Source organism: Patella vulgata, chromosome 6 (assembly GCF_932274485.2).
Source record: "Patella vulgata chromosome 6, xgPatVulg1.2, whole genome shotgun sequence".
In the NCBI taxonomy this organism is placed as follows: Eukaryota; Metazoa; Mollusca; class Gastropoda; family Patellidae; genus Patella; species Patella vulgata.
The window spans coordinates 1,594,405-1,666,493 of record NC_065884.2 but is presented as its reverse complement, the minus strand read 5'-3'; the positions used below and the strand labels follow the sequence as shown (position 1 = coordinate 1,666,493).

The 72,089-nt window shown below is 37.8% G+C and overlaps 1 protein-coding gene and 2 long non-coding RNA genes across 4 annotated transcripts; 2 read left to right on the top strand and 1 right to left on the bottom strand.

The window, feature by feature from the left end:
* The first annotated feature begins 18,540 nt into the window (after nt 1–18,540).
* On the top strand, nt 18,541–20,647 carry LOC126824828 (uncharacterized). Its single transcript, XR_007681637.2, has 4 exons — nt 18,541–18,757; nt 19,192–19,504; nt 19,910–20,012; nt 20,438–20,647. It is a non-coding gene; the product is annotated as an uncharacterized LOC126824828 (long non-coding RNA).
* A 21,616-nt stretch (nt 20,648–42,263) lies between these two features.
* LOC126824826 (apolipoprotein L3-like) lies at nt 42,264–68,136 on the bottom strand. Of its 2 annotated transcripts, XR_008788520.1 has the most exons (4): nt 68,025–68,136; nt 44,932–45,039; nt 43,510–44,611; nt 42,264–42,531 (listed from the first exon to the last, which is right to left on the bottom strand). XR_008788520.1 is itself a non-coding variant. In XM_050554228.2 (3 exons), the coding sequence occupies exons 2-3, from the start codon at nt 44,991–44,993 to the stop codon at nt 43,858–43,860; spliced, it is 816 nt and encodes a 271-aa protein (XP_050410185.1). In that variant the 5' UTR covers nt 44,994–45,039; nt 68,025–68,136; the 3' UTR covers nt 43,471–43,857. The 2 variants fall into 2 exon arrangements, 1 of the variants encoding a protein (XP_050410185.1); XM_050554228.2 differs by lacking the exon at nt 42,264–42,531 and having other exon boundaries at nt 43,471–44,611.
* LOC126824829 (uncharacterized) lies at nt 56,423–60,782 on the top strand. The gene is made up of 3 exons (XR_007681638.2): nt 56,423–56,486; nt 59,029–59,187; nt 60,374–60,782. It is a non-coding gene; the product is annotated as an uncharacterized LOC126824829 (long non-coding RNA).
* Nucleotides 68,137–72,089: the final 3,953 nt, after the last annotated feature.

Below are 72,089 nucleotides of genomic sequence, written 5' to 3'. Positions count from 1 at the left end.
AGGTTCGTTCTCGAGTTGTTTGGAATTTCTAATTATTTTTTTTTAAATGAAATTGATGAAATTGCTGAAAGATAAAGTCGAGTTAGTAAAATTGTGCATCCTGAGTCGACCTAATGATACAATGATAAATGTTTATTGTTTTAGGTAATCTGGGAATTTTCAAACCAGCACAACCAGATCGTAATCAAGATATTGAATATTACGAGGTTGCTGTGGGAAAAGACCGGCGATTTCCTAAAACACGAGATAATTTAATACCGTTTACTAATGTCGGTTTAAATACATCCGTTACATTTTATGACTTGGATCTGGTACCAATAACGGCTACATACTATGTCACGGTTCGTGCTTACAGTAAATCAATGTCTATGGCGGAGGTTACATCAAACGGTTTTAAAATTGGTTTTAATGATGGTGTTACCGGTAAGTTTATTCATAATACTTCAATATTGTGAATCCATAATTATTTTTTATATACAGCTATTCACCGTGTTAATGATTTAATGACATTGATATGCATAACAGGCTTATTATATTAATTTGAGTAGGGTAATGTGTGTAGCATATATAGAAAAAAAGAATTATCAGAATATTTGAGTTATGGTACAAATACATGGATAGATATAAATAATTAATTTCACCAGTTGATTCTACAGTATATATTTTAATTGTAACTGTAGGTGGAGTGATAAACATGCCGGACTTTATTAATTCTGATTCTGTGGTTGATGTCCAATGGGATGTATTTACATCACGAGTTGGAATGTTTATGTATTATTTAGCTTTGTCTACTCACAACGAGTCAATATATATGGATTGTAGACATTTTGTAAGTAATATTTGATATTTGAGGTTATGGATAGAATGTCATAATCTTGGTTTACTTATTTCACATAAATTAGTAACAGATATAGTACTTTATTTTCTTAGACAATGCTACGTCAAATGTGAAATATGTCATAGCTGTATGGTACACTCGTTTCTCTTCAAGTTATTACCTTTTTCATTTACTGACACGCCACTTTCAAACCATAATATTAATTGTTAGTAGGAAGGCTGAACTTCTAAACACACTAAGATAAAATAAAAGGTGAATACATTTTTTTCAGATTCAGGTTGGTTCCATGTCTGATAATCGGAGATTGGAAGTATTTGATGTTCTAGATAGGCAGAATTTTGGTAAAAACACTTTTGGCCATCTAGAAAATCTGAATCTACAGCAAAACCACAGTTATTATGCCAGTGTTATAGGTGCGTTTTTTGTAAGCTTTTATTTTGTTAACTTTAATGACATGTCGTGCACAAGACAGAGTATGTACTATATTGAAATGCTCTCAGCTAATTTACATGGCCTGATTTCAGTCTGATTAATATTGATTTGCTTATTTACATTAAGTATCTGCCCAATATTTGTGTATGAAATAATTACATTATAGAATTTATAAATGAAAACCTCCACTGGTACTCTTGTAGTTCAAGATCGGGCGGTCATTATTTAAAAGGTGCACTGATGCACCAAAATTAAAGGAACGAAATTGTTGAAAAATTGAAAAAAAAACATACAACACACGTATTGTTAAATTGTGATGTATATACCGTATAAATATTAAATTTATTTCATTTAAATTTACAACTCTACGATTAATTTGTTTGTTTTCTTACTTATCGACGTTATGTTTTCTGTTGGCTAGTTGCTAAGATTCATCGTCCTGGAAAGGTAGTTTGCATTGAGACATCATTAATAATGGCAAGTCGATCTATATGGGTCTTGAGTGTGATTTAAGTTTTCGACAATTTTTGCATATGTTTATTATCAAATCGTGTTCTTCACCATTAGGTGTGGATATGGCTGGTTTGTGCAAGATGATAAATCACAAGTTCCATGTTGATATTACTCCTCCATCAAATGGTAAAATAAAAATTGGGCCCTATTACGATATGGTAAGTTTATAAAACGAACTTTATGACGTGACTCAGTGATTAAGGGGCTAGCGTTACGTCAGTGCTGCAGGACGATTGGGAGGATGGGGTGACATGGAACAGCTTCTACGTCGAAGTTCCGTGCACACATCGGCATGCACGTAAAAGAACCCTTGGCAGTTAGGATTAAATTTCCATCCCTTTGTTTAGTTTTAATTGCGAATATACCATTAATTAAATGTTCACGTGCAAAAACTATTTATTCTCTTTTAAGAAAATGGCATTCGTTTCATCATCAGAATCTATGATTGTTAAGTGGAAAGATTTTATGGACATGGATTCTGGTTTAGAATGTTACCGTGTTAGTCTATTGGAAGAGGAATCTTGTGATATCGGCGCTTCTAGAGTAATGATAATACCACCAATAGAAATAGATTCAAATTATACCTCCTATACATTCTTAGAACTGGATTTAATGGTAGGTTAAGTTTTCTTACTCTTCACTTATTTAAAATGGACCAACATCTCGTAAACATTAATTACCTTGATGTTTCTACTACAAGGAATGGTCAACATTAGTTACCTGTGATGTTTCTACTGCAAGGAATGGTCATCATTGCATCCATGTTATAATAATAAAGTAAGGCAGTAAGTCTACTCATCATTTCTTAGCGATTTTATTCATTCCTTAGATTGAGGATGAACGACTTTAGGAGACTATCGTTTGTCCAGTGATTTCCCAGTGATCATTGAAGAATATATGTCATGCTTTCCGGACAAAGGTTTGGATAGAGAAGTTAGTTCATCTCCTTATTATAATTTCAGCCGGACCGTGTATATATTATAAAATTGGAAGTGAAAAATAAAGCTGGATTAACACTGGAAGCAGAATCAACACCAGTGGTATATGATGAATCAACACCAACACCAGGTCTCGTTGTTGATGGTACAAACTATAAAATGGATGCAGTTTGGTCCAGTAGCACATCGACGGTTCTAGGTGAATAGTTCGATATCTATTAATTAGTGGGGATCACGTGGCTAAGTGGGTAAGACGCTAGCTTGCTAGCCTGGAGGTCGGGTGTTCGATCCCTGCATTGGCCGAGAAAGTTCATAAGTTCATCCAGATTTTCCGGCGTGGTTCTCCCTTGTCAGTGATGCAGGACGGAGGGGCTGATAAGGAAAGCTGTCTAGTCGTTCGGATGGGACGACAAACCGAGGTCCCGTGTACACATTGGCGTGCACGTAAAAGATCCCTTGGCAGTTGGAATTCGATATAAGAGTAGGCCGTAGTGCCGCTGTCCGGGCAAAATATCCCTCATAGCACACTGTATGGCGTATGCCCGGCTTCATTAGCCCAGTTCGGAGCAAAACAGTAGGACGCGTTAATCCCCATTTCAATTCATTTCATTAATCTTTATGTGTTCATAAGTTCATCCAGATTTTCCGGCGTGGTTCTCCCTTGTCAGTGATGCAGGACGGAGGGGCTGATAAGGAAAGCTGTCTAGTCGTTCGGATGGGACGACAAACCGAGGTCCCGTGTACACATTGGGGTGCACGTAAAAGATCCCTTGGCAGTTGGAATTCGATATAAGAGTAGGCCGTAGTGCCGCTGCCCGGGCAAAATTTCCCTCATAGCACACTGTATGGCGTATGCCCGTCTTCATTAGCCCAGGTTAGGAGCAGAACAGTAGGACGTTAAACTCCATTTCATTTCATTTCTATTAATTAGTCGGGATGAACAAATATTGAAAAAAATAAAAGCTTTTGAAGTTTGCCTCTTTTCAATATAGGTTAATATTATTTTCTACAGGTTCAATTTTACATTTACCAACCGCTGATGGCGCATCATGCCCGGCTCGTCATATCCTGTTCTCTGGCCCAGAATGGGAACACTACGTATCAGTGAACAACTATGATTCATCTGGAACTAAACTCAATATTAAATACCGCAAAGCTAATGTTTACATACACGAAGATGAATTAGAGATAAAGTTAGCTAAAGATGATAAAACTGGTACAATGGTCTCTGGTGCTTACTACAGAGATGCTGATATGAATGATGGTGGGACTTACGAGGTATATGAACTATTATTTCTGAAACAGCTGATAGGTCAGAAGAATAATATAGTCATTTGTTTGATGAACTGTAACCTAGCAACACACCAGTTATTACATACATTTGTTAATAGTAAAATAATGTGTTCTGCATTACAAAATGAGCTGATTCAGTGCAGCTTAAAATGAGCATGCTAAGGAATGGGGTGCGGGGTGGAAAGGGATGCCCTTTGGTGGGCGAGGAGATGCATCCACGAAAACGATTTTGTGTTTTATTCATTATGAAAATTACAGCTTCAGTTGACAAGACATGAGAATTTATGTTGATGTTTATTAGTTTTCCATTTTTTGCATTTGGTAAATCGTCTTGTTTGGACATAAAAGTTTGAAGATGACTTGTATATGCACGGGGCACGTGGGCTGTACGAACTGATGTCAGAATAATTAACACGCCTTAGGATTCAGTAATGAAATTAACTTCAAGTTGCCTTTAAAAATTCTGCTTAAAATTGTTCGGCATGTTTTATTTTTAGATGAATACATACATGTTACTATGTATAAAACTTTACTCATGACTTTACTACATGGTGTGGTCAATTTTCTATATATTTACGAATTAAGCCAACACTGCATGAATATCGTGGCAACGTGAAGTTGGCACGTTATTCGGGATTCGGGATTCAAATAACAAGCCAGTCCGTTATTCGGGATTAGTGAATCCCGAATAACGAACTGGCTTGTTATTTGAGCCAACACGTTATTCGGGATTCGAGATTTGGCATTAAAACCGACCGGCCTACCTTCCTGCCAATCATTTCCCCGATTCCTCCGACCGTAGGGGTGAGTGAACGTTGGGTGACCGACTAGCAAGGAGATGACCGTTTGTGAAGCGAGTAAGGTGTTGACTGGTTTATTGACGTGCACGGGTCAGTCCTTCACCGCACTCACAAATGTTATTGCCAGCACGTTATTCGGGATTCACCAGTAAAACCGACCGATCTACCTTGGATCCGACCATTTCCTCGCTACTCCCGGCCGTAGGGGTATGTGAACGTTGGAGGCCAACTAGGAGGACACGACCGTTTGCCAATCGAATAGGGTGATAAACGGTCGTCTCCTTTCTTGTCGGCCACCCAACGTTCCCTTATTGCTACGGTTGGAGGTAGCATGGTCGGATTGAAGATAGGCCTGCCTGTTTTACTGGCGAATCCCGAATAACGTGCCAACGTCAACTTGTCGAATATGGTGGTATATTTTTAGTTAAATCTACGAGCAGCAGATGGAGATGGTAAAGCAGTGACATCTATTATATTTTGGGATGCTCCAGTAACACAGATCGTGGATTTTGATTATACAAAGGAACCTGATTGGACATTAGATGTTTGTAACTGTTGTAAAATAAATCAGAGTGATCCTGTGAGTATAGAGTTTATAGTGTATAATAAACAAACTATTGGTTTATCTTCAAGCTAAATTTTATGATATAATGTATTTCTGTTCCACTTTGTCATTAATTATTTCCCTTCATCTTAAAATTTGTACAGGTTGTCTATATTTCAGAAATGTCTAAAGACATGTAACTGTACACGGTTCCTAGAATCCAGAAACATCACAAAACGTTCTGCAGATACTATGAGCTCGGACGATTCGTCATGGTATGTACAAGATCTAACAGAACACAAACGAGAGGTCATGATGGGTAGTAATTCCACAGACAAGGCGACAGCAGAAACACCGGATGTTTCCATAGAATCACAGACATCTTGTGGAATACAGATTCTAGCAGGTAAATTTTAAACCGATTGTTACTGTTAGACTTGGAGATTATTGGGAAATTGGGAGTCCCCGTATTTAGAAGAGTAATTCTGCACAGATGGCACTGTAAATAGTGGTTATAGGAAATTACCTCCAACGGAAAGCTGTAATGTTAAATAAAATCCAAGTAAATTATTGAGTTATCAATATCGTTAGAATAATGAGTTATCAGTATTAGTGCACTTACCAGTATCGTTAGAATTGTGAGTTATCAGTATCGTTAGAATAATGAGTTATAGAAGTGTAAGTTAATGGTGCCGGTAGAATTGTGAGTTATCAGTATCGGTAGAATTATGGGTTAAAAGTATCGGTAGAATTGTGAGTTATTAGTATCGGTAGAATTGTGAGTTATTAGTATCGGTAGAATTGTGAGTTATTAGTATCGGTAGAATAGTGAGTTATAGAAGTGTGAGTTAATGGTGCCGGTAGAATTGTGAGTTATCAGTAACGGTAGAATTATGAGTAAATAGTATCGGTAGAATTGTGAGTTATTAGTATCGGTAGAATTATGAGTTATCAGTGTCCGTAGAATATTGAATATTTTATAATTTGAATGTCTTATATCTTTATTGTTTGTAATTTGAAGGTGATTTACAGAAATTAGTGACATGGTGTAAATATAAAAACGATTTGTATCGACCAATGAAATCAGAACGAAAACTAAAATTTGACCCTTCAGTATCCTTTAATAAGTACACGATAATGTTTTATGTACTAAATCAAGATGCATTAGAGGTACGTGTATTGATTTTATTGAGTGAAATAATTAGTTATGAAAATATAATGAAGTAGGAATTTAAAATTATAACATCTCTTTGTCACAGCTAATGACGCAAGTTAATAAGGGTGGATCTAGTGGTGGCGCATCCGGCGCATGCCCCCCCAAACCATCGGAATTTTTGTCTCAGATCACTGGAAATGGCATTTCCGGGATTCTGGTTTTCGAAATTGTCAGTGGGAGGCAGCACGACTCTCACCCCCCCCCCTCATCACACCCACACTTGTGCGCTTCGCCCGTGCCTCCCTCTATCCATGGTCTGTGGATCCGTCCTTGGTTAAAAATCACTTTCATGCTCAACAATGATCAATGTATCCTGTCTTGTCTCCATTTCCAGTGTTACTTCCGACATTCGAAATAATTTCCTAGTGGTCTTTATTTATGCATTTGTGTCTTTTGGTGAACTTTAAAGGGCATGTTACCAATGAGACATGTTATGATCAATCTTTTGAAGTGAGGAGTTGTACGTTTGTATATCTCTTAATTAGGGGCATTGCTTTGCATTAGTCACGGTTTATTTATATATCAGCTTTGTTTTTACAGGGATCTTGGTGTTTAAAGGTTTATGTCAATGATGAAGAAGTTTCAGATCTTTGTGGAGTACCACACTTTACAACCGATACCAAGATATTCATGCAGGTTCGAAACTGGAAGAACTTTCTCCCACCGGAACCAACAAATCAACAAGAATTCTTTAACGTTTGGACAACACGGGCAATTTTCAAAAAGTTAATAATGCCGCCAGATAAAAATGCGTTATGTCGATATGGAGAACCGTTCCGCGGAGGTACTAATGCGATTGTTCGATTTGAAGCTGGAATTGGTGAAATGAAAAATAGTGATTCGATGGTGCCTTTTAAAGAGGTATGTAAATTTCGTGAAGTAGTTAGGTAATGAAATGCAACATTTGTTATATAAGTGTTTAAATAGATTAGATAAAGATCTGGCAGTGCTCACTATAATAGTTAAACCCTAGATATGTAAAGGGAATTTGCTGAAAATTTCAGTCAAATTGATCTACTCTGAACCGAGATTCTAGCGATTGAATTTTCGGCCTAGCCTCGATCATCATTACTAAATTCACAGTCTCGATTATCCATTTAATGATTAAATCATAAATGGAAGTCGAACAGAAAATCGGAACCTAATCCAATACACATCGCAGGCTAGCGATGACATCGAGAGTTGATTATGATCTGGATAAGTTAATTAATGTCTAATTAATAATTTAGAAAACATTTCAGGCCTAAAGAAAGACCTGCAATAAGTATAATGTATGTTTAATCAATATTCACAAAAAAGTACCTGGTACTAATTATATTTAAATAACAAATTGTGTTGTAATACAAATGAATTGTCTTATTTATTATATACGTATAATGTTTCAGGTAGTATCACCGTGTGTACCATGTGATAAACCATGTGATAGATATATCTGTCAATCGAATTGTTCAAGTCATCAATTCACTCAGTATAATATCAGCCTAGAGTCTTTAGATCTTCAACCAACAGAAATTATAAATGGAACTACCAAACCTGTACCATATTACCTGACAGGTATATTATACTCTATATTTAAACGTCAGTTGCTTTACATACCTGTTGAATTGTTGGAAGCTGAGAGCTACTATCGGTTTGAAGGTCGGGGGTGGGGGGCACTTCCACGACAGACTTGTGTTTTCTTACATGGCTGTTTTTGTATACTTCAACGTTATCATTAAACACAGCTTGACAAGCCTGTTCTCTATATACAAGAAGGGGGGGGGGTCTAGTGGTTTAACGCGTGTGAGTTAAATCATAAGGTCTGTAATTGAGTCAAGTGGCGTGGTTTCGATTCCCCTCTTGTACTGGACAAGACATAGTGTCGCCTGGCCAACCTCGTTGTTTTTTTCAGTTTCTTCCGATTTCCTCCCACAGCTAAAGACACTTGAAATAAAATTGAACAATATGATTAGTCCCGAAATGATCTAGTTTGTGTCGAGTGGACGTTACCACCCCCACCCCCTTCTCTCTCTCTCTCTCTCTCTCTCTCTCTCTCTCTCTCTCTCTCTCTCTCTCTCTCTCTTTCATATCACAAGAGGAATGACCTTACAAAAACGGTATATTAAAAAATATATGTTGTATTGTGGTAGTTTATGAACCTTAAGTTGAGTAGCTTTCCTTCTATATGGTATAGGAAGGTGCCATATAGTGGCCAACGTGCTAATAGAGAATTCAAATCAGTTTAACGAGCTAGTTTTCTGGAACAACCAGGCTGATGAACACGGGGCATATAAATCAAACACAATTTTTAAACAGTAGATTATTTGTTTTCTATTTGTTTTGGGTTTTTTTCATTTTTTCAGTGAACGCTGTATTATTTGTTTTATTTTACACTAGGTCAATATTTTATTTTCAGTGAAAGCAGTATTAGGATCAGGACAAGAAACTATGTCGTCATCTAACGGGTTTTATATTGACGTCACACCTCCTGTATTTGATGAAGATCTTATGTTATATATAGATGTTGATCAAGGGAATTATACACCTGTGACATACCAGGGCTCCAACTCAACAATTAAATCTATCTGGTCCTGTGTTGACAACGAGAGTATGGTCGTAGTGAGTAGAGTCCAGGCATTGTTCTGTATTCTGACCATAAATTATTTGTCTTTTTTACATTTACTCTATTCAAGAACTAGACAATTTTTTTAACTAACCCTGTGTCGAAAATATAATAACTTGGCGGATATTTTGGACTAAAAGGAAACGAATGACACTATTTTTGAATTTAGATTATGTAATCCCATTACATGTAAGCAATTGGTCTAGACATTGTGTACCATGAATTATGATTGTTCGTGATTTGTGCAATCATCTTTAAACATTGATATACCGGAAATTATCAACCATAATGTTAGCTATGCCTTTCAAATTCGATATTTCGAAGAAATTCTCCGACAAGGTCTACTGTTATTTCATTTTAAGTTCATATTTAATTTGGCTAGTCTGACCTTAGAAAAACGGTCTGGTTTATTCATGTACAAACAAAATTAGTAACAAATATATATTCACTACTTTAGGAATATCAGTGGGGAATAGGGAGTTCTCCTGGATTACTGGATATTCAAAGCTTTATATCAACTGGTGAAAATCCATCAGGAACTAACGACAGTTTAATAGGTGTCCTGGAAGATAACTCTACTTATTATGTAACGGTGAAATGTTTTAATGGCGCGGGACTGGAAGCAGTTTTTACAGATATAAAAGGTAACAGGTGGCTAACATTCTGTATCTTTAGAAACTTTGTTTGGATTATTGCCTCTCGTGCTTGCAAACCGGATGTCCTAGTTGTTATCAATTATAGAAACTAAGTTTCAACAGTTCTTCATTCCTGTATTCAGGTTGATGACCACGACAGCTGAGCGCTGGCTTACTAACCAGAAAGTCGCGGGTTCGATCCCTGTGTTGACCGAGAAGGTTCCATTGGAGATTTCTTTTAGGTTCCCCCTTGGCCTGGCAATGAACAAGGTCCCGTGTACTCGTTGGCATGTACGTAAAAGATCTCTGGGCAGATGGAATTCGTTATAAGAGTAGCCCTCATAGCATCTTGTATGGCATATACCCGTCTACATTGGTGCGGAAGAGTAGGACGTTCAACTCAATTTCATTTGTGTCAATTTATTGAAGATTAACTATATTAAATTAGCAGTTTTTAATAGTTAGATTTCGTTTTATCCCCGTAGTTGTCTTGGTTTCAAACAGCAGTTAAAACAGTGTTGATACGACAACTCTAGTTGGGGGTTGCTGTAAATCTATTTTATCATTGTGTCCACAGGTGTAACAGTATAATTACACCGACCTGATATAGAAGATGTCGGAACCAACATGACGACAGGTGTATATCTATTTTATTATTGTGTCCACAGGTGTAACAGTATTACTATACCCACCTGATATAGAAGATGTCGGAACCAATATAACGACAGGAGAATCATTCAAACCACCTGTTACACCTGACAATGCTGTGAAAGTGGAAGAAGGTGGCACCATTGGTTGTTCTTGGACAATCAGTGAAGATTCTTCCTTAAGAGAATATGGTATTATTAGCTAGTTTTTATTACACAAATACTGTTATTTGAGTACCAATCTGTTTTACAGAGGTATTGTGAAAGCCTTCTTATTATATAACTATGTATAAGATGGCTGACCTTTAAAAGTTCAAGTGCGCCTTCTACATGTAACGTCACATCACATGGCGCCGATCATTGGCTCAATTGCGCGTGCATTGTTTACGTAAGACGCTGTAGCGTAAACTAGTCCAGGTAGAATGGTGCCTTTAATTCACTTTATATATCCATTTTCACTAAATAGGAAATACTTCATCCAGATATACTTCAAACACCTTTATTTATTTTTCAAGATTTCTGTGTCGGAAGTTCTGAGGATGTTTATGATGATATTTTTCCGTGTACATGGGTTGGTTATAATGTGTCTGGACATGTAGCTATTAATGACGGATGGATGTTGATAAATGATGAACAATTCAAGCCAATTGGAGTTTATCATCCTAATTTTAATGAGACGTCACCAGATTACGCTTCGACTGCTTTCAAGATTGAACCAGGAAGAACACTATTTTTATATATGCGCATGTGTAACGAAGCTAGACGTTGTGCAATGCGATTGGTTGGATCTTCGGTAGTGATCAACAATAATTCTAAGGTTGTGACCTCGTCAAGAGGGGAAAGTTTAAAGGTGAATTTAGCATCGAATGTAGCAGGCCGACAGAAACGTGAGATTGAAATTATATCCATAGAGACACCGACTGGTAAGTTTTCAAATGATATTTTTAAACACCATCTGTGAACCACCCTCGGTATCCCCAGTGATCTCATTCCGTTTCACTCCACTATACCCCGGGTTCATCCATGGGGTATTCGCGTATTTAAATTACCTGCCCTTGACCCTAGCTTGCTTCTACGAAACAATCAAAAACAGTTTACAAACCAGTCTTAGCCTTATTGTTTATGTTCACAACAATATGGCGGTATGTTCGCTCAAGTATCAGAAAGTTTGCACGAAACTTAATTAAAAGGAATTATATGTACACAACAATATGTCCTAAAACATCTTTTTCATGGACACAACGTTTTTATTGGTCGATAAAACATAGCACAATTATCAAGGGCAGATAAGCTGATGGCGTGAATACCCTGGGTATAGTGGAGTAGAACGTTCTGTGAACATGTCTATCAATCTCAAACATTTACAATTTTTATTTTCTTATGTGAATCTGTAGATATATAGTTGTATTTTATCCACTTCTCGGAGAATATATCTCATTTGACAATAAATCTTATGGCTTCCATTATGTCTTAAAACTATTAATCTCATGTTTTATCAAAGGTTGTGTCCACCAATCGAAATCCGTATGCAACTACTGGGAATTCGGTCCAAACTAGACCCATTTACCAGAACGTTCTGTATAATGAAGATATTAAACTGATTTATCTGAGAGTTTAGCAACAAAAGTTCCATTGCGTAATTTGGAATCTATTCATTATGATACATTTAAAAGAAATTAGATTTTTATATATTCAAAATATATTTTCAATTTGCTGACCATAAAATCATCATCACACAGAAGCAAAAGCAGTTAGATGAGATACAATTCTACTTTTCCAGGTATGAAGGAAGGACAGTCCATTATATTAACTAAAATGGATGTTCAGCGCCTAGCCGAAGACTATACATCCGATGCTTCAACTGACTTTTTATCCTTCATCACGAACCCTTCTGAAACGTTTAATCGTCGTAATAATATACACAGATTACTGGTTCAAAGGTAAATTACATTTATAATTTTATCTACTGCTTCGTTTGCCCAGTTCGTCAAGACAAGTAGGGCCTAAGTAGGGCCTAAAACCCCATTTCATTTCATTTAGTCACCTGCAAAATAATCATTTTAAACCGTTTGTTATAAATTATTAATAAGACTTGTATTCGTAATACCAACTCTCTAGCTCATCGTATAGTAGTGTTTTTTAATGGACTGAAACACGACCCCCATTTAATAGTGTAATTCAAAATATGAATAATTGAGACTTTGTTTATTATCGAAACAACGGTAACAATTAACACATAGAATACACTATTCGTATCAAAACTTTCAACATTCATAACTTATTCGCTCAGAATAAAGTAATTTATGCATCGGCGACTGACGAAATGAATTAATGAGGTAAACAAATAATGCCAGACTAGAAGGGAAAAATCTCAAATACTTAATATACGTGCACCTAAATTTCTTACGTCACATAGTCGGTCTCAAAATAAGTGCTCACTGCAGTTGGTCTCCGACTAAATGAATTAATGAGGTAAACAATGCCAAAATAGAGTATGTTGGTCTAAGAAATTGAGAGAGCTTGTTACGAGGATTTTGATAACTTAAATTATATTATTGATTGTCATACCAATAACATTACTGGAACAGTTGATAAGAAGTTAAGGCGATGTATTGAACTTAAGAATTTTTACTTATTGCATATTTAATCCCAGTAGAAATTAAAACGTAGTTTACTCATGTTGTATTTTCTGACCATCAGAATTCTGCAAAATCTTTCCACGGATCCCAAATTCCAGTAAATGGCATTTCAGAGATCAAGTAAGCGCCCCGTGAGAAAAAGTCCCCTCAGTCCCAGTCCCAAAAAATAAAAGCTCAGTCACATAATCTAAATTCTATTATGTAATTATTCTTCAACTCCTCTGTCTTATACAATCTCATCACTATCATATTCACAGTTACATTGAATCGCCCAGTTAGTAGTACCACTAGTGAGTGGGGCGACAGACTGTAGAATTGTTATTTCTACTCTCACAAAACAGGCGAAATTGACGGACGGGCCTCAAGATTCTGTCCCATTTCTTATCCTCTCGTTAAGGAGAATTTGATCCCATTTGTCATGACATTGCCTATAATTTTTCAGGCCCAGTCCCGAAAAATTAAAAGGTTAGTTACATATCGGAAATTTTTTTCGCGCCTGCGCCGCTAGATTCCATTATGGCATCATTCTTCCACTCCTCTGTGGTCTTATACTGCCCCAGCACTGTCATATTCACGGTTATAATGAACTGCCCAGTTAGTAGTACCGCAGGTGCGTGGGGCGTCAGACTGTACAAATGTTCTGACAACTCTGGCAAAACAGGGCAGATTTCGAAATTCTGTCCTATTGACTCCTATTTCTGGTTCTCTTGTTCACAAGAATTTACTCCTAGCAATGACCTCACGTGTCAGGATATTGGTTCAATTTTTCAAAAATTTCTCAGGTTGCTCAGTGTTATAGTCACTGCCCCTAAGGTTCACATAAATTTAATTACAAAATCAACAACAATCATCATATTATATGACATATACTTTATGTCAACTTGAATAAAACTGCTTTCCGACGAGATAACGACCGGCGAACAACTATATATAGGCAATACGATCTATGTTCTACCGGAACGCCCAGTGTTATAGCCAGTATTTTGTTGACATTCATTGTGGGGTGTGACTGTGGATGGCGCCCTAGATTTGGAACCGCCCCACACCACCCCCTATTCCCAGCTTCCAGATCAACTACTGGCCCCTAGAAAACTATCATTTGTGGTGCTGGTATTAGGGACATGTGCATCAGTCGGTCGCATTTTTGCTAAACACCCCCCCCCCCAAAAAAAACCCAACAAAATCTTTATGTACGCTTCTGCGTGTACACATTGGTGTGCACTTAAAAGAACACTTGACAGTTGGAATTCGATGTAAGAGTAGACCGTAGTGCCGCTGTCCTGGCAAAATGTCCCTCATAGCATACTGCATGGCATAGAGTCGGTGCAGAAAATTAGGACGTTAAAATCCAATTCATTTTATATCTCACAGATTGAAGAATCAGCCAACTGATAAACATTTTATATTAACTTCAATTGGTCATCTAGAAATACCCGGTCCTCTGATCGTTAATATCAAATATAACCCAGTAGACATGGAACCACATACAATACCAACTTTATTACATTGGAATCCAGGTAAATTATACTCCAATTAATTCTTTCAATGTTGAACTGATCATTTATTGACATCAAAGATATGTTTCCATTAGTAAAAGGTTTTTCTAGTCATATGTAGATATGTGCCATGCTGCTACCTATGTCTTGTCATATGTGCCATACTGCTACCTATGTCTTGTCATATGTGCCATACTGCTACCTATGTCTTGTCATATGTGCCATACTGCTACCTGTCTAGCCAGCCATGACTATGGAGAGAAAGTTTAAGGCCCATCTGACTAAAATGGTTGCTAGCCCATGATTAAACCTTGATTAGCTGATCATTATTATTATTTGTTGATTTTGAAATAGTGGTTTTGTTTTTAGTTCAACAGAAATGGATGTTAAGTAGTAAATCATGTAAAATGGAAACAGACACTGAAGTTGTCGATGAGACAAACGGAGAAATATTGATTAAGGTACTAATTATAGCATTAATAATTCTACTTGTTCGGGTATAACTTGATGGACGTTGGTTAGACAGACGAATGTCAATTCAACGGTAGTAGATTACACACGAAAAGTTTAGGGTAAGAATAACAAGTCGAACCTTTCGAATGAAGTTCATTTGAACGAATCGCCACCAAAATAACACACCTGTATATACCATATTGTCTTTGAATTCATCAAACCTTATAGTAGAACATGTTGTAATCTTGTATATGTCCTGTATAGCAAATTACCTGTGGAATACAAAAACCGTTTTAAATATTATTATTATTTTTTTATACAAGGTTTGTGAAACATGGAGTAAAGGTAACGAAGACGGAGATTCGGGTGTTTATTTTAGTAAAGACACATTATTTGTTGTGACAAATATATTAAAGAGTATTCCAAATACAGCCCCTACCTTGATTTCAACTAGAGATATGACAATGATGGAAGACTCGGGTATGTATGATAATGTTGTAGGAAACAATTCAAGACTTTATATAGACGCTATTCAGAGGACTGCTACTCACTGGACTAAGGTTAAAGTCTCTGCTTTTCTCTTTTAAGGAACGTTGGTTTATTCCCCGCGGGTTGCTGATGCAGAAGACGATGATGTTAAAGTTATTATTGTTTCTCTCTCAACTGATCAACTTGGTAGTGTTAATATCACACAATCAGGAATGTATGTATTTTTTATAAAATATCGTTAATAGTCCAGACATAAAATTGAATAAACAATATAAGTAGTCCAGAAATAATATAATATTTTTGATATAAAATCAGAAACGAGACGAGGACGCTTTCTTAAATTGTCAAAATTTTATTTTCTTATGTCGACAAGGAGAAACGTACTTTTTAGTGGGACAAAAATATGTATAAATGTCTATTGTTATTCATAAAGAAAATGTAGTTACCAACTTTTCAACTTTTACACAGAAATGCTTTTGATTGTTTTCTTTTCTAATGTTATTTATAATGTTGTATATACATCAACGTATTCATATATATATATATATATGTATTTTTCAAACTATAAAGTACTTCTCGCCGGGTGTTGGGGGGGGGGGGGATTTGACCACTTCCAGGCACGGATTAGAAAACGTTTTAGGGCATTTCCAAAATTGAGACCAGTCGACGTTTGTCGCTTATCATGTACTTCAATACTGGATACCCAACCATTTAACACACTAACTAATAAATAGAAATCAAGTTATCGAGATCGATTTTGTTGTTTAGTGGTGGTGGTCGTGGGCTGCATGTTAGGGGAACAGTTGAAAAGCAAGGCTGAAAAGGGGGAACGGTTAAAAAAAGTTGAAACCCACTGGACTATATAAAGGAAATTGTGAACGTTTTCTGTAGTTGTGGATCTACAATAATCAGTTTGTATCTTTTCTCATTTAATAACAGATTACTTTATTTACCGTGTAAAGAGTGTTCTGGAGAACTGAAAATTCAAATTAGACTCACAGAAATTCAATCAGAAGATATAGAATCGAAAACTACAGACGAGACCTTAACAATAAGGGTGTTGTCTACAAATGATGTCCCCACGGTATTCAGTCTTGTTGGAAATAGAAGTATTTTAAATGTTGATTCTACAGAGCCTGTTACTGTAAGTTATATACAACTAGTGTTACACTAGCATCATTTACTGGTAGTTTCTTATCTCCAGCGTTTAGCTTCACTGGACAATATGAATAACACCACAGTTGGTTTATAAAACCTTATAAGGACCTTAATTATCTAGAATCACAATTAGTAACTAATATATAGGAACATAAAATATACATACCTTATCTAGAGTTATATTTGTCCTAGTAGTCAGCACAATGCCACGTTTCACGTCTTCACCCATGTTCCTGAAGCAACGACTGCGGATAACTTAAAAATTCCCGAACTTATTGCTACGTTACCTACGAACACGTTAACAGTAGCGTTCAATCAGAGGTTGTGACATAGCGACCTCAACGGAAATCTTGACATTGAACGAACCTTGAACTTTGCAACTCGATTATCACAGGTAGACATTTTAACTTGAAAACGCGAGACTTGGTATTCGCAACGATCGATGAATCTGATAGGCTCACGAACTGGCCTTGTACCCAATCGAAATTAGTGCCGAAATATGTAGGGTATTACGCGAAAGCCTTGATAAGATGTACGTGGTTAACGCGAGTTTAAGCCTTCTATTGAAGATGGTTTTCACCTTGCTTTGTTCATCGTCTTAACATATTATTATATTGAAATACAGAATACATAGTGATATTGATATCGATCTCAGTATTCAACAATGATCGACTGGATATATCGTTAACCATTCATAATCTGATATCAATTAATACACGTTGGACATGTGAATAATTACAAAATGAATTATACACTAATTTTAAATTTGCGAATAATTTATCATTAATCAACTTCCAGTCAGACTAAGAGTTTAATATAATAATTAAATTAGAAATTCTAGTAGCTTAAGTTTTGATACTTGCAATTTTCTCGAATCTATCATGGCGTCACAAACTGTACAGAAATGTTATTTTGGTAGACAGCCGATTTGATAATTTGAGATTTCAAACGTTGAATTTGAGAAAAAAATATTGTTTGGCGGGGGAGGTGGGGTGTAAGATTCAATAGGCTGTAGATGACCATAATATTGTATGTTTTAACTCTATATAAAGGTTGGTGGTGGTGTGTAAGATAAGTTTATATTGCTTCTTTAGGAACTGACTTAACACGTTTTTGTATTCCAATCCAATGTATCTTTACTACAATATTCAGATACTGTTAGAAGAAAACCACAAATTTCTCCGCCAAAAGAATAATTTTACCTGGATATTTGGTGCTTATGATGTTGATAAACCAGAAGAATTGAGCGTGCATGTAGATGGTCCATTGAACGGCTCTCTATCTTTAAGTCAAGGTCGTGATTTTGATGACGTATTGAATTGCAATGTCAAGGTAAGTATAAATGATTCATCATCCAGTTAACTGTTGAATTAATTAATTTTGTTTGTAATTAGTTTCAAATTTCGTCATATTTAACCGTGTAGTATTTTCTATTTATTAGTTCGTTATCAGTAACAATGTTTGAAATTAGTTTGAGATTACGTCATATTGGGCAGCACGAGTTATACGTACCGTGTGTTAAACATTTGAAACCTTATAAACCATCTGCCAATAAAATGTCCTTCGGACATCATATATTCCTTGTCACCTGTCTATGTAAACTTGCTTCTAATAGAATATAAATCTATTTTAATAACAACCTGTTCAACCCACCTATTAGATTAAAGTGAAATTATTGACCTGTATAAACACAAATTTTTTTAAAAGAAAAGAGGATAGATCAATCTAAATTATTTTTGTAACAGATGTTCATATCGTATTTCATGAAGCCCATTGTCCCAGTCTTTACATACTCTCTCTCTCTCAATAATTGAGCCATATTCTCCCTTTTTAAAAACTAGGAGATGGCGTCATCGTGTTTATTCATGGATGTGCCTCATCCAGTAGAGGATATGAGTTGGTTGTATTATATAATGACGTATATACCTAATGACGATATAACCGGATATGATGTCATCAAATTATATGTCAGTGACCATATGTCAGTTCGTTCTGATGTTGTGACCATCAAGATGGCCATATTGAATATGCCTTGTATAAATGGCGGAACATGTCAATCTAAATGTAAGTAAAACACAAGTTTACTATAATGCAAATTATCATCCTAAAGTGTGACAAGGGGTGGTGCATAAAGATCCCTACTCTGTTTGAATGTAATGTCTAGATGTAGGTTTACAAAAAACACACAAAAGGTATCTAAGACACCTCTTGACCACATTGAAGTTACTGTTTTTATTGTGATTGTCACAAGTGGCGTAGATCATATCCTTAAAATGGCAGAATATTTTGAATTAATAATCACTTCTACAATTGAATGCCTAGTTATTGTCCTTGATTTAAAATTTCAGGACTAAGTGTATTGTCCACATTTTTCAAACGGTTGACGTGTAATATACCGCTTTATAAGGTGCACAAATCCTGCATCAGGATCTCAGCTTCTGTAAATATGAAATAATATTTCTTCTATTTCTCCCACACTGCTATTTCACATTTTGCAGATATTGATGGAACCAGATACAAATGCCAAGATGTCTTGAGAGCTGATAATTTCTATGATTATTATTCGTGTAATTGTACCAATGGTTGGTCCGGTGTAAATTGTCAGGAGGATGTTAACGAATGTCAAAGTTCACCTTGTATCTGGCCATATGTTTGTTTTGATTTTATAAATGAATACCAGTGCGCATGTCCAGTCGACAATCCCAACTGTGACTCTTTACTTGGCTGGATGATCGCGTTGATTGTTGTTGCTGTTGTCATGGTTATAACCCTGTCGTTCCTGCTGTTTTATTGCTTGTCGTTGAGACGAGGGTGAGTTATATTTGTTTTATGACATCTATTATTATAAACCTTGCAAAATTCGGACAAAATTCCCGGAATATTTTTGGAAGTGGTAATTATATCGTTTTAGAGCATTATACTTTTCGAGGTTAAGGGGATCTACAAGCTATCACAATTAGGAAAGAAAGGTCAACTATGCTAATGACTAAATAATTATTCTCTTGTGCAATTCCAGTTTTAATAAAAATAACAAAAAACTGTTGACCCTGTTGAGTTTTTCATCAAATTGTGAAACACCGCGGTACAAACATTTTATTCCGAAAATTTATTCCGAAATGCGCATAATCGCAAAACAGCGGGACATCGGAGATACTGCTATTCTAAGTTATTGAATTGAAACCCATGTATATTATTTATTGTTATTTTATATTCTAGACGAGGAAGATGGCCCCTTGTATTCAACAGATTTTACTCATCAACACGAACTGGTTGCAATAGCAAAATTATACCGTTTAATCCAACCGATATTGAACCTGAGGTAAATATATCATTTGATTATTTTAACAATAACCCCAGTGTACATTCATAGGACAAGAGTTCCAGAGTTACATCCCAACCGCTCATTTTCCGACAAGCTTGTGAACACGATAGAGATTAGATATCTTGAAGTCATATAGGATCCTTATCAAATGTAGTCTATGACAACGAATTTATCGAGGCAAAGCTGTTGTTTGGTCGTATTTCCACGCTTTGTGTGGCTATCTTAAAGATTAAAGTAGCATTGGCATAAATCACGGGAAACCTTCTCGCTCTGTTATTTCAAATATTTAAATGATCCAAGTTGCTCTAAGAACTAATTCGAAATAACAACCTCTTGAGAAGTTATCTTGTTAGAATTCAGGATATTAATGATATATTTTGAATAAAGCCTTTCTTGCAATATATACTATTATTTTATTTCAGTGTGAAGTCAACTGTAGCACAATTTAAATCTGGAACAACAGGACTTATACAGAACAAACGTTAGACCAAATAAAAACAAAATATCTCTGTTTACGGTTACTTGGCCACAAAACGTTGGGTCGACCGGTCGGACAGTTTAGGGTCTGTGATTTGGTTCGTGTCGAGCCACCGTAAACACAGGCTATTGTTTTATCTTTTGTTGGGTAGAGGAACCGCGTACTTCTAAACTTAAATAAATCGATTTCACACACACTTGTCCACTATTTTTGCCTTAAAATGCATCTTATCATTATTGTTCCATACTGAAGATGGGTCAGGCTATAAACAATCTATAAAATATTTTAACATTTAGATGATCATGTGTGTTATTTGTTGACCAGTGCATTCTTTAATGAATGGGAAGCACTGGGATAGGGCGCAAAATATTTTTGAATTTCGTAGACCTGGAACTCTACCGATGAAATAAAATAAATACACAATACAGTCTGGTATGGGGGACAATTTGCCTACTTTTATATCGAATTCAACAACTACCAAGGGTTCTTTTACACGGGACGACACTACCATTCTAACGACTCTACGTTGTCCTTTGATAGGCCCTCCGTCCTGTACTGCTGACAATGAGTAACCACACCGAAAAAAAAATAACTTTCTCGGTCAACACAGGGATCAATTAATTGATTGCCATTAACTTCCATGAATAGTAATCTATGATTAGTTTACAAAGCGATAATCAAAGCGATAATTAGTTTAAAAACTAATGATTATGTTTTAACCAATACAATAGTTGGGTAACGTAAGGTAAATTAAAGTTTAAAATCGCATGGCCTTCGATGACACTGATTTCTTTAAAGAACTAAACCAGACCAAATAAATAAACGAAAAAGAAATATATGTAATATTAGACTTATACAGTATCCATAGTAATAGCTGGTTTACTCTGGGTCTTCACACATGTACTATTAGACTTATACACTCTCCATGTAATAGCTTGTTTATACTTTGGGTTTGGCGCAGTTATTTGATTGAAAGATTACTTCGGCTTTTGAATATTTCTTAAATGGAAAGCGTAATTTTATGCGATGGTTGCTGAGACAGTTATGCATCCGATAAACCAGCTGATGTAATGTGCCAGTATTGGTTCTTTATATCAAGTTCAGATGACAAGACTAGTTTAACATCTTATAATACTTTTATTCTTCTTCTATTATGTACAAAACTTAAGACTTCGTAATTAGCTTGTGTTGGGGGAGCCATGTCCTAGCTTGGCACAAATGTGCCAACTCCAATACGCTCTCCCTCATTCCTTCTCGTCCCGTGCCTAGGCGCACATGGCCTGCGCGCTCGTGTCCTGGCCTGCGCGCTCGTGTCCTGGCGGGACCTCTTTGTCCATTTGTTTGTTATCTGGGTTTTATAACCCCTTCCAAACAAAGGATCTTTTTAAGCATCTGGCTAATGTATCATATATCATATCAGGTTTAACATTCGATACATGCTAATCAGACAAAGAAAGTTTCAATAAAACATGCCAACAACAAGTTAAGATTTAAGATTACATAATCAATAAAACATGCCAACAACCAGTTAAGATTTAAGATTACATAATCACATAAGAAAGGCTACCAAGAACACCAGGGGTCGGACAGGTTGATATTAAAATCACTTTCATGTGTCAAAGTGGCAGGAAGCGTCTATAACATCTGTGATTATGTAACAGTAAGTAAACTGTTTTAGGGGTTTTTCTAATGACAGATTTTCGTTGCTTTGGATGAATTCAGCCCTCAAAACGCCCTCCGTCATACTGTAGACATTATTAACTTCTCTAAATATATCTAAAGTGATTTATATAGCATTGTTATAGATTCGGTTTAACACGAATTAATCAGAAAAAATGTCATTTTCGTTTCAAGGGAGACAAGTATATTAAAGCAGTATTTACCGACTGGTATTGTTTTGTATGAAGGAGAATATATATGGCTGAATAGTTGGAATAGATATTTGGGGAAAGATTTGACCATTGGCTTTATTAAAAAATACCGGTTTCATATTATAGTTGGATATATAGAAAGCTGTGAATTTAAACGTTTGAATATACACAAGAGAACATTCAGAATTTCACATTTATCCATTCCAGCGCCTAAGTTAATACCCAGCTATTAAAGGCATTTTGCATACCGATAGTCCATTGGCCAATCACGCATTTTACCGAGATTTCGCCTAATAGTTTGGATGCAGCTATGGCGGGTGTGGCGCCAGGCAGGGTAAGCTTACTCTTCCGGACACCTGTTTCTACTGTTTATCGTGTATTTTGTACACGGTGAACAGTCCATATCCTGATTACACTATTTTGCCATATTACACTATTTTGCCTATACCGTATTTTTAGGACTTCGAATTTTGTCTAATGGTTTTTATTGCTCGTACTTGGTTTGGATTGTTCCTACTTGGTTTTATTTTATTAATAATACATTAAAACCTGTTTTGTTTCTTAAGGTCAAGGTAAAGTAACATCATCTTTTTGCAAAGTAGTTTCGACACCAACAAGGCTGAACATATGATTATCCAACACAGGTTGGCTGGCCGAATGGGTAGCGAGAGTGCGGCGGTGGATCAGGAGGTCTGCCGTTGGGTCAAGTGGCATGGTTTCGATTCCCCGCTTGTACGTGACAAGGAGTATGGTCGCCAGTCCAGCCCCGTGGGTTTTTCCGGTATGACGCGAAGATACTTATTGAAATAAAAATTGAACCATATGGCAGTCCCAACATGGCCTAGTTTGTGGCCTGTAGTATGGGATCTCTGAATTCTTAGTACCATATTTGAGGTAACAACAGTGAAGATATGAATTATGAAGTATTTTTGAAACAATCAAAATCTGCAAAAAAAAAACTTAATTGTCATCTCCATGTACAATCGTCTTTTGACGGGGTTGGTAAAGTATCTAGATTTGTTTTCAGATCTAGATTACTAGAATGGTCAACACAATATCATCAGTAAGAACGATTCCAAACACAAAGCGTGCACCGAGCGCAGAATAACCATCAAAATACTTAAAGGCGAAAGGATGTTACCGATAATGTAATACCTTTAGTTTCTTATCAAATGGGTGAACATTGCCACTGCCTCACGTCCGTTGTACAGCATGATACTCGGCATTAGGTTGCTAGACAATTATGGACCAGTTCCCCAGAAATGTTAAGGATATGGCCGTGAGGCCACGCTACTTTGTGAGATATTTTTTGTCGATTATTATGTTTGAATGCAGCTGCAACATTGGACGGTCCGGTCTCCATAGACTGTAACCGATTATTCGGTTAGACTATGTTAGACCACTCAGAAGTTGCTGTATTCACGGGCTGGAATAGCAGTAAAACGCGTAAGATCCGCTCCTTTCCCTCTCGCAGAAGACTGGCGCTGTCATCTGTAATCTCAATTGTTTTCTGGTATTTCGGGTTCTGATCCCGCCCCGCCCACACTAAAAGTCATTGAAACGTTACGCCTATGTTCGTTAGCCCTCAATTTTATTTCATAATATCCTACCTGATATATGTACATATGAATTATCGTTCCTTACGCTAAAACTCGCACTTTCCGGTACTAGACCAATCGAGTCTACCGGAAGTAGTAAACATGCGCACGCACCAGATCACATGATCCCATGCACATGTCAGTTCGTTTTCTCGGCGCTTGCAAATCGCACGTGTTTTTTTTTTTTAGTGTTTCTAATTTGGAAGCCATTATGGCTAGAGTTTCGGATGGAGAGGAATCTTCGTCAAGTTGTTTGTCTTCGACTTCGGTAAGTAATCATATTAGGGCGCTTTTATCGGGTCCTTGTAGAATGATTGAAAATAAGACAAATGACGGGGAAAAACGAGGTCAGCAAACTCGTAGTGAACCGCCGATTGATACGGGCGAAACTATCCAGGAAACGAGAACAGCTAATAGTTCTATTCCTTTGACTTTATCAAAAGAAAAGAAGAAGAAATCGAGTAAAACAAAAAGTCGGTTGGATCAAATGGAGTCCAAACTAGATCGGTTGTTCGACCTAATGGTGAACAAAAATAATGCTACCGATGTAAACAATACGGTTATCTCCCCTGGACTGTCTGAAACGAGATCCGACAGGGTTACCGAATCTAAAGATTCTAAAAGTACAAAACAGGATGTCATTTCAAGAAGGAGCAAAGGAAATGATTATTTTTACCATGATTCAGATTCAGACTCTGACTGTCTTTCAATTCAACCCGGTCAAGATGAAAGGATTGATTCATCGGAGCCTGAGGAAGATATGCCGGTCTTGCCCTTGGAACAGGGAATTAATGTAAATGTCGACAAATCTACCAAAGGTCCAGGATTGTTTTCCATCTTTGGCACTGACGCCACAACAAGAAAGGACACTGTGAATGAACCGGGTATAAGGCTAGATCAGTCTCAAAGAGATGTAATTAATCATAGTTGGAGGTGTTCGATTAGTTGAATCATGTCTCATTCAAAAACATGGTACCTCGGCATCTTTTGCTAAGTCAGGCCGTTCACTATATCAACAGCCATATAAGATGGCCGAAAAATTAGCTTATAAAGGGCAACAAGCAGCTTTAATGGGTATAAATATTCAGCTATATACCCAACAAGCGTTAGGTACACTTATGCAGGGTCTTGTGTCTCAGGATAGTGAACTCACCAAAGAACAAATCATGCATCAAATTCAAAACATTTTTGCCATGTCGACAAAAAATCTTGATCAATTTGGCAGGGTGGGTGCCTTTCACCATGCAATCAGAAGAAGCATGGCCATGACTGACTCTTCTCTCTATGAGGTAGAGAACTCACGTACCTTGTTTAATCTCCCTCTTACAGGGGATGGAGTTTTCGGTTCTAGCCTGGAGAAGGCTCTGAAAGACAAAAAAGAGCAGAAGAAAGCCGTCCAGGAACTTTTGCCGGTTTTAAATAACAGGAAAAGAAGAAGTAATTATATACCAGAGGCATCATCAGCTAAGCGCTCTAACACTTTTCAGTCTCGCCAAGGTAATAATTTGAATAGTGAACATATTTTTCGGGCTCCAGCAACACCAAGAGGGAGGACATACAATAGGGGCCAGTCCTACTCATTTCGAAGGGGACGACGAGACTATCAGGAGGGAAGAAAACCGTCATTTACCTCTGCCTCAGAAACTAGAGGTTCCAGATCTACTAACCAATGACACAGTAAGTGTTTTGATGAGACGTCCGGAGATACCTGTGGGCGGGCGTCTGTCTTTTTTTCTGACACAATGGCAAGAGATCACTTCAGACAGCTGGGTCTTACGAACCATACAGGAGGGCTACAGACTCGAATTTCTGAAAATTCCGCCTTTTCTTGGCATAAAGCACACTCGGGTGGCGGCCAAGGGTTTACGTCTTATAAGACAGGAAATCACATCTCTTTTAGGAAAAAATGCAATAGAGCCAGTGTCAGAAAAAAACAGATCCATTCAGGTTTTTACAGTTCGTTGTTCCTAGTAACCAAAAAGAACGGGGAACTTCGACCTGTGATAAATTTGAAGCCATTAAACCGATATCTCCGGAAGACACATTTCAAGATGGGCACTCTCAAAAAGGTTTTACGTCTAGTCAAATCAGGAGATTGGGCCTTTTCGATCGACCTAAAAGATGCTTATCTCCATATACCGATTTTTCCGGAACACAGGAAATATCTAAGGTTTTGCGTAGAAAACAGAGTATACCAATTCAAAGTTCTGTGTTTCGAACCAACATCCGCCCCTCGAGTGTTTACAAAAATTCTCTCAGTGGTCGTGGAGCACCTTCGTTTTCAAAATGTTCGAATGGCAGCGTTTCTGGACGATCTCTTGTCAGTCAACCAGAAGAAGGCAGATCTATTGAAAGATCGCAGGAAAATGGTGGATCTTCTGATTCGACTAGGTTTCGTTATAAATATAAAAAAATCTCAACTAGTTCCTTCACAGGAGATCACATACATAGGTGCTCTGTTAAAGTTCAACCAGGGTATGGTTTACCCAAGTTTGGAGAGGGCAAACAGTTTACGCAAATCAGTACAGTCCCTTCTTGGGGGTCAGGATTCAGCAAGGGACTATCTCCGTCTCTTGGGCAAGATTGCATCATGTCTGGAATTGAAACCCAATGCACGTTTGTTTATGAGGCCAATTCAGTTTCATCTATTGAGTGTTTGGAAGATGTCGACAATGAGTTTGTCAGTAAAAGTTCCTGTGTCTCCAGAACTAAGATTAAATGTAAATTGGTGGTTACAGGAAGCCAACATTTTAAAGGGTCAATCGTTACTGCCAATGCAGACCTCGGTAACCATAACTACAGATGCTTCACTGTGGGGTTGGGGAGGTCATCTAGACAACAGATTTGTGCATGGTATGTGGTCGGAAATGATGAAAAAAGAACATATCAATCTGTTAGAACTGAGAGCAGTTCACCTGACAATCAAACATTTTCAGACAGAGTTAACAGACAAACATGTGTTAGTACGCTCGGACAACAGTACAGTTGTTCATTATCTGAACAAGCAGGGGGGCACAAAATCTTCTCAGTTATGTCAAGAAACATGGGAAGTTTGGAATTTGGCACTAAGTCACAACATGTCAATTCAGGCGGCGCACTTGCCATCAGCAGAGAATGTATTAGCGGATCGCCTCAGCAGGGGGAAGGTTTTGTCAACCGAATGGTCTTTGAATCTGGAGGTAGTCAAAATGATTTTCCAGACGTGGGGTTATCCGTCAGTAGATCTGTTTGCTACAGCCCAGAACCGCAAGTGCCTAATATTTTGTGCATGGGTTTATCACCCGCTAGCTTTCGAAATAGATGCCCTGTCAATTTGTTGGGACAATCTGTTCGCGTATGCTTACCCTCCAATAAGCTTGATTCCATTAGTTCTTCGTCATATTCAGAAATTCAAATGCGAAATAATACTGATTGCTCCGTTTTGGCCGAGGCAGGTATGGTTTCCTCAGTTATTACAACTGTTAGTGGCTCCCCCATTGAGGTTACCGAATCTCGAGGTATTACTAGAGCAGGGAAATCCAAAATTGTACCACCCAAATCCACAACTGTTTCAATTGACTGCATGGAGATTGTCGACAGACGTTTTCCAACAACAGGATTTTCGGCTAACACTAGGAAATTGTTGGCAGCCTCATGGAGGTCTGGGACACAAAAAGGTTACAAGTCCAAATTCAGGAAATATGTATGCTGGTGTTGTGAACGGGAAATTGATCCCTATGTATCAAATTTAGGTCACTGTGCAAATTTCTTGACACACTTGTTCGATGAGGATCAAAGTTATAGAACCATTGCTGGTTATCGATCCATGCTATCCACTGTGTTGCAACCAGTGGAGGGAATTCCAGTCGGTCAACACCCATATATTATCCGTTTACTAAGGGGAATTTTTAATTCAAGGCCACCAATTCGGAAACTTCTCCCAGAATGGGATTGAACCCGAGTTCTAAGTATGTTGACGAGGTCGCCTTTCGAGCCCATGCGTAAATCTAAGTTAAAATATGTTACATGGAAGACAGTTTTCTTATTTGCTATAACTTCATTCAGGAGATGTGGCGACCTACAATCTCTTAGATTGGGAAAAGGAAATGTCAATATGCAAGCCCAGGGAGTTACGTTTATTCGTCAAGGTCTTTCAAAACAAGATCGAGCATCACACTTTAACCCAAAAATTTATATACCATCTTTTCCAGATAACAAGCTATTAGATCCGAAAAGAGCTATGGCAATCTACTTAAAGATGACAGAACCTTTTCGAGAACAAAATGGAAGAGATCAAACTAAGATGTTTTTATGCGTAAATAAGCCACATTTACCAGTTTCGACACAGACAGTGTCTAGATGGATTGTAAATGTGATACGACAAGCCTATAAAGGAGATATAGTGCCAGCTGTGCGGGGACATTCTACTAGGGCATTGGGAGCTTCCTGGGCTCTATTCAAAGGTTCTGCCATGAAAAGTATCATGGAAAGTGCTGACTGGACCCAGGAAAATACATTTATAAAGTTTTATTTACAAGATGTAAATGTTGATTTCTTTCAAACCGAGTAATGGTTTGTGTTCATGAGGTGATGGTTTTTAGAAAGTCTGCTAAAGTCTAGTGGATATATATCAGAAATCCCGGCGAGTTTTTCAGGAGGTATGTAATTTTTTATACAACATTGAACTTGTGTTCGTTGTTATCACAAGATATATATATATATATGAATCAGAAAGTATTTGAGCTACACTGATCTGAATCCCACCTCCATTCATGTAATGCTTGGGGAATCTAGGAATAATTCATATGTACATATATCAGGTAGGATATTATGAAATAAAATTCAAAAATTTGACATAAGTTCAAATTTTATGAATAATACACCTACCTGATATATGTACGAACCCTCCCATCCTTCCCCTAATTGCAGAATCAGTTTCTCAAGGGCGATTTGTAAGCGCCTCGAATGAACTGACATGTGCATGGGATCATGTGATCTGGTGCGTGCGCATGTTTACTACTTCCGGTAGACTCGATTGGTCTAGTACCGGAAAGTGCGAGTTTTAGCGTAAGGAACGATAATTCATATGTACATATATCAGGTAGGTATATTATTCATAAAATTTGAACTTATGTCAAATTTTTGAATTTGAATGACAATTCGCCTACTTCCTACAAACGACTTTCCTTTTTTGTGCCAAATGAAGCTTACGTTGCTATATTTTTTGCTTGGTATTGTAAATTGTCTAATTTACCAAGAGCTGTTTTATTTGAACTAGCAAAAGCAATACAACCATAGTCACATATTGATCTTAGCATGTCCCTATATATCAATAGCAGAGTTCCCAGGATATGCCCGTCGGGCATCTCATTACATTCAGAACATTCTGTGCTCTTTTAACAACATTTTCAAAATGTGGTATACAAGTCATTTTGCGATCAAAAATCACCCCTGGTAGGTTTAGCTGATTTTTAAATTCGAATCAGATATTGTTTTATTTAAGTTTCATAGACAACACTTCCCTATGATCCCTACAGAAGAGCACACCTACTGTTTTACTTTCAGATATTCGAAATCCTCAGTCATTAGATCATTTAGACAATGTATCTAATGCTTCTGCATTCTCGTTCAGAACGCGGGTTATAACCCCTATGATACTGATCAATTTTCCAACCCCAAAAGCGAACTTTGATTGACTGAACAGCTACCAACAAATGGTCAACTAAGCTCCAGCCCACACACACTGCATCATCAAAGGATGTCAAAATGATTACACATCTGTGTACCTCGTAGTTTAGATAGAATCTCGAAACCATGGCGTACCATGTAGTTCAGATAGAGTCCATAAACCCTATAGTTCAGAAAGAGTCTCTAAAGCATGATGTACTCTTTAGTTCAGATAGAGTCTTTAAACTATAGCTTTGTAAATAGGAGGTTTCACTTAAAGGAATATATTTTTAACACGCTTTAAATATCTGGATGCAATAGGCACATTAACATGTTGGCAATAGGAGATAATTCTTGCTTGCTATAGTTCAGAAAGAGTCTCTAAAGCATGATGTACTCTTTAGTTCAGATAGAGTCTTTAAACTATAGCTTTGTAAATAGGAGGTTTCACTTAAAGGAATATATTTTTAACACGCTTTAAATATCTGGATGCAATAGGCACATTAACATGTTGGCAATAGGAGATAATTCTTGCTTGCTATAGTTCAGAAAGAGTCTCTAAAGCATGATGTACTCTTTAGTTCAGATAGAGTCTTTAAACTATAGCTTTGTAAATAGAAGGTCGAGTGTCAAATAAATACGAATTGTACCATATGTTAATCCTGAAATGACATAGTTTCACTTAAAGGAATATATTTTTAACACGCTTTAAATATCTGGATGCAATAGGCACATTAAAATGTTGGCAATAGGAGATAATTCTTGCTAGAGGTTGTTTTTCGTGTAGAATGGGATTCACTGTCTTGATTACAATCACAATTTTAGACAATAAATTATACCCCCCCCCCCCCACTGAATATAATACTATCTTATTTTTTAAATATGTATCAATCTCTGTCTGTAACCGGCGGCAGGTATATTATTATTGTGCTACTAGTCCAGTGGCAGAAGGGGGGGAATCGCCACCCGAGCTGTGTATTTATGAGACCAAATTTTTCTAGACCACTTTTTTGCGTAGATTCCGAATCTGGGTGGTGATCAGGCGTTTGAGGGGGCGTTTTCGAGATATAGGGGGTCAAATGTCTACAATGGGTGGGGGGGGGTGATGTCATTATGTTGACATAATATATTAATAAAACATAAATTTCTAGGACTGCCCATCTATAAATAAGTGTTTATGTTTCCCCTGGACAACTGTTTTGATTTATGGGGAGGTGGGGTGGGGGTAGCAGGTGTGGACGGGTGGGGTGGGGATAAAATTGGCGGGGAAATGAGTTCACGTTGATAAAATGATGATTTTCTAAGAGCTTGATGAAACATCTTTAAATATGTTTATAAGATTCCTATTGTATGGGGCTGGACACCGGGGTGAGTGCCTGCCGTGGGTGGGGGGTAGGGGGCGTGCGGGTGATGGCGGGTGGCTACATGTATTTTTGTGGACAGAAATCATTTCGTTCATAATTGAGCCTAAAGTGGTATCTCGTTAGCGTTTTCGTTCAAAATATTAAATTATAATGGTACTTTTCAAGAGATCTGGAAATGTAAATCAAAAACACAGTAAATCAGAGATATGTTTAGTTGTTAGCTTATTTTTAGTCTTCATCAGAAGATTCAAAATCAAAAGTTCATATGAGCGAGATAAATATTTTCTTGGTTGCTGGCCAACAGCTCGCATATCCTTTGGATATGCTTCAGAAACCAATTCACATTGTAAATCTTCATTCCAGCCATGCAGCAAAAGACCACGTATACGGCAAGGTGGTAATAAAGAAAGGTCTGTTATTTTTTCACCCAGGAAATCTTTTCTATCGTCAACTAGTGATGTTAGTCGTCTTTCGCGATATTTGCTACCTTTGCCCGTCTCATTATCGATCAGAATGTGTATATTTGGATCATCGTTTGCGAAGAGAATGATTGGGATGTCTATTTCGCCCGAGCAAGAACGCAAAATACAATTTGTTTCAGCACCTCCATTAATTTGCAATGCGAAGAGGAGTAGGTAAGATATTTTGGTGTCCTCGTGGTTGGTTTGTCAGTTCTAGGATATTATCGACACTTTCAATACTAATCTTGATATTTGTTGATCCAATCAAGATAAGTATTGAAAGTGTCGAGAATATCTCGGACTACATGCTTTCAGTGGTAATGACTATCTGTCTTTCTTTTTCAAGATAATCCCAACTATCTAACAAGTTTTAAAGAGCTGGGATAGACAAATGATGCTTCTGATGACGTAATTGCTGGTTTAGAAAAAAATGTTTGTACATGTACCTTGTACGGCGAAAACCGACTTACATCAGTAGATGACACTAAAAGAAAGATCTTCTGGAGAATTTTTAATTGTGATGAAAAATAACAAAACCTTCTTTCTTTATTACCATCTTGCCCGAGTAGTCTTTTGCTGCACATTAAACTCAATAATTATGTTGCAGCAATATGGAGACAGGTTACAAAATTAATGATCGAACAAGATGACTCTGCGATACAAGGCTGGAATGAAGATTTACAATGTGAATGGGTATCTGAAGCATATCCAAAGGATATACGCAGGCTGTTGATCAGCCATCAAAAAGATATCTATTCGCACATGTTATAAGAATAAACTAATATCTAAACATGTGTTTTTTATGTAAATTTCCAGATCTCTCGAAAAGTACCATTACAATTAAATATTTTGAATGACGATATTGGCACGGAACGAAAACTCGAGAAAACACTTTTCAGGTCAATTTTGAACCAAGTGGTTTCTGTCACCCAAAATACATTTACCCTCCCCCGTACAATGGTAATCGTATACACATATTTAGAGATGTGCAGTGGAATTAAAACGTAATGTTTTTACCAAGCTCTAACAAAATCATCAACGTGAACTCACTTCCCGCCAATTGTACCCCCACCCCCACCCCCCACCCATCCATACACGCACACCTGCTACCCCCACTAATATATTATGTCAACATAATGACCCCCTATCACACACACACACACCGTCTATCCCCACCCCACCTCCCCACAAATCAAAACAGTTGTCCAGGGGCATCATAAACACTTATTTATAGATGGGCAGTCTTAGAAATTTATGTTTTATTAATTTATTACGTCAACATAATGACATCTCCCCCCACCCGCCATTGTAGACATTTGACCCCCTATATCTCGAAAACGCCCCCTCAAACGCCTGATCACCACCCAGATTCGGAATCTACCCAAAAAAGTGGTCTAGAAAAACTTGGTCTCATAAATTCACAGCTCGGGTGGCGATTTCCCCCCTTCAGCCAATTTTATCCCCACCTCCCCATAAATCAAAACAGTTGTCCAGGGGCATCATACACACTTATTTATAGATGGGCAGTCCTAGAAATTTATGTTTTATTAATATATTATGTCAACATAATGACATCACCCCACCCCCCCATTGTAGACATTTGACCCCCTATATCACGAAAACGCCCCCTCAAACGCCTGATCACCACCCAGATTCGGAATCTACGCAAAAAACTGGTCTAGAAAAACTTGGTCTCATAAATTCACAGCTCGGGTGGCGACCCCCCCCCCCCCTTCAGCCACCGGACTTCACCGGGGAGGTATGCTTATGCCGTCTTAAATATATTAATATAACAATTTCTATAAAGATCCAGTTATAGTTTTTAATTACACACTGTTAGCCACCCATTGGTGTTTTAATTACATAAATGATATAATTTATTCAGCTAGAGATAAAGCCACAAAAAATAGATACTGTCAGTGTAACTTGATTTTAGAACTTTAAGACACCTTATTTAAAATAAATCATATAGTTTATTCAGGTCGACGTAAAACTTAGAAATAAATAGTTGCAGTTGGTTTAACATGAATGGATATGGTAATTATCTATGTTGCATACTGTATATCACCTTTCAGTTAAATCACATTATATATCTTACGTACTGATGTTGCAAACACGCCATACCATGTGCATATGAAATAAGTATTATAATAGAGTCTCGATAATCCTACATATCTACATTACATAAGATGTACGTTTAACCCCAATATCCCATTTCTTACCGCCCAAATGAGTCACCTTCTTGACAAATAATCTGTGCATACCTCAGATTTTTATATAAATGACGATGTAGTGTATATAATATCTGCAGGGTGTCATATACCTATTTATATAAAATACAAGGTTACCACAAATAAACTATTTCTTTCCGGCCCAGTGAGTCACAATCTTGACAAACAATCTGTACATACATCAGATATTATTTTAGAATTTACAGTGTAGTGTATTGTATATCTGCGTAGTGTCATATAACTATTTATAGCCCAGATATTGGTCCAGTGAACAAGTTGCTGTGCACGAATAATTTTCCTCATAACACACTGTGTGGCGAATGTCGGTGTTTATCAGCCAGCACGTACAAAATTCCCTGGCAGTTAAAATGTGAATTGGTTTCTCCATAGCCAGGTTGGAACAGCAAAAATAGGACATCAAACCCAATTTTAGTAGACCCCCATTACACCATTAAATGCGTTTCAAGCAGACCTACTGCTTATTAAATAACTTGTCTAGTAATTTAAACCTGTCTAGTAAAAATAAACTCTCAATAAAATAACCTTTTTACTATAAGCAATTAGATCTTTTACATTAAAATCATGACTAATGTTAAAATGATAGTTTTGGTTGTTCTGTAAATGTGAAAGTGTTTAAATTAAATGGGTTTAATGTCTTAGTTTTCGGTATAAACACAGTTACTCAAGACGGAAAATGTATGAAAAGAAACCAAAGCATGGTATGATTTTAAGCACAACTGCATTGGCATATACTATTCCTAAGTTGGTGTTTTATGGACTTCTTTTTCTTTGACAAATGAATTGTGGCAATGAAACTATAAATGCCATCATCCTCTTAGATTGACATATTACTTAGAAAGTCTAACACAATGAACACAGACAAAATGGCAAACTTAAATAAAATCCAAATATAAGTAATTAGTATACTATTCAAAAAAAGTAGGGGATATTTGATTTTTAAGTGTTATTAAAGTCACCTAATGAAACTGACGAAGAAACAAATGACAAAATGAAATGAAGTTCACATTCATCGATTTATTCCAAATGATCGTTAGACTAAGTAAGGCACAGACTGACCATTATAAGGGTAAAATGATACCCGGGGTCAAACAGCAAAGTTACCACAGCATCACAACCAAGTCAGTAACGGGTAAATCCTCCTCTGTTTGCCAAACAAGCATTGATCCGACGTGGCATACTCCTAATGAGACGTCTAAGGTCATTTTGGTCCAGATTGTCCCATTCCTGTTGCAACGCAGCAGCAAATTCTTGGACATTGGCAGGACGTTGTTGACGTTGACGTAACCTCTGTCCAAGCATGTCCCAGACATGCTCGATGGGGGAGTGGTCGGGACTCAGTGCTGGCCAAGGTAATGTGGTGATGTTCTGTTGTTGGAGGTAACCTGTAACGATCCTGGCCCTGTGACATCTTGCGTTGTCATCCTGGAAGATGAAACGGCGGCCATGACGTCGTGCGTACGGCACAACATGGACTGCCAAGATGTTGTCCCGGTAGTACTGGCCTGTAACACGCCCTGCAACAACATGTAAAGCCGTTCTTCCAGCAACAGTGATGCCCCCCCACACCATAACAGAACCACCCCCAAATCGATCATGTCTGATGACGTTAACGTCTTGGAAGCGCTCGTTTCGACGACGCCACACCCTCCTACGTCTGTCCAAAAAATCAACAGTGAACCTTGACTCATCTGAAAACATCACATTGCTCCAGCGTCGATTATCCCAGTGTTGACGATCCCTACACCAACGACGTCTTGCCTGAATGTGATGATCTCTCAAACAAGGGATCACGCGAGGACGTCGGGTGCGAAGGTGACCCCTATGCAGTCGATTCCGAATCGTCTGGCCACTCACTCTCACACCAGTGTCTGTTTGAAGACGAGCGCTGATCTGATTTGCTGTGATGACACGATTTCTCAAGGCCAAGGTACGGATAAATCGATCCTGGGCTTGAGTTGTCGCCCTTGGTCGACCTGAGCGTGGTCTGTCCTGTACAGATTGTGTATCACGGTATCTGGACCATAGCCTGCTTATGACAGACTGAGAAACATTCATCGTCCGCGCCACAACCGCCTGTGTTGTGCCGATCTGTAGCATGCCAAGGGCACTTAACCTTTCATTTTGGGTAAGCCGACGCATATCAAAATTTGTTTTCTGGTCACTAAAACAATTAAACTGATGTTTCCACCCTGGAATTCAATGCCACAATGACTGTAACATTCAAAGTCAGAGTCGTGCAAATCTTGGGTTGGACCCCCATGATGATCCCAAGCATCACCTGCATTCCATGCGGTAGCTATTGGTGCGTTTGGGCGTCACATGTAACTGGAAATGTTTCTTCTGTTAGGTTCTATAGTGACTTTTTTCGTAGTCATTTGCATATTTTAGTATTATGCCCCCAAAATCAAATATCCCCTACTTTTTTTGAATAGTATATGATGAGCTTGTATATATTTTAATTTCTCTGTGTTATACTGTATACTTTTACTTCAATTTTTGTTAAACTTGCGTCCGTACAGTGGCTTATTCAGATTTTAAAAGGAAATAATTAATCTGATTTGTGTGATTATTTTTTTAAAAGCTTACAGATATTGCATTTGGTTGTATTTTGTGGTTTACCGAATGTTGTATAATTATCTCCCCTTGTTTTCTCTGTGGTAAAAGAATACTTCCTTATATTGAATGATTAATCACCAACTATTTAAATAATATTAAAATGGCTTATCATCAACTCTGGAATGACTACCTAACAGCTCTTTATTCAGTGTTCTTAATACATGGCATTTTTACACAGGGTGTTCACATCGCGAAATAATGAATAGCAAGTCAACTCCGAATAGAAAGGATATGAGGGTTTTTTTTTTAAATATGACAATGGGACATTATAAATTTTGTGACACATAGGTCAACGTTCGAGTAGTCAAACTATAAAACAAGACCGCATAATTGAAGAAAGATTTGGTGGTACAAACTACAAATATTGCTATTTTCTATGTACATGTACTGCATTCTTCTTCTTCTTCTTTTTCTTCTATTATTGTTTAATGTCTGCTTCCACCTAGGGTGATATCGCACTCAAGTATTCTTATTCTCATTATCTTAGTGCACTGCATACACCATGTTGCTTTTTATACGCCCACATAGATTGTGGACATATATTATAATCATCCTTTCCACCCACCAGTCCGTCAACACTTTCAGGAAACTGGTTTTGGGGTAAGACCAGTTCTGTTCATTTTTCCGAAACCGGTTCTCAAACACATGATTTGCGCCATGAAAGACTGTGTTTACTCTTCCAGAACATCTGCCACTACATCAGTAAGGGTATATCCACCACCAGATGGTTCAGGTGCGAATTAAGGCGTGCAGTTTAGATCATAAGGTCTGTCAATGAGTCAAGCTGCGAACGTGTCAAGGAGTTGGGTTTTCACAGGATCCGCCGGTATTCTCCGGATTCTAACTACCCCTACGCGCAAGCCGTTTATTGAAATAAAATTGTATCATATGCTACTCCCCACATTGACATAGTTTATCATCATTCCCCATTTTCCCACACTCTATTGATTGCTGTAGTGCATGATACGTTATCGAATTCATTACATTCAATTACCTTAATGCTAATTTTACTCGGAAAATATCTAGGTCCTTTACAAAAAACATGCAAAGCATTGCTGTCAACGCTTGATAAAAAGGTACACAAGCTTTTGTTAATTAAAGTTTGACTTTACGACCTAGACACAGATGAACGGGAGGTTTAGTCTGAATTTTGACGTGTAAAATAGACGCATTACATTCCATTAACAAAATAAAACGACCCATATAAAGTATAAAAGCCGTCTAACAAATCATTTTCTAGGAAAAGAACAAAGGACATACGTAATACAAACACGTGCTAATATTGTCTTTGAAAGGCATTTAGTGAAAGTGATATATAATAACAGACAGCTTTATGGATGACATTCACTAGATTTATTACTTCTCTTCTGATTTAACAAGTTGATTGATCTGTTGAAGTATACCAGTAAATGAACTGTGAAACGTCAATCTGTGGTAATTTGTTGTTGAATGTGTGAAGGAATCGAGCTAGAGATGCCAAGACTTACTGAAAATCTACGGAATGAAGCCATGGGAATGTCCAGGACTGGCATGTCTACACGTGCTATTGCCAGACACTTCAATTGTCATCAGTCCACTATTGTAAGGTTCGAGTTACTGGATCAACACGTGACCGTCAACGTCCTGGTCCAAAACGCGTTACAACCCAGGCTCAAGACCGCTACATCCGGGTCACTCATCTGCGTGACAGATTCCGCCCAGCAACTCGAACAGGTGCAGCAGTCGTCGGAAGACAAGGACCAGTAAGTGCCAACACCGTAAGACGTCGTCTAAGAGAAGTAGGACTCCGTGCACGACGACCTTATGTTGGAGCTATCCTCAGGGACCATCACCGTCAGCGGCGTTTGATATCGGCTCAAGGACACCAGACATGGAGAAGAGTAGACTGGCAAAGTGTGCTCTTCAGTGATGAGAATCGCTTTCATCTTTATCACGCTGATGGCAGCAACGTGTGTGGAGACGTCTTGGGGAACGCCTTACAGACTGCTGCGAGTTCGAAACGAATCGATGGGTTGGGGGAAGTGTAATGATGTGGGGAGGCTTCACATTTCATCACCGGACCGTCCTACACATTTGGAGGGGTCGAGTTAATGCTGTAGCCTACCGTGATGATGTCTTGCAACCAATTGTTGTTCCGATGTTTGGAGCGCACCCACAACTTCAGCACTTCCAACAGGATAATGCACGTCCGCATACCGCCCGTTTTAGTATGGACTACCTGGCTGCTAACAACATCAATGTCTTGGACTGGCCAGCCATGTCTCCCGACATGGCACCGATAGAACATGTCTGGGATGAGATTGGACGCCGTCTGTATCGGAGACCACAGATGCACACCATTGCTGCTTTAAGAGGTGGCTCTTGTCCAAGAATGGAAAAATTTGCCCCAGGCCTTCTTTCAAACATTGGTAAATTCCATGCGACGTCGCTGCACAGCGTGCGTAAGAGCCCGTGGAGGACACACGCGCTACTGACATCTGTGTTGTACTTTTGGTTTTGACCCCTCTGACTTTGTACCGTTGATTACAGATTAAAGATCCATAAGTGTACAAATGTGTTGTTATTGATGTGTTCCCATTTGAATATTGTTCACAATACGAAGCAAAATAAATAAGATATGTTTACAGGATCATTTTGTTATACTAAAAACTAAGTGATGCGTTTTCCATGGCGCTCAGTATATAATTCCCTTGTCTGTAAGTAAAATATCAAAAAAGCCTTACGGATTTGTCACATTTCAAGATTTCGGCACTACCGGATTGAGCTACAAACGCCATTTTTGTGTACGAATCAACGGTGTCGTAGCTAGTAGAGAAAAAATAATTCAAGGTAATCTGATTATATTTCGTCGATTTTTTTTTAAAAATTTGATCCTTCATTTCTCCAAGGGGAGAATTTCTAATGACATCTTTCACGTCGCATCAGTAAGATCCACTTACATACCTAAATTCAACAAAATCGTGCAAATATTAAAGAAGTTAAGTTGGTCTCAACTTCCGGGTCGAAATCACAGTGACGAATTTTCTAAATTCGAAAATCTGAAATTGCAGATGAAAATGATTTTTTTCAACGTTCCCAAAGAAAAAAGAATTATTAAAATAGGCTAAAAATCACGACTATGCATTATCAGTTTTTTTATTCGTAAAATTCGATGATTTCGAATTCGTAAAACGTTTTGTAAATATATTCATTCCAAAGCCACCACCCATTCTTGGTGTGGGGGGGGGGGGGGGTAGGTCAAAGTTTCAGAAAGATCCTATGTTGATTATTGTATCAAAACATTGTTTTTCAATATTTTAACTTTTCATGAATATAGTTTCTGAAATTTCGATGTCATTGAAAATATGATATAGGTGTAGGACATCGAAATTTTAAGATAAGTTATAGACCCACTTAATGTCTTTGTGAGACTTACATATGGTTCAATTTTATTTCAATAATCTGTGCATGCGTGTAGGGGTCTTTAGCAGTGGGAGGAAACCGGAATACCTGGGGAAAACCTACAAGGTTGGACAGGCGACTACTCCTTGTCACTTAACTGGGGACTCGAAACCATGCCAGTTGACTCAATACACGCGCTAATCATTCAGTCATCCAACCTCAACCAACCCCGACCACCCACCCCGGTATTATCAAAAGATTACACAGGTGAATTGGAAGGTTAATTTATGGTATCATAACCAAATTTTGTTGGCATCAATAACAAATTTGGTCAAATTTTGGTTCTTACATATATATAATATATATATATATATCCAGAAATATTAGCACTGTTTCAATATATATATATATAAATTTATTGAAACAGTATTCCCCCCCCCCCCCGAGGTAATAGACGTTGGGATAAATAAGGCTTTGGCAATTGATATCCAAACACTGAGGTCTACTTAAGCCAAAGACAGTTCGGATAATATCATTACCTTTGTCGCTACTCATAACCCCCAACATCCCAACTTCTTTAAAACAATGTACGAGAGCAGGGCAATCCTGACATCAAACGACAACCTCAGAACGAAATTTGATAATGTTCAATTCATTAAATCACTAAGACAGCTACCTAATCTCAAACGCCTCCTAACCAAAGTAAAATTCAATTCGTCTATCACAAGGATCGGATTTTATGTATCTAAATGCCCGGATCTTTGATGTAAATGTTGCGACCATATTACGCCAAATAACAAATTTAATTTTCCTAAGTTTACATTTAGTGTCAACGACAATATTAATTGTGACACAATTTTTACATAGGGGAGACGTCCTATGGGATAGAGTGCGCAACCATCGACGGGATTGTAATATTGAAAATGGGCCCTTATTTGTAAATAGACATATCTTATAATGTGCACAACACCTACAAGTACAATTCCAAAATTTCCCTTTTTATAAAATGAAAGTCGATGACACCACGAAAAGGAAATTAATGGAAAACCATTTTATTAAAAAAAATACGTTCCTCGACTTAATAGTCAACAAGTTACAATTGGCCATAAGCTTCATTAATTTTCTTAAATCTATCCCTTGATTATCTTCCACTCATTGTTTCTAAATTGAACTCATATACTACAGATTAACACACGTGTGTACATGTTTTCTATTAGTAATCGATACACTATGTAACCATATACAATGGTAACTATAATATAGAAAATTAAAACCACAGTGTTAATATGTAAATATGTATAAATATACTATACTGTCCATCTTTATACAATAATATTATTTATGAATAGTCCCAAGACGGACGAAACGTACTTTAAAATGTTAAAATGTTATTAAACCAGTGTTGAAATCAGTTTGTGCCGGCATACCTTTTTATTTATCTTTTCATCATTTACCGTGAAACAAAGCGGTGCAGCTTTGCGGTTGTGCTAAAAATTTTGGATATATATATATATCCAGAAATATTAGCACAACCGTAAAGCTACAACAAAAACTATTTTACACCCGAATTCATAAAAATGCAGTTTTAGTTATAATTAGTTATGCATGGGTTTATATTAAAATCAAACTCCATGCCAGAAAGTACCACATAGTTCAGCTTGTTTTTAAGGCTTACTTCGACCCGAATTATTTGCTTGACCGGTCTCCGCCCCTGGATAATCCGTCCTCCCGGAGTTACATCCTTCGTCACAAGCCATCACGAGAAAACGAACCCCGTCCGCCGCTTCCGCCTCCAAACCTAATGACCGCGATCGGTGTTACCAAATTCTTCTTACGTCCAGTGTGAAATCGTACCATTGCACTTAGATCACTTCTGTACTTGGAGCCACGGTGGGTATAGACACTGGACCGCTAGTCTGGAGGTTGCGTGTTCGATCCTTGAATTGGGATTTCATCGGGATTTTCCAACGTGATTTCCCCTTGTCAGTGGTGCAGGACAGATGGCCCGACAGCTGTCTAGTCGTTCGGATTGGACGAAAAACCGAGGACCCGTGTATGGATTGGTATGCATGTAAAAGATCCCTTGTCAGTTGGATTTCGATATAAGAGTAGGCCGTAGTGGCGCTGCCCGAGCACATTTTCTCTTATAGCACACTATATGGTGTATGCTCGTCTTCATTAGCCTAGTCGGACGCTAAACCTCATTTCATTTCACTTACTTCGGTATCCATTAAATCTTTGCTGTACCTTTTTCATATAAAAAACACGCGTTACCCCCCACCCACTCTCACCCACCCCCCCTTATATCCAATTAAATCTTTGCTGTACCATTGTATTATGTAAAAAGCATGCGTTGCATTGAGAGGGCATGACGTCATTTCATTTTACCATTATGACGATTGAAGCCAGTGACGACATATTGGTTAACCCAAAACATTAAAATTAATTGGTTGTGTGCAGTGAATAAAGCTTTTATTTTGATAATATAATCCCAGAGGTAATTTGTTTTAGGTGAAAGGCAACACATGTACAGATATAAATAATGAATAATTAAGTTATAATAAATCATGTAGGCCCGAATTTACATAAAGTTATAGAATTGAAAATATCATCGGAAGAAGAGTACAACGGATTGTAGAAAATTACATTTATTACATTAAAATGTCATGACTTCGGATCAAATGAAATATAAATAAGACAAAGCTTTATGGATATAATAATAATCGAAATCAAATAAAACATTATTATTTCATCAAACTTGGTCAGTTATTGTCCTGTAAATAGGAGAAGTTTTGGATCTGGCGACTTATTCTTCATGTTGTGTCGCAATAATGCAATGTATTGTTTTTCTGTATAAAAATAAATGCAATATTTCTTGAATCTAGACCTAGGTGTGCGAGTTTTCCTGTTGTTCCGGTCATTACTTTTGTGGTTTTGGAGCCGAAATCACACTATGATGTGCCCGCCTGAAGTCCAGGTTCCTCTTCGGCGGAGGACGCAGAAATGAAATGGCCGATAAAATTCCCCATTGGACTTCTCGGGGCCGTAGCTGGTAATGTCGGTCGACCAAAGTAGAAAAGCCGGATTTCTTTACTCAGGAGTGCTAATTCAGTCCTTGAATACAGCGGCCTTTGGTTTCGCAAAATAAATTCAACCCAATGCCCATCTAAGCTCAATCCGTTGCATTCACAGAAATTTACGTTCCGAAAAACTGATAAAGCAAATACTGATGAGACACGAGAGTGACGCTAGACATCAATTACAAAAAAATTAATTAAATGAATAAACCAAAAACAATCGCACAATGCAGAATTTCATCATACCTTTTATTTTGTTGACTAGCAGGCAAAGGGATTTTTTCCCAACACAATATTATATTACATGGAGCGGCACGCCATATCGGCAACGGAATTAATTACAAAGACGCTGTTTTGGGTTAACCAATATGGCGTCATGCCGCCTCCACTTCATTAAAGCTTCTTGGTTAGAACCCTCCCCCCCCCCTCCAATATCCAATAAATCCTTGCTATACCTTTGTATTATATAAAAAGCACGCGTTTCTGGAATTCAACATGTTTATAGAATATGACCAACTTATTCATTATCGTAGCTATAATTCAACATGTTTATAGAATATGACCAAGTTATTCATTATCGTAGCTAGAATTCAACATGTTTATAGAATATTTAACACTGAAAATTGATTTAAGACTTTTATTTTAAAACATAAGATAATATGTCAATATGGTTGAATGCTTATTATTATTCAAAGCAAATAGACAGTATATTGTTTGTTAGTTATTGTTATAAATTTGTTTATAAAACACATGTTCTTGATAAAACCATCTTCCCAGCAATATGTTTGTTCGGTGTTCTTTTCACTTGACCTATTTAAATTACAGTAGATACATACATAGTACATCCGGGTAGGTTACGTTACATATTATATTAATCAATAATATTCTGTTTGACAATAGTTCCGGTTGTGTTCTACAGGTCCATCGGAACAAATTGAAATTAATATAAGAGGAGGGGAGGGGATGAGGTACCATCGGCCTGCCCCCAGGAAGAAAAATTAAGCTAGACTAAAAACCATTTGTAAGTTGGTATGTTTGTAAGTTTGTGTTACGTATTTATTACCCCCCCCCCCCCCTCCTGTGTTACATATAGAGGTTCTATTGTACACAGTTTGATAGTTTGATTTTTAGATTATTTAGATCTTTTTCAGTGCTTTCAATCTGATCCGCAATCTCTGTATATCTCTTGGCCAATTCAGTCTGCGTACCCTCGTGAAGATATTTTGAATTGGACACAAGATTATATACGTCGAGAGGTAAGGCTAGGAATGTCAGAGCGCTGCTACCAACTCTAATGACTCTAAGAATTCTTCCACCAAATCTAGCTACTCTAGGAATTCTAGCCGCCAGATTGGCGGCATTAGCAGCAGCATTCCCAGCTGCTTCGGGGAACAATTTTAGAAGGGCTTTAACACCCTTTGCGGTTAGTATCGATCCGCCTTTAGCGAATTTCACAGAATTATAAACAATCGCTAATGTGTCATTTAATTGACCCATCGACTCTTCGTCTTTTTTAAGAAGTTTGTTGATTTTTTCACGCGTGTTTTTGTTGATAACGTATTCAGTGATGGCCGCCACAGCACTAGTTAAGCCACCTGCTGCACTGAGGACATACCCCGTCCCTGTGAGAGCTAAAGAGCCACCGAAAGTGAAGGGTGCCCCTAATACCCCTGCAACTATCATGGCACCTCCGACAATACCAGCCGTACTTCCACTTATTTCACTTATCCTGACGTTCTTTGCCATCTCATTCAATTGTTTGGCTTCTTCCCGGAGAATTAGTACCAAAGCCTTTCTATTATCGGTTAAGGTCGTTAGCAAGGACACTGACTCTGATATGGATAACGGCAATCTGAAAATATATAATATAGAAATGAACGTTGACAAGTTGGTATACACACATCAATAGGTTTAATTGAGATTATTAGTAAATCCCATATATTTATATTTTAATATTTTAATATTGGCTCCTAGATCTATATTTAGATACTTCCAACATATCCCTTGTATATACCAGGGTATGGGTGATAGATTTCGTGAGCTGACATATACGCAATAGTGTGACAGGGACATTTCTAACTCGAGGACAAAACAACTTTTCCATATCAATTTGAGCAAGAAGCATTATATGATACATTAAAAAAAACTATATTAATTAATAAAATTGATTACGTCTCCTGGTCTTCACTCTGCGAACTATTTACATCCTGATCTTTACGCTCTTCTGGGTCCATTTCGCCTTTCTTATCCAATTGGTAAACCAAGTGTAAAGGTGTTCAACTAAAACAATACAGATAACTTGTCAATTAAATGTTTGGTATTCTGAGACTCATCGGGGTTCACAAAGGTTGTCAGCTAGTTTTCGTGCGATCCGATGGATTCGGCAATATTTAATGAAGGGGAAACAATAAAGTTTAACTTCCACTCGACACATAGTAGGTCATTTTGAGACTAACGTGTTTCAATTTTATATCAATGATTCGCTTGTGTGTAGGGTTCTTTAGCAGAGGAAGGAAACCGGGGGAGTCAGATAAACCGTACGAAGGAAGTTGTTCACGTGATCCTACTTCTTGTCACGTACAGGTAGGGAATCGAAACCACGCCGCTTGACTTAATAGCAGACCTTATGATACAGCGCGCACGCGTTAAGCAGTAGACCACACAACCCCTATTTTAATAAAGGTAAAGGTGGACCAGACCTCGTGCATCTGTAACAATTCTTTGTCAAAAAAAACCAAAAAACCCACATATAAAGAAGTTTCCCATTTCCCATTAGGTATAGTTTTCGGGCCATACTATATACCGGAAAACAACGGAAAACAATCGGAAAACAACGGAAAACAACCGGAAAACAACGGAAAACAACCGGAAAACACCATTTTATACTGAATACCGAAAAACACCGGAAAAACACTAAATACCGGAAAACATCCTAAATAGGTAACCCGGAGCCTGGTCCTCTGTGTGCGGTTTTGGACCAAGTGAGCGCCGATGAAGGAAGGGCAAGGTCATTACGATGTTCGTTTTACAAATAGTCCCCCCCCCCCCAAAAAAAAAAAAAAAAAAAAAAAATCCGATTTTTTTTGTCCAAAATTTTGTTGATGCCTATTATGTTTTTAATGTTTTAAAAGACGCAATCAGTCTAACTCCATCATTGACCATATTTTATTTTGTATTTTAATTTTAGATTTTAGTAAATTTCAGTAGATTTTAGTAAATTTCAGTAGATTTCAGTGTTTCAGTATTTCAGTAGATTAAACACTGCCCTCGGAGGGCCCCATTATATGCCGGTTGCGCCGGTCTCCTGATTCTTACCAGTAACGCTGTCGTCAGGGTGGTACGAATTAGTGGAAGGCACGACTAGGCCAACTCCTCCCTAGGTAACAAAAAATTGCATCATAAAACAGCAATTATCATCAAAAGCGAGTTAATAAATCTCTGAATAGTCCGAGTTGAAGTTCCAGGTTTAACCGCTATGTATCCTAATCACCAAACGAAATGGATGTCACGCAATTCTCGGACAGGCTGTAATCTGAAAAGTGTCTATCCTTTCCAAGAGCTATCCATCTCGTCGGAAGGGCTAAAAATCTACTTGTTTCTGAGCTTACTTTCATTCCAGGGTCAAATATAATCACTTGAACCATAATAATATTCAACATATTCCATCATATTCCGAGGGCCGCACAGAGGATTTTTTTCTGGATTACTTTTCGAGCTTTTTTCCCCAACTTGTTGACCAGTTTTCCTTGAGAAAACCCCAACTACATATTCTATCTTACTGCATTGACGGGAAGTGGTAAGCTGGACGTCTGTGAAAAGGGTTGATTGATAAATTTTCAAGGAAGCAATTGTTGTTTTTGCTTGTGAAATAGAGGACTCTAGCCGATGAGGCTACTTTCCCCCCGAGAACCTCAGGCAACCAATTTGTTTTATGTACTACTATCGTAATAAAACATTACTATGTTAACCACTTCCTGGTGGCTTAAGACTTCCCGTACCGAAATGAAGTGTACACTTCCTCCGAAGTGTTCATTTCCAACACACTTCTATAGACACTTCAAACGAAGTGTTAAAAAAACTCCACCGAAATGTTCATTTCTAACACACTTCCAAAAGATGGCCTGTTTTCACAACATTTCATCGTCACTTCTGAAAGATGGTCTATTTTCACAGCATGTCATTAACACTTCGGGGAGATAGTCTTTATACAACTACATGCCTTTCACACTTCTGAGAGATAGTGAAAATAGATGATCATTTCATCGTCACTTCTGAAAGACTATTAAAAAAACGATCATTTCGTTCACACTTCCGGGAGATAGATCATATAGATGATCATTTCATCGTCACTTCTGAAAGATAGTCTATATACAACTGCGTGTCATTAACACTTCTAAGAGATAGTGAAAATAGATGATCATTTCATCGTCACTTCTGAAAGACTATTAAAAAATGATCATTTCATTCACCCCCATCGACCGGCTCCGCTCATTAACAAAAAAAGGAAAAATTGTATGGATTTTAAAACAATTCAGGCGGTAATTATATATATATATATATATATATATATATATATATACTATTCAAAAAAAGTAGGGGATATTTGATTTTTAAGTGTTATTAAAGTCACCTAATGAAACTGACGAAGAAACAAATGACAAAATGAAATGAAGTTCACATTCATCGATTTATTCCAAATGATCGTTAGACTAAGTAAGGCACAGACTGACCATTATAAGGGTAAAATGATACCCGGGGTCAAACAGCAAAGTTACCACAGCATCACAACCAAGTCAGTAACGGGTAAATCCTCCTCTGTTTGCCAAACAAGCATTGATCCGACGTGGCATACTCCTAATGAGACGTCTAAGGTCATTTTGGTCCAGATTGTCCCATTCCTGTTGCAACGCAGCAGCAAGTTCTTGGACATTGGCAGGACGTTGTTGACGTTGACGTAACCTCTGTCCAAGCATGTCCCAGACATGCTCGATGGGGGAGAGGTCGGGACTCAGTGCTGGCCAAGGTAATGTGGTGATGTTCTGTTGTTGGAGGTAACCTGTAACGATCCTGGCCCTGTGACATCTTGCGTTGTCATCCTGGAAGATGAAACGGCGGCCATGACGTCGTGCGAACGGCACAACATGGACTGCCAAGATGTTGTCCCGGTAGTACTGGCCTGTAACACGCCCTGCAACAACATGTAAAGCCGTTCTTCCAGCAACAGTGATGCCTCCCCACACCATAACAGAACCACCCCCAAATCGATCATGTCTGATGACGTTAACGTCTTGGAAGCGCCCGTTTCGACGACGCCACACCCTCCTACGTCTGTCCAAAAAATCAACAGTGAACCTTGACTCATCTGAAAACATCACATTGCTCCAGCGTCGATTATCCCAGTGTTGACGATTCCTACACCAACGACGTCTTGCCTGAATGTGATGATCTCTCAAACAAGGGATCACGCGAGGACGTCGGGCGCGAAGGTGACCCCTATGCAGTCGATTCCGAATCGTCTTGCCACTCACTCTCACACCAGTGTCTGTTTGAAGACGAGCGCTGATCTGATTTGCTGTGATGACACGATTTCTCAAGGCCAAGGTACGGATAAATCGATCCTGGGCTTGAGTTGTCGCCCTTGGTCGACCTGAGCGTGGTCTGTCCTGTACAGATTGTGTATCACGGTATCTGGACCATAGCCTGCTTATGACAGACTGAGAAACATTCATCGTCCGCGCCACAACCGCCTGTGTTATGCCGATCTGTAGCATGCCAAGGGCACGTAACCTTTCATTTTGGGTAAGCCGACGCATATCAAAATTTGTTTTCTGGTCACTAAAACAATTAAACTGATGTTTCCACCCTGGAATTCAATGCCACAATGACTGTAACATTCAAAGTCAGAGTCGTGCAAATCTTGGGTTGGACCCCCATGATGATCCCAAGCATCACCTGCATGCCATGCGGTAGCTATTGGTGCGTTTGGGCGTCACATGTAACTGGAAATGTTTCTTCTGTTAGGTTCTATAGTGACTTTTTTCGTAGTCATTTGCATATTTTAGTATCATGCCCCCAAAATCAAATATCCCCTACTTTTTTTGAATAGTATATATATATTACCGCCTGAACTGTTTCAAAATCCATATTCATTAGCCTGCTCGATTGAAACAAATAAGTGAATGTACTGAAATATGGCGTCTGTCTAAAAATAGGTCATTAGCGGGGTTCGCTCTTCACGGAGTCCAAGTACTAGATACGCAGCTTATTATTGCGATATCCCCCCTTTCTGTATCGAGGAAATGAAATCCTGTATTCATTATTTACACATAATAATTAATCATATTGGTGGTTATTCGCTGTTTCGCTTCGTCTAAAGTCCAGTGGTACGGAACTCGTATTATTTGACGGGGATATGGCCGGGTATTTAAATTAAAAATATGGGTCTTAAAATACAAAATTCCAGATGTCATATTACGTATCACTGAAAAGCACGTTCTTTGATCTTTTCAAATATGTAAATTATTTTCTGGCGCATTTATATTTATTAACTTTGAAAAACAATCAATGTTGGATGGTCCTAAAATCTATTACCATGTTTACGGAGAGGTACTTTGTGTGTTGTTGTCCACCAACATGGCGGCGTCCTGTATCTAGGTCATGTATCGGATACCGGTACGCTCTATATAGACATAGACTATAATCAAAATGGCCGACGAGAATTGAATGTTTTGATAGTTGAATTTCATTAGGACCTAATGTGGCTTTGAACACACGGCATGCAAGCATGCCTGCCTTATTTGACATTATATTATTTCAGATTATACTGCCACCATGGGCCGTAGGCGTTATATAGCGATTAGCGACGATTCCCGAATGATCGAGATTTACGGTCGGCATTTCTTTTATCAGGCTACCGCTTCAAAATGTACACAAGTGAATGACGAGTTTTATGTAGGCTAATCTTACAAATAAACTTGCTATTTCTATCAATGATTCAGGTACCTATAATAACAGACCATCACGTGTAGGCTACACGGTAAAAGTAAAAGTAAATTTGCTGGAAATTTGGTTATCCTTATAAGACTTGATGTGTTGTGTAGGCTGCACGGTGCCGGTACATATTTAAAATATTTCATTCAATACCCGGTACGGTATTTTAAAAGACCAAAGCCACCAATAATACTCAATAGGCAATACATGTAGTTTTACATCTGACTGTCATAAAATTTTGTAAATGTATATGATAGCCTAATATTGCTGTGATATTTAAGCAAAACTTTATTAATATAACCAAATAATAAACTGGATCTTAGTAAAGCATCTAAAGAATGGGCTAATGTAAAGCAAATTAAGATTTGGCAAATAAAAATTCCATTTGGCCATAAAATATATAAACAATTTTGCATGTGAAAGTGATAGCTATAAATTGCTATATCCTATGTTTACAACATTATGCTGCTGACATTTTATTGTTGTTGAAATGAGTTAGTGCATATTGCTTTAAGCGCTGGACGCAGTAGCCGAATGATTCTGCCGATGAATCCGCGCTTAATGATTCGCGAATCAAACATGTTTGATAAATTCGCCCGAATTATACTTAATCACCAATCATCTTGAGAAGTCACGTGATTGTTTGAAGACATGGTCGCTGCCATGTTTAATCATGCGATGTCAAAGGTGATGCAATCGACTAGTGAATCAGGTGGGAGTATGCCGACTTATTTGGCTGAATGATTCGGCTAGTGTATCCACGACAGACCTTGTGATTTCATGTGCACACATTAAGCACAAGACCATTCAACCCCCACATTGAAAAAATGAAATGAAATGGGGTTTAACGTCCTACTGTTCTTCTCCTATGCTGGGCTAATGAAGACGGGCATACGCCATACAGTGTGCTATGAGGGAAATTTTGCCCGGGCAGCGGCACTATCGCCTACTCTTATATCGAATTCCAACTGCCAAGGGATCTTTTACGTGCATTCTAATGTATACACGGGACCTCGGTTTTTCGTCTCATCCGAAGGACTAGACAGCTGTCCTTGTCAGGCCCTTCGTCTTGCATCACTGGCAAGGGGGAACCACGCCGGAAAATCTCAATGAACTTTCTCGGCCAATGCAGGGATCGAACACCCGACCTCCAGGCTAGCGAGCCAGCGTCTTACCCACTTAGCCACGTGACCCCCTCCCACATTGAAAAGAAAAGACACAAGCAAAGAACTAAATGTTAGCCCAGAAGTTACCCGGTTTGTGTTGAGTGGACATTAAACCCCATTTTTCTCACTATCTCATATACAAACACAAAATGTGCAGTGTGCTGTGGGAAATTTTACCTTGACAGCTGCCATATGACCTACTCTTATATCAAATTAAAACTGCCATGGATTCTTTTACATGCTGGTTTTGATTCCGCAGTTGTACGTGACAAGGAATAGGGTCGCCTGTCCAACCTCGTGGGTTTTCTCCGGGTCCTATGGTTTCCTCCCACTGCTAAAGACCCCTACACGCAAGCGAATTATTGAAATAAAATTATACCATATGAAAAACCCCAAATGACCTAGTTTGTGTCGAGTGGACATTAAACCCCATTTCTCTCTCTCTCTCGGTCAGACAATTTGGGAGAATGCACACACAGCGGTGCTATATGAACAGTATGAACAACTAGATGCTGTTTCTTGCCAGGACCCTTGTCCGACACCACTGTCAATGGTAAATTATTCCGGAAATCCTGAGTAATTTTGTTGACATGCCGGGATCCAACCTGGGATAATTGAAGCATTTATTCTTAACAAAAAAGAATTACTCATGCTCTTATTATCAAAAAACGTTCGAAAAAGACACCCATTACATATGCCATACAGTGTGCAATGAGGCACTAAGGCCTTACATGTATCTTATTTCAAAATCCACCTGTCCAACTTTTCCATACACGCCAATGTGCATGTGTGATGTCGTTTTTTTTTTTTTTGTTGTGCCATCCGCACGACTATACAACTGTTTCCTTCTGGTCCCTATTTTTTTCTCCCACTACAAAAGACCCCTACAGCCAAATAATTGAAAAAAAATTATCCATGTGTTAGTCCTGCTATGGCGTAGTTTATGTAGAGTGGACATTAAACTTCATTTCTCTCTCTTCTTGCCAGGCCCTATGTCCTGCACCACTGGAAAGGGGGAACCAAGGCGTAAAATCTAGAAGAGCTTTCCTGGGCAATGACAGGATCGAACACGGGACGACTCGGATAGTGTGCCAACGTCTCACTCACTGAGGGGGGGGGGGGTGGATGACCGAATGGGTAGCACGTGCTCGCTGTATTATAAAGTCTGTCATTGAGTCAACTGGCGTGGTTTCGATTCCCCGGTTGTACGTGACAAGGAGTAGGGTCGCCTGTCCAACCTTGTGGGTTTTCTCCGGGTCCTCCGGTTTCCTCCCACTGCTAAAGACCCCTAAGCGGAAGCCAATTATTGAAATAAAATTGAACCATATGTTAGTATGAAATGACCTAGTTTGTGTCGAGTGGACATTTAACCCCATTTCTCTCTCTCGCACTGAGGCACAGTGTCTCCCAATATCAAGCAAGAATTTTCTTTGATCTGACAAGCTGGATTATATTCAATATACATGTAAGAACCAGAATTGTTTTAATTTGAGACAATTTTTTTAGATGTTTAAAATTATATTACATTCATTAAAGTGAAAAGAAATTGTACGACATGTACTTGTAAAGTTGTTTGATATATACAGCTTCAAAACAAATTTGATTTTGTAAAATAAAAAGTTACTGTAGGCCCTATTGAAATTTTCTCTTTCAGTATTTGACCAAATTTGTTATTGATGCCGACAAAATTTGGTTTTGATACCATAAATTAACCTTCCAATACACCTATGTATACTTTTGATAATACCGGGGGTTGGTTTTGGATGGTGAATGGTTATCGTAAGGTCTGTTATTGAGTCAACTGGCATGGTTTTGATTCCCCTGTTACGTGACTAGGAGTAGTCGCCTGTCCAACCTTGTGGGTTTTCTCCGGGTCCTCCGGTTTCCTCCCACTGCTAAAGACCCCTACGTGCATGCGCAAATTATTGAAATAAAATTGAACCATATGTTAGTCTCAAAAAGACATTAAGTAGGTCTGTAGTCTATATTAAAATTGCGAGAATCTGTCATTTAAAAAAAAACAGTCCTAGGCCTACGTAGGCCCTGAAATGAAATGAAATGGGGTTTAACGTCCTACTGTTCTGCTCCTGGTTTTGATTCCCCAGTTACGTGACTAGGAGTAGTCGCCTGTCCAACCTTGACGGTTTTCTCCGGGTCCTCCGGTTTCCTCCCACTGCTAAAGACCCCTACGTGCATGCGCAAATTATTGAAATAAAATTGAACCATATGTTAGTCTCAAAAAGACATTAAGTAGGTCTATAATCTATATTAAAATTGCGAGAATCTGTCATTAAAAAAAAAACCAGTCCTAGGCCTGCGTAGGCCCTGAAATGAAATGAAATGGGGTTCAACGTCCTACTGTTCTGCTCCTGGTTTTGATTCCCCAGTTACGTGACTAGGAGTAGTCGCCTGTTCAACCTTGACGGTTTTCTCCGGGTTCTACGCAGGGCTGTCGGTAATTTTTCACAGTTGATTAGCAGCACTGCTAATCAAAAAGTCCAAATTTGCCAAATTTGATTAGCAAATTTAAAAATTGATTAGCAGTTTTTCAGTTTCAACGTAAAACACCTAAATAACAAGATATTACTTTAATTCATAACAAATATGATTAGATTCCATTCTGACTATTTTTTAAATTCTTAGATTTTTTAGCACTGCCACAAGTACTTGTGACAGTTTGTGAATGTGATGTAGACATTTAGTTAGGTCTTATGTCTGAAGCCAATTCCTGACAGTGACTTCCGAAGCTCCACTCAATTTAATTGTTATTTTTTGTCACGTTAGAAATCTTCGTTAGAAAACAATTTGTCTGCTTTTTATCGTGTATTAGTTTACTATTTTTGTTCAACCGGGCGCACCTCGATTAACTTGATACACGCGATATAAACAATAATATTTTACGGGAATTTTTACTTTGATTTATCATTTTGAAATACGTTAACATGTATTTATTTCTTTTTATATTTTATTTACAATGCGTGGGGGATGAACTGGATTTATTTCTTTCAAAATGAATATGATATAATTACTTGATGTCTCGCAATGTGAGTGGTACCACTTTAATCCCCATTTCCGGTTTAATAGTCCCTATTCATAGAGTTATGTCCCTGTGTTATATAGTATTGTGTCTGGGTAGTTCGAGAAGAAAATGTCACGCGGAGAATTCAGTTTTGTTTATAAAGTTTTGTTTATAAAATTTTATTCAACATTTTATACACGTTGAAAGTGTTGAGTAAGCCTTCTAGTCTTCAAAATGTGGATTATTCTTGTGTCAATATCCAAAATGACAGGCATATTAATGATTCGCAGTAACTGCGAATCAAAAACGTTAGATTTTAATTTTTGGTTAGCAACGGACAACATATGTATCGCAAATTGCACTGCGATACTGGTTGTCGGCAGCTCTGGTTCTACGGTTTCCTCCCACTGCTAAAGATCCCTACGTTCATGCGCAAATTATTGAAATAAAATTGAACCATAGTCTCAAAAAGACATTAAGTAGGTCTGTAGTCTATATGGAAATTGCGAGAATCTGTCATTTAAAAAAAAAGAGTCCTAGGCCTACGTAGGCCCTGAAATGAAATGAAATGGGGTTTAACGTCCTACTGTTCTGCTCCTGGTTTTTATTCCCCAGTTACGTGACTAGGAGTAGTCGCCTGTCCAACCTTGACGGTTTTCTCCGGGTCCTCCGGTTTCCTCCCACTGCTAAAGACCTCTACGTTCATGCGCAAATTATTGAAATAAAATTGAACCATAGTCTCAAAAAGACATTAAGTAGGTCTGTAGTCGAATTCCAACTGTCAAGGGATCTTTTACGTGCACGCCAATGTGTACACGGGACCTCGGTTTTTTGTCCCACCCGAACAACTAGACAGCAGTCAGGCCCTCCATCCTGAATCACTGACAAGGGGAAACCACGCCGGAAAATCTGAATGAACTTTCTCTGTCAATGCAGGGATCGAAAACCCAACCTCCAGGCTAGCGAGCCAGCATCTTACCCACTTAGCCATGTCATCCCCGCGTAGGCCCTACACCTATCATATTTTCAATGACATCAAAGAAACTATAATTCATGAAAAGTTAAAATATTGAACAACAATGTTTTGATACAATAACTTCAACTTCAACTTTTTATTTGCATATTACGTCCATTAAGAACATATTTGCTTTGGAAATGTTTTGATACAATAATTAACATTTGCTTTCTGTTTATTAATATTATACTATTATTATTATTACAGCATATTTATAGTGCTCAGGGGAACTTACAGAGTGACAATACAAAAAAAAAACAATGTTAACAGTTGTATTATAAGTTCCATGGTAATAATATACTAAAATACAACAGGGTCAGATAGAATCCTGTTTAAATTAAATATGTGTTTTTAAGTGTTTTTTTAAATAAATATATAGAGATGTAGGCCTACAACATCTTAAACTAAATTTTTAATTGTAGGTCTAGTTGTAATTAAATTAGCCTATTAGTATAATCAAAATGGCGATCAAGTACCGGTATTTAAAAATATTGTTGACCTATTTATTTTTGTGGGTGTGTGGGTGTTACTGTGACCCAGATGTGAGATAATTAATACATCACAAGTCTCAAGCGAAATAGGCCTATAGCCCAGTTCTTGAAAGTTGTTAAGATATTGGAAAACAATGTTTTGATACATAATTCAACATTTTTTTAGGAAATAGATTTATAACCAAACACAAACAAAAGAATTTCTGTTAATGTTAATGATACCGGTAGTAAAAAATGATTTTTAACTTTCTAATTTTTTTTTACTCGTATTTTCTAAAGATCGCTAGGATTGGTCAATAATGACGTAAGTGAAATTTAATCCAATCGTAGCCTTCGTCTCATGTTATGGGCGCCATTTTTCTTTTCGCTAACTTGATTGATACTATTTAAAACAATTTAAGGTAAGTTATTATAATATTTCTCAAAGTTTTAATTGTTGTAAAGACCAGGTTTTTGTTATAGGTAGCCAATTTAATGATTAGTTACGATTTATCACTAACAACATGTCTAAGTTGCTGAAAATCGCGTAAAAATAAGTTTAGTGTGATTATGACTCATGACTAGCAAACAATTTGGATTTGGTATTATGCATGGCGTCGAAATGCCAATTTCATTGATTGATGAAGTACACCGAATTATTTATAATTTGACGAGTTGTCCCAGAAAATTCTTCAGTTTAATTTGAACTAGATCTATGCAGAGAATTGATTTATTCATTTCATTTTCATGGCATATCATTGCCATTGTGATTGTCGAATTGAGGCGCCATGGGTGTGTGGACGAGTTGACCAATGTCGTGTCAACGACTAACCAGTGTACATGTATTTTGATATTTGTGGACTACATAACTAGACTTTTTGTGTGGACGAGTTAACTGGCATTCATTTTGAATGATTACAGTTGTTTTCGGTAAATTTAAACTGTGGTACACTATATTGGTACTTGATGAAAAAAGGTGGATTTATTTCGTCTTTATTTTTTTTTTCAGAGGTTGTAAATTAATAATCCACCAGTGCGGTATGTGAAAAATGTGTCTAGACAAGATGGTAAATTGAAGTAAACTTATTTTGTCACCCTACATGTCTGTTATTCCATACATGGGCCGATGATCTGAAATCCGTTAGTTCAATGGTTCTTGAGGTTGATACATGGTTGGGCGGCCTGAGAATCTGAAAGTCAGATATAGAGATTACCCCTCAGTACTGCTGTCCAATAATCATACGTTCCCTACCTAATTCCCTGTAGTTTAAAGGCAGCTAATGCCCCGTAAATTTAAATCTTTCAACATTTTATTCCGATGGTCCCAATATTGAATAATTTCTCAAAGTATCATAAAATCTGTCATTGAGTCGACTGGCGTGGTTTCGAATCCCCGGTGGTACGTGGCAAGGAGTAGGGTCGCCTGTCCAACCTCGTGGGTTTTCTGCGGGTCCTCCGGTTTCCTCCCACTGCTAAAGACCCCTACGCGCAAGTGAATTATGTAAATATTTAAAAATTAAACCATATGTTAGTCCCGAAATGACCTAGTTTGTGTCGAGTGGACGTTAAACCCCATTTCTCTCTCTCTCCCTCGTTGCTGGAAAATAAAACATGACACATTCCTAACTCAACATTAACTTCTTAGGGCAAGTAGTTCAATGATTTCACTTGCCTGAAAATGAAACTGATTGCCAAAATGTACAAATTGCATCAATTTTGCTTTGTGGGATAATTAAGTCATATATGTGGGATTGTTTATGTAGTCTGATAAAAAATCTCCAGTTAACTTTTAATGTCGCTCCCCAGTCCTTTTTATGTGGACGTATATTGTCGTCGCCCCTGTCCGTCCGTCCACAATTGCTTGTGAACACTTTACAGGTCACAATTCTTATCCAATTTCAACGAAACTTGAAATATAGGTTTATCTCCGCAAGATCTCGGTTCCTTTCGATATTAATATTAGCATGTATCGGACCGTAACTTCGTGGATTATGGCCCATGATTTTACGTAAAATCGCGTTTTTAGGTTGTGAACACTGTCGAGGTCACAATTTTTATCCGATGTGGTTTAAACTTTAAATGTATGTTTATAACCCACAGATTTCGGTTCCTTTCGATATTCGCGCATATCGGACCATAACTTCCTGAATTATGGTCCCTGATTGTACGAAAAATCACGTGTTTAGCTTGTGGACCCCATAGAGGACACATTTTTTATCAGATTTAAAAAAAATGTGTGAATATATCACCGTTACACCCTAAGAATGGTTGAGTTCGAATTTTGTAAAAATCGGACTGAAACTGACGGACAAAATGGCCGCCCCTCGTTCGCAAATACATGTAATGTCAAAATATTGCGTATCAGGGTTGTGAACTGGAGGTCACAATTTTCATCTGATTTTGATAAAATTTGAAATGCATGTTTATAACCCACAGATCTCAGTTCCTTTCGATATTCGCGCATATCGAACCATAACTTCCTGAATTATGGCCGAAAAATCACGTTTATAGCTTGTGGTCCCCCTAGAGGTCATAATTATTATCCGATTTAAAAAAACGTTTGAATATTTCACCGTTATACTCTAAGGATGGTTGAGTTCGAATTTCGTAAAAATCTAACCAAAACTGACAGACAAAATGGCCACACCTCATTGTCAAATGGCGTAAAAATATGGTATATTAATGTTGTGGACCCTGTAGAGACTTGAAATGCATATTTACAACGCAAAGATCTTTCGATATTCGTGCATATTGGATCATAACTTCCTGAATTATGGCCCTTGATTATATGAAAAGTCGCGTTTTTAGGATGTGATCCCTCAAGATGTCACAATTTTTATCCGATTTAAAAAAAACGTTTGAATATATCACTGTTACACCCTTATGATGGTTGAGTACGAAGTTTTGTACAAATTGGACCAAAACTGCCGGACAAAATGGCTGCTCCTCGTACGCAAATATTGTAAATATATGGTATATCAAGGTTTTTGGACACTCTGGAGAGAGGAAACAAATTTAATCAGATTTTGATGAAACTTGAAATACATGTTTATAACCCAAAGATCTTGGTTCCTTTCAATATTCATGCATATCGGATCGTAACTTCCTGAATTATGGACCTTGATTGTACGAAAAATCACTTTTTTTGAGCTTGTTCTCTGTCCATCTCTTGCAAAATGTGGGCAAATCATGCATGACAACCGCTTGTTAAAAAATGTATGGGGATTGTTCATAAATTGCTGCAATTAAATTGTATCTTTTTCTCACTATACATGTAACTCATACCCTCGTATGTAGAACGGAGGGGCTGACAAGGAAAGCTGCCTAGTCGTTCGGATGGGACGAAAAACCGAGGTCCAGTGTAAACATTGGCGTGCACGTAAATGATCCCTTGGCAGTTGGAATTCGATATAAGAGTAGGCCGTAGTGCCGCTGTCCGGGCAAAATTTCCCTCATAGCACACTGTATGGCGTATGCCCGCCTTCATTAGCCCAGGTTAGGAGCAGAACAGTAGGACGTTAACCTCCATTTCATTTCATTTCATTTCATACCCTCATCTTTGAGAAGAATCATCCCATCTGATCTAAAAAGATAATTTTATGTTTTCAGATGGTGAGCTTGTGACCCGGATGGATGAATGATGGAAAGACAAATAATAAGTGCTGTATACAGTATTTGGTATAAATCAGTCATTGAAAGTCATTACAGCTGAAGATTTTAATGACGCTCTGTACCGGTACTAACAATGTTGATTACAGTCAATGGAAGGTAATCCTTTGTATGCATTTACATTTCAATACAGTCATATATTTCCGTCATCCACTCCTGTGGTCTGTCATCCATATTTGTCTTAGCACAATACAGGCCTTAGTCTTAGTTAATCCCCTTTCCTTCATGGATTATAGCACCTGATTGTATTGAAAAAATCACATTTTGAGCTTGTGAAACCTCCAGGAATCACAGTTTTTATCTGATTTTAAAAAAAAAAAGGTTCAACTATATCACCGTTACATCTTAATAACAGTTAAGCTCAAATTTCGTGAAAATCAGACTGAAATTGCCCAACAAAATAGCCAAGGTTTTGGACCCATCTAGAGGTCGCAATTTTGAACTTAAAATGTATGTATATAACCCAAAGATCCCAGATCCTTTCAATATTCGCGCATATTGGGTCGTAACTCCCTGGATCTCATTTCCTTTCAATATTCATGCATATCAGACCATAACTTATAGATTATGGCCCCTGATCGTATGAAAAATTGCATTTTTAGCTTGTGGACCCTTTAGAGTGACAATTTTTATGATAAAACTTGAAATGTATGTTTATATCCCAAAGATCTCGGTTCATTAGAATATTCAGGCATATCGGACCAAAACTTATGGATTATGGCGACTGATTGTACAAATCACATTATAGAGATCACAATTGTTATCCAATTTTGATGAAACTTAAGTCGCTTTTTGGGCTTGTTCTCTGTCCACCTCTTACAAAATGTGGGTGTATCTTGCATGGCATCTGCTTGTTTTCACTGTGTCTCTTAGTGTTTCCATGGGAATCTGGGGGGTTGGATGGCCGACTGGTTAGCTCATGTCTGTCATTGAGTTAACTGGCATGGTTTCGATTCCTCAGTTGTATGTGATGAGGAGTAGGGTCAACTGTCCAATCTCATGGGTTTTCTCCAGTTTCCTCCCACTGCTAAAGACTGCTACGCGCTATCGAATTATTGAAATAAAATGGAACCATATATTATACCCGAAATGACCTAGTTTATATCGAGTGGACGTTAAACCTCATTTCTCTCTCTCTCCGCAGGAATTTAGTATTTTCTAGTAAGATTGGGTGTCTCTACTTTCCATATCCAAACTTACCATATTTTATTCGAAATAATCTCCCTATAATTACTTTTTTCGGAATGCATCTTTAACTGAACATTTTTTTTTGTTTTAATTTCAGGTTAATCAAACCTATGAATGTGGTCGAATAAGGTGTGGAGTTGATTAATAGCAACATTGAATGTGGGTTGAATATGGTGTGTTAAAGATGCAAGAAAACACACGAAATGTGTAAACTGTAATGGATTATAGCCTGGCGCTATCCAAATTACAAAACACCTGCCCTTGAGTCTATGAATATTTATTTTTTATGGCACCCACATTTTCATGTCGCTGCCTCTGTCCGTCCAGATGTACCTCCGGTGAAATTTGTTTGTGGTCACAATTATCCGATTTGAATGAAATTTAAATGTATATTTATATTCAAATCATCTGGGATCGGATTCATTTTGAACTCTAACCTCATGGATTATGGCCCCTTATATTGTGGAAAAATTGGGTTTTTAGCATGTGGGCACATCCAGAGGATTTTGGAATAGAAAATTACACCTGATTGTACGATCCATTGTTTTTAACTTCTGGATCCTCTAGAATTCTCAGTTTTATATGCCAACATTTCCCATGCCCGAATTAACCCCTCTTTGCTGAAGATTTGGCTTTCGAGTTCAGAGTTATGCCCCATAGCCAAAAACTTTGAATTTGATAGGAGTTACAGTTTTTAACCGATCCTTTTCAGATTTAGTGTGAAGCATTGGATTCATGAGATCACAAACCCCAACGATATGCAGCGATTCGAAGATAACCTTTTGAAAAAAGCTTGTGAATGTGATGAGGCTACAATGTTTTAATTTGCCGTGTAGCATTGGGACCATGAGAGGACAAATCCAATAAATTTCAGCAATCCACACTTAACCCACTTTTTTGGAAATCATGTGAACGTGATAAGGCTACAATTTTTTTAACAGATTTTTTTCTAATTCTGTATGAAACATTGGAACAATGGGTGATTAGCCTTATTTATATTCCTTATTCTCTTTTGCAATATGTGGGTGTATCTTAGATGGCAACCACTTGTTAATTGTATCAATTGTGTTGTAATATTTTGAAAACAATAATAAATATCAAAGTGGTGTTTTGTTTCATATTTGCGGTTTTTCAGCACAACTAGGATTATTCAGTGTGCTATGAGGGAAATTTAGCCCAGATGTGGCTTTTCTGAATTGTCCTCTTTTAATTACACAGGTTTCTTTTTTTTACATGGACGACAATTTCTACATGGAACTTTGGCTTTTCAGCCCCATCACTATCACAACCAAACACCATCCTTTGCCAGGCCCTAGATCTACTGATCAGGCGAACGGTGCAGAAAATCCTGGGAGAGTGGAGTAACTTTCATGACTGACACTGGGATCAAGTACAGCCCCCCCCCCCCACCTGGTTTGTGAGCTAGGCCTCACACTGTTGAAGTCTGTAACCTTACTGTGTAGAAGTGATAATAACAACCAATAAGCACTGGGTTAAAGTGAGAAAAACACCCGATAAGCACTGGGTTGAAGTGAGAAAAACACCCGATAAGCACCGGTTTGAAGTGAGAAAAACACTCCATAAGCACTGGGTTGAAGTGAGAAAAACACCTGATAACCACTGGGTTGAAGTGAGAAAAGCACCGGTTTGAAGTGAGCAAAACACTCGATAAGCACTTGAGTTGAAGTGAATAAAACACTCAATAAGCGCTGGATTGAAGTGAGCAATACACTCGATAAGCACTGAGTTGAAGTGAGAAAAACACCCGATAAGCACTGAGTTGAAGTGAGAATAACACCCGATAAGCACTTGGTTGAAGTGAACACTTCGTTGAAGCCTAATTTGCATATTTGGCATGGCTTCTTCCGCACTTCAACATCATTTCTGCCTTCTTTATTTCATTGAAAATTTGAAGTGTTGTTACGGAAGTGTGGTAGAAATGAACACTTCAGATATCAAATTTTTCACTTCGAGCACGTCTCGGTTTAGTGTCACCTACACTTCATATGGGTGGCGTCATCACTTCATTTGCGTGAGGGTTACACCGAATGCGTATTCGGAAAAAAAATGTCCCCGAGAAAGTGTTTTTTCCGACAATCGATATTCGAGATGTCTTCTGTTGCACAAATTATGCTGCACTGTGTCAGGGGCGTGCTGGCCCAGGCCCCCATTAAACAATAAGTCCACCCGTATAAGCGGGCTCCCCTGAGAGCTCTAATTTTCAAGCGGAATCCCCTCAAAAAATTGAGAGTGCGCACGCGAAAAATCATACATACACAACGATTAGTAAAATATATTATGCTTACGTGCAAATGTCTGTCACCTTAAGGTGAAATGGTCTTTGATTAAAACTTTTGCCGACTACAGCAAAGTCATAAAGTGGAGTCAGAGAAAGGTAGCATCCCCCAGAACCCCCTACCAGCGGCGCGCCTTCGGGACCAGTACGCCCCTGCACTGTGTAAGAACTTGCATCCTTTGATCTGAAGATTGTAGATGGAAAAGTATCATTTGCACTATTTCAAAGTAAACCTGCATTTTCGTATATCATCCCGTAATTTGTGATTAATGACAATGACTGTGGAAATAATATGGGTTGAGGAAAGGAAGATCTATGTTCGTCACATGACTGGACAATTCCACCCCCGTCCCACCAGCGGCGCGCCTTCGGGGCCAGTACGCCCCTGCACTGTGTAAGAACTTGCATCCTTTGATCTGAAGATTGTAGATGGAAAAGTATCATTTGCACTATTTCAAAGTAAACCTGCATTTTCGTATAACATCCCGTAATTTGTGATTAATGGCAATGACTGTGGAAATAATATGGGTTGAGGTACGGAAGATCTATGTTCGTCACATGACTGGACAATTCCACCCCCGTCCCACTCTGACGATGATCCCTCCCGGAGCGGCGCGGCGCGCTCTCTAAAAAAATCTCGGGCACAGTTTACCTTCTAAGTTTTCCGGTAGCTATTTAGTAACCCGGAGTTTGGTCCTCGTGTGTGGTTTTGGACCAGGTAAGCGCTGATGAAATAAGTTCATTAACATACAAGCGAGCGATCGCCTACGGTCAAAGAAAAATTTCTTTTCAGTTTTTTTTTAACCATTTCTGCTCCCAAATTTATCCAGTATTTTTCTCTGTAAAATTATTTTCTACGGAATGTTTTTTTGTAAAACCAATTTTTCGGAAAAATTCGATTTTTTTCTTTTTGTGACAAAACTTTTTTCGTCAAAAAAATTTTGGAGAAAAAAAAATCGGAAATTTTTTTTGGGGGGTGGGGGGGCTATTTGTAAAACGAACATCGTAATGACCTTGACCTTCCTTCATCGGCGCTCACTTGGTCCAAAACCGCACACAGAGGACCAGGCTCTGGGTTACCTATTTAGGGTGTTTTCCGGTATTTAGGGTGTTTGTCTGCGATATCACCTCGGTGGAAGCGGACGTAAAATACAACTAACACTAACTAATTTAGGGTGTTTTCCGGTATTTAGTGTTTTTCCGGTGTTTTCCGGTATTCAGTATAAAATGGTGTTTACCGGTTGTTTTCCGGTGTTTTCCGGTTGTTTTCCGGTTGTTTTCCGGTATATAGTATTGCCGGACATTTTCTATTATTAAGCAGTTGTATATTATTATCACCGTGATTCATGAGTTTTTATACGCCCACATTTTCATGTGGACGTATTATGCCATCGCCCCTGTCCGTCCGGACGTCCGTCCGTCCACAATTGGAGGGTCTAGAGCACAAGTGATCTAACAACCAACTAAAATGGTTGGTAGTTAGATCACTTGTGCTCTAGACCCTCCAATTGTTTGTGGACTCTCTACAGGTCACAATTCTTATCCGATTTCGACGAAACTTGAAATATAGGTTTATCCCCAAAAGATCTCGGCTGCTTTCGATATTGGCATGTATCGGATCGAAACTTCATGGATTATGGCCCCTGTTTGTACGAAAAATCACGTTTTTAGCTTGTGGACCCTATAGAGGTCACAATTTTTATCCGATTTTCTTGAAACTTGCAATGTAAGTTTATAACCCAAATATCTCAGTTCCTTTCGATATTTGCGCATATCGGACAGTAACTTCCTGAATTATGGCCCCTGATTGTACGAAAAATCACGTTTTTAGCTTGTGGACCCAATAGAAGTCATATTTTTTATCCGATTTATAAAACCGTTCTATTATATCACCGTTACACCCTAAGGATGACTGAGTTCGAATTTCGTGATAATCGGCCCAAAATTGACAGACAAAATGGCCGCCGTTCGTTCCCAAATAGCGTAAGAATATGGTATAGCAAGGTTGTGGACCCTATAGGGGTCACAATTTTTATCCGATTTTGTTGAAACTTGAAATGTAAGTTTATAACCCAAAGATCCTGGTTCCTTACGATATTCGTGCATATCGGACCGTAACTTCCTGAATTATGGCCCCTGATTGTACGAAAAATCACGTTTTTAGCTTGTGGACCCTATAGAAGTCATAATTTTTATCCGATTTAAAAAACCGTTCTATTATGTCACCGTTACACCCTAAGGATGACTGAGTTCGAATTTCGTGAAAATCGGCCCAAAATTGACAGACAAAATGGCCGCCGTTCATTCTCAAATAGCGTAAAAATATGGTATATCAAGGTTGTGGGCTCTATAGAGGTCACAATTTTTATCCGATTTTGTTGAAACATGAAATATAAGTTCCTTTCGATATATGCGCATATTGAATTGTAATTTCCTGAATTATGGCCCTTGATTGTAGGAGAAATCACTTTCTTGTTAGCTTGTTCTCTATCCATCTCTCGAAAATGTGGGCGTATCCTGCCTGGCAGCCGCTGGTTTTAGTTTTTGAAGAGATGGAAAAGACCAAAAAGAACGCTAAAAATATTTTCTACGGATGGATATAGAAGCGGGACAGCACAGCAGAAAGAGAAATTAATCTTCAACAGCTTTCATATTACAACATTTGCATAATCTTTTATATCTTTCGATTTTATTATATCGGTCGATTTCAATGTTTAGTTGCAGAAGACCACAACGAAAATGACATATAACAGTTTTATATTTTACTTGAATATTCGATTTGAGGTAAGTTTCTGGTTCGTTCATGAATAGTTTTATATAATTTATAAAACCATAGTTTAGTTGAGTCTTCTATTGTTTCGAACCATTTCTGGTAAAATTGATCTTTTATACGAAGTTCTATTTGTGATAAAATTGATATATCAAAAGCATTTTGAAGATCCCATATACAGGAAAACCCCACGTTATTTAAAATTAATTTAATTTCAGATTCCAGCTGCCCAGTTTAAAGAACCGCGTATCGAATCATTATATAAAAGAGTATATACATTAGATAATAATGAATTATTTTCCTTCAATACTTTGAACCAATATCCTATTATTCTTATTTGACGCTTAATTATAGCTGGGAACATTCCTAATTCGCCTAGTATAGCAGCGACAGCACAGTTTTTACCTACTTTTAAAATATATCTCATAAAATCATTTTGTACTTTATCAATTGATTTAGCTTTATGAAAACCCCAAACTTAACAGGCATAGTTAAAAACAGACGAAACCATGGTGTTAAATAATTGACAGTAAACAACTGGATTAAAATAAAAGTGCCCCCTTTGCTTTTCTGCCCTGTGACGCCACGCGTTTTTCTGTTTTAGAGAATATACCATTATCACATAATAAAAGACCCAGATATATGTATTGATTGACAATTTCATGTTGTGTTTCATGAATATAAAATTTTAAGTTTATTGATAGCCTACCACGGTGAAATATAACTATTTTTGTGTTCTTAGCATTTATTTCTAAATTCCAATTTGACAATAGTGCATAAATTTATTTAAAAGTAATTGTAAAGTTTCCGGTTTCATAGCAAAGAGGGCAGTATCGTCTGCAAAGAGTAATGAATATATAGTGATATTTTCTAGGTGTTTAAAAATTTGTATCATCGTAGAATAAAAACTCTCTTAGGTCGTTAATAAATATTAAAAATAAAAGCGGTGAGAGTGATTCGCCTTGTTTAACTCCTGACATACTGAGAAATGACGTAGATAATTTACCTTTAAACTTAACAAATCTGTTCACTTTACCGAGTTGTACTTTTATCTTTTCTAAATCCAAACTGAGTTTCAACTAATTTTTTATTGCTTTCGCACCAAGCGTACAGTCTATGATTTAGAATAATAGAAAAGATTTTTGAAAAGTTGAAATCCCCCTATAGTTGTCCGGTATATTAAAATCACCCGCTTTTCGTAAGGGAACTAATATGCTATCTTGCCAGCACTCCGGATAACAACCACTATCATGAATTGAATTAAAAATTAGAGGCAATAAATTAATGAATACTTTCAATAAAAAATTCACTACATAATTGATCAATACCACTACTTTTATTCCTTTTCAATTTCATAACTGCAAGTAGTATTTCATCATTTGAAATAGGTTTGTCTAGTTGATCACATTTGCTATTGTTGACAAAAGTTAAATCAAATTGGGGATTAGTTTCAGAACCTTTGCCATACACACTTTCGAAATACTTTAAAAATTCACATGATGTCAGATTTGAAGCTTTAAAGATTTATTTTTATTTATAGCATCCCAGAATGCTTTGAAAGGGCACACAGATGAGATCCCAAGGCTTTATCGTATTTCAACTTAGACTTTCTTTTAATTTGAATGAACTCACTTCGATGCAGATTGAATAATATTTTGTTGAATAATATTTTGTTAAACTTACATCGATATTTTAGAGAAATATTTCTACTTTCATTAAATTTCTTTGGGGCTAATTTACAATCACTGCCAAACCATTTAATTTCTTTAAGATTCCCTTTTTTATCTCAGATTACATGGTTGGTTTTAGGTTTACCAAATCACGCAAAACATCAGTGATATCTCTGACAAGAATACGAATGTTACCGTTATTACACAAAACAATGGTATTTAGAGCTTCATACGTGCTTATAACTACCTCGCGAAATTCATTAATCCTCAATACGTCCCATTTAATACCATGTTCTATCGTCGTGTTCTCTCTAGCGTCATTACTTATATTGCCATTGATATCTTTTAGAGATTTAAATGTAGTTTAAATTTTAAAGGTGAATGGTCCGAAAATTCTGCTACATCGTAAACTTCAAAATTATGTATAAGATTTAAATAATCATTTGGGACTAAAAGGTAATCTATAACACTTGTTCCTTTTGGTGAACAAAACGTAAATTTACCTAAATTTTTATCTTCGCCTAGCCGACCATTGGCGATTAAAGAGTAGCTTGATTGGCATAGATCAATTAATTTGTTTCCAAACAAATTTTGAACTTTATATTGAGATTGTTGAGGAATATTATTACTAGTATTACAATCATGAGCTAATGTGCCAATACATCTATCTAAATTATCATTTTCTATTTGTTCAGATTCATCTCTTGTTCTGCCGTTGAAATCCCCACATATCAAAGCTTTACCTTTGTTAGAATATTGGACATAAATCTGTTCTATCTCAAGAAATATATCAAAAGTACATATATTGTGGAATGAACTATTATCTGGCGGGATATATGCAAAAATAAGATAAACATCTTCAAAAGATTCAAACAAAGATCGATCTATCTTAACGAAACATAAACATAACTCGATTTCCTGACATTAATTTGCTTCTACTCCGAAACCCAGAAAGGAGGATCGCTTGTCTAACATAAATCGATTTCCGAACATTAATAAAGTTTGTACTTACCGTGATTATGGATTAGCAGTGTTCCCGGTCAACAGATTCTGTGACAGTCACCGTCAGACTTGCGTTTAAATACTATTTTTCAAAACGGATATTGCGAATGTCTTTGTTTCGCTGCCCACTTATGTCTAACATGCTCTGATAAATTTATTTATTATTCGAAATAAATAGATGATATCATATACTCAAGTTTAAAAAAAACAAAAAAAAAACACTAGCAGATGACGTCAAATAGTTTATACAGACAACGGAAGACCTAGAATGATTATGTTCAAATGAAAATATAATATGGACAAATCCTGAAAACAGTGTGAAGTGGAATGGGGTTTAACGAACTACTGTTCTGCCCCGACTGGGCTAATGAAGACGGGCATACGCTATACAGTGTGCTATGATGGAATTTTTGCCCGGGCAGCGACACTATGACCTATTCTTATGTCGAATCCTAGCTGATCTTTTACGTGAACGCGAATGTATACACGTTGGCTCACCATGGAAAAAGCCCTCTATAGGCGATCGATTTTCATTTTTTGATATTTTTGATCCTTAATGGGTGTACTTTCCCTAGATAATGTTCAAAACTGCCGGCAACTCACCGCGAATGTAGTAATAATTGATTTTGAAATGACTGTTATAGCATCAGTAACGACACCCTAAGTACCCGTAGTCCGGTGGGGTGGGATAGCCCAATGTTTAGCACGTGCGCGCTATATCGTAAGGACTGTCATTGAGTCAACTGGCGTGGTTTACATTCCCCAGTTGTACGTGGCAAGAAGTAGTGACTCCTGGGGCGCCCATTAAAATAAAATGAGAATAATAATGGAAAGTTTTATCTTTTTTTATAGTTACATAAATCTACCTACGTGCAAAAAAAGATGTGTGAACAATTCAATGTCAAGGTCGTCCCCGTCTAACTGCACCCATCAGCGTGGGTTGTTGCCTACGTATTAATGATTTTATTGCCATTTTTGACACTCAGTGTTTAGTAACAGTCTAATTCGCCCTTTTCTTGTTCGGCTTAACGTCCGTTTCAAACCAGGATGCACCATTTAATCAAATTATGTTAGATGATATGGGAATCGATGAAATTTGACATCGTACTTCCAAGTTCATAAATGTCTAATTATTTTCTGATACTGCCTTCGTATAAATGATTACATTTACAATTTAGCACTAGCGGGGGGAATGGGTGGTCGAATGGTTAGCGTGTGGGCGTTGTATCATAAGATCTATCATTGAGTCAACTGACGTGGTTTCGATTCGCCTGTTCAGCCTCAGCTCGTGGGTTTTCAACGGGTCCTCCGATTTCCTCTCACTGCTAAAGACCCCTACTCGCAATCGAATAAAACATCAACCATGTGTTAGTCCGGAAGTGACTTAATTTGTGTCGAGTGGACGATAAACCCAATTTCTCTCTCTCTCTCTCTCACCTTTAGTCCGGAAATAGTCCGACAAACCTGGAAATATAATCCACTTAATGTTTTGTGATGGATTTTATATCTTCAGTATGTTTATATTCCGAATCCCTGGCACCTGGGGGAACTCCAAATATTCATGGCCGGCATGAGGCATTTTCTGGTTATTTACTTTTATTTAGTGGGTAGATTCTCTCGGGCCTAAGGAGGATTACCCAAGCTCATATTGAAGATATATAATCCACCAAAAAACATTAGGTGGACTATATTTCCACGCCGAGGCTTAAATGGGGTTTGGCTGTCGGACTACTACTGAAATAGACGACCCGCCCCCTAAGGTGAACCTGTGCTGCAGGTTAAGAACATGACACCCAAATACCAAAAAACACCAACAGTTACTTCAATTTCATTTCACCATATTCCGTTTTGCAATGGATGCCCACCTGCTGAGTCCTCCAATAACACCAGCCATTCTATTACCCTTCCAATTATCTAAGGCATTCCAAGCTAAACATGGTACCCCAATAAAACAGGCTCACTACATCGTATTAGTATGACGAGATTCGCTACATCGTATTAGTTTGACGAGGCTCGCTACATCGTATTAGTTTGACGAGGCTCGCTACATCGTATTAGTATGACGAGGCTCACTACATCGTATTAGTTTAACGAGGTTCGCTACATCGTATTAGTGTGACGAGGCTCGCTACATGGTATTAGTTTGACGAGGTTCCCTACATCGTATAAGTTTAACGAGGTTCGCTACATCGTATTAGTTTGACGAGGCTCGCTACATCGTATTAGTGTGACGAGGCTCGCTACATCGTATAAGTTTAACAAGGTCGCTACATCGTATAAGTTTGACTAGGTTCCCTACATCGTATTAGTTTGACGAGGCCCGCTGCATCGTATTAGTTTGACGAGGCCCGCTGCATCGTATTAGTTTGACGAGGTTAGCTACATCGTATTAGTTTGACGAGGCCCGCTGCATCGTATTAGTTTGACGAGGTTCGCTACATCGTATTAGTTTGACGAGGCCCGCTACATCGTATTAGTTTGGCGAGGCTCGCTACATTGTATTAGTTTGGCGAGGTTCGCTACATCGTATAAGTTTGTATACGCACGCAAAACGTTTGATTTCCGCAAAATAAAAAGATCCCATCGATCTTAATTTGAGCACGAAACATTGTAATGCTCGAAACATTGTATGATGCATTGAAATCAAAAGTTGCGAGGTTAGCTACTAAATAACTGACCTTTAACCCTATCATCATATGAAACATCAACTAACTACCTTTATAACGAAGGTCATTATACACCTAACTAACCATATCTGTAACCAAGGTCATTGACATCCTTTCCCTATCTGTTGTCTATTGTGATTCAGTGGCCTGGAAACTATTAGTGTCAAATTGACATGATCCAGTGCATGAGAGAGAGAGAGAGAGAGAGAGAGAGAAATGGGGTTTAACGTCCACTCGACACAAACTAGGTCATTTTGGGACTAACATATGGTTTAATTTTATTTACATAATTAGCTTGCGCGTAGGGGTCTCTAGCAGTGGGAGGAAACCGTAGGACCCGGAGAAAACCCACGAGGTTGGACAGACGACCCTACTCCTTGCCACGTACAACCGGGGATTCGTTAAACCCCATTTCTCCCCCTCTCTTTACCAGGAACCAAGTTATCAAAACTTGAATCACAGCTGCGTCATCTATTGCAAGCGTGTAGTGTGGTCATCGTGCACCTAGAACGAAAAGATCAAATGTCACAAACCAAATATTATACAGACCATATAAGGAAAAGGGTAAATGTAAACGCGTAATAATAAATATTTCCTGTTTTCGGAGAAGCCATACTTTTCGTTTTTAAAAGGGTAGTAAGTAGTTTGGTGACATAGATATATGAAATGGTGTCTGACATATGGAATCGGAGTCTGACATACAGGATAGGGGTCTGTCATACGGAATAGAGCTCTGACATACGGGTCTGACATATGGGACATGGGTCTGACATACGGGATAGGGGTCTCACAACAGGAATTTTACGTGTACTCTGACCTGCCTTTCATTATTCATGGTGAATCAAATATCGCTTAGAAAAAAAATAAAATAAGGCAACACAAATAAAATAACTTGTTTCTCGGGCACCGCCCGCACGCAAAATTGGTTGCGCGTGCAGTCTATTTATTAGTCTTGATGAAAAAAAATAAATATGTAACGCCCGCCCGCACATCGACAAGCAAGTCGTAAAAAAAATATCCCGCATGTACCTACATCCGCCATACATGTATATCTATTCAAATGTATTAAAACTGATTCAGATGAACATGCTGTCTTTTTTATCCGAACAATGGCGAAGTTTGGCAGATTTGCCTTTTTTATTGATATCGAAAGAACCTCCATTTTGTATCACGTGATATTAATTACCTCCCCTGATAAACTAGAATTTGATTCGTGTTAAAAGTCATTGGCGACAATATTTCAATCATTCGATCGTAATCGGCTCATTATTGCCGGCTTCAGTCGGTCCTTGTTTGGAAAATCCTATTGATAAAATAATGAACCGTAGAACAGGTTAATTAATTATAGCTAAGAATACGATACGATGACGATAGTCGTCATAATGCATACCTTAGAATCTGGGTCATTA

What these genes read in the sequence shown, in the direction of transcription:
- LOC126824826 (XM_050554228.2), bottom strand. Translation starts at nt 44,993, where the DNA reads ATGGACCCAGAAGAGCGTAAAGATCAGGATGTAAATAGTTCGCAGAGT. An exon ending in CAGAGTGAAGACCAGGAGAC is followed by an intron (nt 44,612 to 44,931) that starts GTAATCAATTTT and finishes ATATATTTTCAG; the next exon opens with ATTGCCGTTATCCATATCAG.